Source organism: Malania oleifera, chromosome 1 (assembly GCF_029873635.1).
Source record: "Malania oleifera isolate guangnan ecotype guangnan chromosome 1, ASM2987363v1, whole genome shotgun sequence".
Taxonomy (NCBI): Eukaryota; Viridiplantae; Streptophyta; class Magnoliopsida; order Santalales; family Ximeniaceae; genus Malania; species Malania oleifera.
Window position 1 is genome coordinate 141,456,070 of NC_080417.1, and position 72,089 is coordinate 141,528,158.

At 36.7% G+C, this 72,089-nt stretch overlaps 1 pseudogene; it reads left to right on the plus strand.

Annotated features, from left to right (window-relative positions):
* Positions 1-31,666: 31,666 nt before the first annotated feature.
* On the plus strand, positions 31,667-51,744 carry LOC131149394 (G-type lectin S-receptor-like serine/threonine-protein kinase At4g27290; annotated as a pseudogene).
* The last annotated feature ends 20,345 nt before the right edge of the window (positions 51,745-72,089 follow it).

The window sequence follows — 72,089 nt, forward strand, 5'->3', positions numbered from 1 at the left end:
AAGTAGAAGTTGGAGGCCGTGAAGACATTATTTATGTTGTATTTAAATTCATTATTCATTATGGGTCTGTAATGGTAAAGAGGTTCTGGGTCGTAATAATTATATGCAACACCTACATGATATGATAGGGAAGCTTAAAACGAAAAAGGTCTAGAATGACCCTAGGACACTCATACATGCAAATATATATATATATATATATATGGCTATATGGAAAGGGTGATCACATAAGTAAATAGAACCGAAATGCACTTGAAATGCATGTTTGGTTGACCGTACTTCACAAGTACATATTTGTTCGTCGACCGAATTGGTCATTAGGTCAACTATTTGACCACTACCCGGTCGACCGAACATGGCTCAGTTCATTTTACCCATTCAACCGAACTCTCACCGAAGTAAACCTTTGACTCTTCAGTCAACCGACCAAATTTAAATGGGCAACACCCTAGTCGACTAAACCCACACGTGGGAGAATCCATCGCTCTGGTCGACTGAACTACTTAGTTCAAATTCACCTGTTCGACTGAACCACGCGGAAAAGAAAAAATTGCCTTGGAACCCTGTTGACCGGTTGATCGAACTTTCAGTTCAAATTTCACTCAGTCGACCAAACTTTGACACTTGGTCAACCGAACCTCACCTTCGATTGATCGATGCTCTCGGGTTGCCATATTATTTTTACCACAATTAAAGTTTTTAAACGGGGGTTAATTGTGTTAAAATGTTTTAAAACAATGATAATAATACCCTATATGTCCCCTACGACGATAATTCTTCCCATTTCTATATATAGCCTTTCATTTGAAAAATTATTGGGTGATTAGGGTTTTAGATTAGAAAAAAATTCTATGAAAATCTTATTGGCCAAAATCTTCCCTACTTCCATATTCTTCACACTAAAAATCATTTACTCTTCCATTGATCATTCTATTGCAAAACCCTTTTGAGAGAGAGTATTTGAGTTGTTCCATATAGTTCCTACATGCTTATACTCTCACATAAGTGCATTGATTTTTTATTTTAGTGAGAGTAAGCCTAGAGGTGTTCCCAGTGATTTAATTCATAAATTCATTTGTTGGAAACCTTCTTAAGCTTGTGAGTCTTTGCATTCTCATTGCAAGACTCAAAAGCTTGTCTTGTGTTGTGAAGAAAAATATTTTTGACAAAACTTTTTTTTCAAAAATATCTCTTGTGCTTGAGCTTTTGAAAATCTTGTTTGAGATATTTGATTTTCATATTAAAGGTTAAGCAAGGATTTTTCCAACGATTTAATTTGATAAATCTTGTGTGGGAAAAATCCTATAGCTAAGTGGGTGTTTGCATTGTTATTGCAAGACTCATTTGAGCTTGTATTTTGTGTGCGCAATTATTTTTAAATATCTCCTTGTGCTTGAATATTGAGAAAGTATTGTTTAAAGATATTTAGAATACCCTTGGTAGTGATCTTGAAAACCCTAAGCTTGTGATTGAGATATAGTGATACATAGTTTCAAAGATTGTTCTAAAATACACTCTTGTGATTGATTAGATAAAGTCATTATTCTGAGTGTTGATTGCACATGTAGAGCACCGAACTTATAGTTCATACATTCTTGAGGTGCGTTGATTGATTGATTATACTGTGTTTGGTGGTACATAATCTGCGTAGTGTAAGAAGCATATTTTCGTGTACGCAAAAATTTGTATATCAAATTTGTTATATTCTAGGCGTGGGCCTGAAGAGGGAGACTAACCTTGTTAAATAGTTTCAGACTGGAATAGACCCGGTTAGGAAAACTAGGTGCGCCATCTTGGTAACACATGTTGGTTGAGGTCAGCCCCTTGAATTGACCTGGTTATAATTGGTGCCACTCCACCCGTAAAGTGAGCCTTTAGTGGAATCGTCGGGCTTGCGAGCTAGAGGCAGGAACGTAGGCAGTATTGGTCGAACCCCGATAACATATTGTGTGTACTTCTAATTTTTTCGTAATTTATTTATCGCATGTGTATGTTGTATTGTGAATGCCACACATGGTTTAATTTTCGCACGTTATATTTATATGCGCATTTGGAACTGTATAGACATACCCTAAGTTGCGACTATACTGCTATTAGATTAGCTAAACCTAAAAGAGAAGTTTTAAATTTCCAGTTCATCCCCCCTCTTGGGAATACACCGCTAACAATGGAGGAATTCATGAGCCTGATGTAGTAGTCATTGACAGTTCAACAGTACGCTGCCAGATTCTAGGAACTATCCTAATTTGCTCCATTCATGATACCAGATGAGGCAATGAAAGCTTTAAAGTTTCATAGGGGTCTAAAGAAGGAGATCCAAAGGCATATAGTGATCTTACAGTTGTAGGACTTTGCTACTCTGGTAGAAAAAGTCACTGTAGCGTAGAAGAGCCTGCAGAAGGACGCAGAGGTTCAGGTTCCAAAGAAGAGGCCAACGCCTCCCAGTTCTTACTTTGGTGAGAGGGAGGGCGCCTAGAAGAAGGGCAGCGGTGGTACATCTCAGAGTACCTTACCCACTCCTAATTGTCCTACGTGTGGTAAGAGGCACTCTATGCATTGTTGGAGGACTACAGGGGCTTGCTTTCGATGTGGTAAGATGGGATAGCGGATAAGAGATTGTCGCATGCAGGAGAACAGCGGAGCCTTAAAACAGCCATATAGAGGACGTATGCAGGCACAGCGTGGTGGTCAACATGGGGGGTACAGTCCAGGCAAGGGTGTATTCCCTGACTCCAGGCAATGCAAAGAATGCTGGTGATGTAGTCGCAGGTATCAATTACATGCTTTCTCATAAAGTTGTTATATTATTTGATTTAGGGGCAACACATTTCTTTATCTCCCGGGGATTCGTTAAACTGTGTGGATTAGAGGTTCAACAGTTAGATTATGAACTGGTAGTGGCTACGCCATCAAGGTCGGTAGTCATATGTAGTAAAGTGATCCGTGACTTTCTAGTAGAAATTCAGGAGAGGATACTACCAATCGGTCTTATCGTATTTGACATGCATGGCTTCGATATCATCCTTGGGACGGACTGGTTATCTCCTAGTTATGTCAGTATCAATTGTCACAAGAGAGAGGTGGTGTTTAAATTGCCAGGGAAGCAAGAATTCAAGTTCTTAAGGTTATGTGTGCGTTTGCCACCACAAATCCTTTCAGCTATGTAGGTTAGGAGGTTACTTTTTGAGGGATGCCAAGGGTATCTGGCATTGGTGAAAGACACATCGGAAGAAGAACATAAACTAGAGGGGATTCCTATAGTGTGCAAGTTCCCAGACGTGTTTCTAGAGGACTTGCCATGATTACCTCCAAATCGAGAGGTGAAGTTTGTTATTAAGTTGGTTCCAGGTACAATGCCAATATCGAAAGCTCCATATCGTATGGCTCCAGCAGAATTGAGAGAGTTAAAGTAACAACTTCAGGAGTTACTAGATAAAGGGTACATTCGACCGAGAGTTTCGCCCTAGGGAGCACCGATGCTATTTGCAATGAAGAAGGATGGGTCGATGAGGATGCACATCGACTATGGAGAGCTTAACAAGGTGATGATAATAAACAAATACCCGCTACCCAGGATTGATGATCTGTTTGACCAACTATAGGGCATATAGATTTTCTCTAAGATTGACCTACGATCTGGGTATCACTAGCTGAACGTCAAAGCGGAGGACTTTTTGAAGACAGCTTTTTGAACTCGATATGGCCATTACTAATTTATGGTTATGCCTTTCGATTTGACGAATGCACCTGTGGCATTTATGGATCTGATGAACAGGGTTTTTCACGAATACTTAGACCAGTTCGTCATCGTAATTATTGATGACATCCTAGTTTATTCCAGGAGTGCTGCAAAACATGAAGTTCATATGAGACTGGTATTGCAAATACTCAGGGAAAATAGGTTATATGCTAAACTAAAGAAATGCGAGTTCTGGCTAGAACAGATTACGTTTCTAGGGCATTTAATGTCCAAATAAGGGGTATTAGTGGATCCGAGTAACATAGAAGTGGTAGTGGACTGGGCGAGACCGCAGAATGTTCAGGAGGTCAGAAGTTTTTTGGGTCTTGCAGGATACTACTGATGATTCGTAGAATGGTTTTCCAGTTTATCAAGTCCATTGACGTGACTCACGAGGAAGAACGTGAAATATGATTGGATAGATGAGTGCGAGCCGAGTTTCTAGGAGCTGAAACTGCGGTTGGTTTCTACTCCAGTTCTAACCATTCCATCTGGGGATGGTGGATTTATTATCTTCAGTGACGCCTCTAAGAAAGGTCTTGGGTGTGTTCTAATGCAGCAGGGAAGGGTGATTGCTTATGCTTCTCGTCAACTCAAGGCATACGAGAAGAACTACCTGACACATGATATGGAATTGGTAGTGGTAGTGTATGCATTGAAAATCCGGAGGCACTACCTGTATGGTGAAAGGTGTGAGATTTTTACTAATCATAAAGGTCTTAAGTACATTTTCACCCAGAAAGAGTTGAATATAAGGCAACGTAGATGGCTTGAATTGATAAAGAACTACGACTGTACCATTAGCTATCATCCAGGAAAAGCAAATGTGGTAGCTAATGCTCTGAGTCAGAAGTCTTTTGATGCGTCAATCTTAGTAGTGGGAGTTCAGCATCAGATCTATATAGACCTAGAAAGGTTGGGTTTAGAGGTTGTGGAAGGAAATCACCATGCTTTTCTTGCTAGCTTGGTGGTACAGTCGACCTTACAGAAGAGGATCCAAACAGCTCACATGACAGATGAAGAGCTGGTAAAAGTTATGGAAGGGGTACGTAGTGGTTCAAAGCCAAATTTCAATATCTCTGATGATAGGATATTGAGACTCCACAGTAGGGTTTGTATACTGAATGACGCCGAGATTAAACGGGTCATTGTAAAAGAGGCACATTATTCGCTCTATACCGTACATCCATGAAGTACGAAGATGTATAAGAACCTGAGGGAATCTTTCTGGAGGTTAAACATGAAAAAAGAGATTGCCTATTTCATAGAGCAATGCTTGTCAACAGGTTAAGGCAGAGCACAAGAGGCCAACAGGACCCCTTCAGCCACTTGACATTCCCAAGTAGAAATGGGAGCATATCTCGATGGATTTCGTATCGGGGTTACCTACGGTGATGCATGGGTAGAATGCTATATGGGTTGTGGTAGATCGGTTGACAAAGACTGCACATTTCATTCTAATCAGAGTCAGTTATTCTCTGAATAGGCTGGCAGAGCTATATGTGTAGGAAATTGTACAACTCCATGGTATCCCAGTTTTTATCGTTTCATATCAAGACCCACATTTTATTTCTCGATTTTGGAAGAGTCTATAGGATGCCTTGAGATCACAACTTACATTCTGTATGTCATTCCACCCGCCAAATAGATGGACAGTCTGAGAGGACTATTGAGACGTTAGAGGATATGTTGTGGGCATATGTACTGGATTTTGGGGACAGTTGAATACGATATCTACCATTTATGGAATTTGCGTATAACAATAGCTACCAGGCCAGTATTGAGATGGCACCATGTGAGGCTTTGTATGGTCATCGGTTTCGATTTTCGTTGTACTAGGATCAAGTAGGCGAGTGGCAGATACTAGGACTGGAACTGATTCAGTAGGCCTCTACAAAGGTTTAGCTAATTAGAGAGAGAATCAAGGCAGCTCAGAGTCGGCAGAAGAGTTATGCAGATACTCACCAACAAGAGCTAGAGTTCGAGGTAGGAGATATGGTATTCTTGAAGATCGCTCTGATGAAAGGAGTAATGAGGTTTGGGAAGAAAGGGAAACTAAGCCCTCAGTACATTGGACCATTCGAGATCCTGGAAAGGGTAGGTCTGGTTGCTTATCGAGTGGCATTACCCCCAACACTATCCATAGTTCACGACGTGTTTGACATATCAATGCTAAGGAAGTACATGCCAGACCCTTCACATGTGCTGAGTTACGAACCTCTAGAGATCAGTGATGCATTAGCATACGAAGAGGTTCTAGTACAGATATTATATCAGAAGGTGCAGCAGCTATGGACTAAAGAGATGGAGTTAGTGAAGGTATTATAGGTAATCACGCAATAGAGGAAGCTTCATGGGAATTAGAGTCATAGATACTCCAGAAGTACCCTCATTTATTTAGAGATAGTTAGAGTTAGACATGTAAGTAAGAATGTATGTATGTATGGTAGAATAGGTCATTCAAATTATTTTAGATATGGTCTTCAGGAAAGTTTTGTATGTGTATTGTAATCTCCTGAAGCATCATGTTGTAACCACGGTATTCCTCCGTCATATGTGAGGGTATGTAAAAAACTTGAGACGGAGCCACTATGTGGGTGGCTGCCAAATCTTCTATAGAGCTGAATTATAAGGTAAGGTTATGCTTAGAAAAGGTTAACAAATTTCGAGGATGAAATTCTTATAAGGAGGGGAGGTTGTAAGGACCCGACCTGAGAAATGTGGATTAAACAAATAAGAAAAAGGGGAAGGAATTTAAAAGGGTGAAAATAGCAGGGTTCGTCGATGAGGCTCTTATTCTCATCGACAAAGCCTCTTTTGTGGCTCATTGGCGAGGTTTAAAGGATCGTCGATGAGTGGATACCGAGAGATTTCTAGAATTTTGGAATCTTAGGCTCGTCAACGAGGCCAACTCCGTCGTCGACGAACTTCTTTCTTCTGCTCGTCAACAAGTGCTCCACTTTGTCGACGAGTCTAGGCGGGTCAACTAAATTATAAATATCTATTTCATTGTTTCATGCTTAAGAAACTCAAAACTCTCTCTCTCTCTCTCTCTCTCTCTCTCTCTCTCTCTCTCTCTAGAACTGGCGAACTCTTTTTCTCTCTCTTCAATCCTTCACTATTCGTCACCTGAATCCACGATCTAACGTTACTACGTGGATTAGGGGGAAAACCTCTACGGTTATAGCAGATTGGATCTACATTTGAGGATTTTCGGATTTCATCCCAAATCGAGGTAAGGGTCTAAGTTTGTTTTTGGTTCGGTAGATCTGTAGTAAATAGGATTGTGTTGAAGTACTATTTTGTGGTTTATAGGTTCTAAGAACTCAGTTCGCTGTTTTGGAGCCATATAGCTTGTGTTTCAGGTTCGGGGAATTAGGTAAGGGGATTTGTTTACATCGATCTTTTTAGAAAACTAAACCGCTAAAAAGTTAACTTATGTTTATATGCACATATTGATTGCTTATTTGCAAAATTTCACTGGCTAAAAATGTAGGTTTTACTATTTTACAGTTTTGGTAAAAATGAGGGTTTTGGTGTATAATCTCCATACTTTTCAAAACTTCGTTATTTACATTAAACTTAACGTAGGAGATGCTTGAACCCCTTTTTTCCCATTTAAATGTTATTTTTCGAGTTGTATACTATAGATAGTGGATTTTGATCAAATGAGTGTGGCATATGATATGAAATGGAATATACTGAACTGTTATACGTATATGAACTATGGGAACTAAGTTCCATTTTTCTATCTGAAAATGTGGAAAACGGGTGCCAATTATAAACCAAGACTTATATGTAAAGGGTTAAATCGAGAGTGTATGTGCCGGTTTATACCACTGTATGAATGAATGAGTTTGTGAAAATACTGGAACTGTACAGGTGATTTGTGAATTTGAAACAAGTTAATTTATTTTACTATAAATTGTAGATATGATATTGGGACCGCAACTTGTTATAATAAGATCCTTAAAAAGCTCAATGTTATATAAAGCCTTAAAAAGCTTAAGCGCGGTTCCGTTGCTATATTTTGGATACAGTGCAACGACACATTTGATTTTCAGTGTGAGTATCGAGATAGTCAGCTAGGTAAGAGTGACCACTGGTGGATTAATGGACCAGGTGGATTCATTCGGACTATAATAAATCGCACAACCCGCTCCACGGGGTAGTGATGGCATTAGTTATGAAGTTTCTAAGCTGGACGGTGTTCTAAATATGCATATACATAATTCAAAAACTAAAATGGGCAAAGTCACAGGTTTGAGTACCGGGCGGAGGGATTATGTAGTGTATAGGCCTGTACCCTACCCTAACCTCAGGAACTCTCACTCGTTATGATGCTAAACTATCTATTGCAGGAATTATATCTATATATATCTCCTATATTATAGTATTGATAAAATGCTATATATGTAACTTTTTTCAACTGAAATAAACACATGTTGTCACACACTAATGTAATATCTTCCACCTTACTGAGAAGTGTCTCACCCCAACATGCAACCTTTATTTCAGGTCCTGCAGAACGTCGGTCCTAGTTGCTAGAGGGACTTGGAGTGTCGTATTGTGTATATATTACGTAAGTGTTTTGTATATGTAATAGACTTATTTTAGAATGTCTTTTTGGGGATTGTAAGAACAGGTTATGTTTTAAGTACGATTGTATGTATGTGAAGATACCATTAGAAACTCTGGTTTGTCTTATAGATTCCATATGGATGTTTATGTTTTCTGTTGTGCATGAGATTACAGATCAGTATGAAACACTCGTATGTCCCTATTTAGGACTGGTTGTATATGTATGTTTATCAAAGACAGGTGTATTATACAGGTGTAGTAGCACTCCGGGGTTGTATAAAGGGCTAGGTCATTACAGTAAAAGTAAAGAAAGTATGGAAAATTAAAGAAAACACAAATGAATCAAAGAAGTCTTAGAAAATTTGGATTCCTAAGAATAACACATTGAATCCTTCTTGTAGGTTTGCCTTAGGACAACCACATCAAAAAACAAATGGTACTTGGACAGTGGGTGTTCTAGGCACATGACCGGACATATATCCAAATTCACCACTTTCATACTAAAAGATGGTGGATACGTCACTTTTGGAGACAATGCTAAAGAAAAAATCATTGGGATTGGTAAGATAGGTAAAGAACCTTCCCTTACTATTGATGGTGTGTTATTAGTAGAAGGGTTAAAACAGAATCTCTTAAGCATAAGCCAATTAAGTGACAAAGGGTTCAATTTAACATTTAAACAAGATAAATGTGTTGTTGAAAATAGAGAAAAACATAATATTCTCTTCACCGCTCAAAGAATTGATAATGTATATTGCATAAACTTTGAAAAGATGAAATCTCAAAATATTACATGCTTAGTAACTATGAATTAGGCTAGTTAGTTATGGCATAGAAGACTAGGACATGCTAGTATGGATCTATTATCAAGGTTAGCTAAAAAGAACTTAATTAGAGGACTTCTTAGTACAAATTTTATTAAAGATAAAATATATGATGCTTGTCAATTAGGAAAACAAACCAAGTCCATCTTTAAGAAAAAGAAACATATCTCCACTAGTAGACCCTTAGAGCTTATTCACCTAGATTTGTTTGGACCAACTAGGACACAAAGTTTAGGAGGAAAGTAATATGCTTTCTTCATCGCTGATGACTACTTTAGGTTTACCTGGGTACTCTTCTTAGCCTCAGAGGATGAAGCATGTAATATGTTGGTAACCTTATGTAAAAGACTTCAAAATGAAAAGGATATGACATTTTGAACAAAAGAAGTAATCAAGGAAGAGAATTCAAAAATAAAGACATTGAAAAATTCTACAATGAACATGGAATTAGACATACCTTTTCAGCACCAAGAACTCCACAACAAAATATAGTTGTAGAAAAAAAAGAATAGAACCCTTCAAGAAATGGCTAGGATAACGTTAAATGAAAACAAATTACCTAAATATTTTTGGGCTGAAGCGGTTAACACTGCATGTTATATGATAAATAGAGTGTCTATAAGATCAAGTTTAAATAAAATTCCCTACAAATTATGGAAAGGAAGAAGACCCAATATAGCTTACTTTCATGTATTTTGGATGTAAGTGTTTTGTGCTTAATGACAAAGATGACTTAGGGAAATTTGATGCTAAAATGGATGAGGATATTTTCCTAGGATATACAGCAAATAGCAAAGCATATGGAATCTACAATAAGAGAACATTCACAATTATTGAATCAATCCATGTAACGTTTGATGAAGCTAATCCTTATACTAAAACAATTAAAATTGAAGAGAAAGATGATTCGTTACAAAAACTAGAAAATTTAGATATTGAAGAAGTCAAAGAAAAGAAGAGAATAATGAAGAAAATCCAAAAGAAAATCCTATTGAAAATTCTAAATTGCCAAAGGAATGGAAATATGTAAGAAATCACCCCAAAGATCAAATAATAGGGAGAACCTACTAAAGGAGTAACTACTAGATCATCTTTGAAAAACCTATGCAATCACTATGCATTTTTATCTCAAGATGAACCCAAAAATATTGAAGAAGCTCTAAATAATGATTCATGGATAATAGCCATGCAAGAAGAACCACATCAATTCGAAAGAAATAAAGTATGGAAACTAGTTCCAAGACCCGATGACCACTCAATAATAGGAACAAAATGGGTATTTAGGAACGAAAAGGATGAAAGTGGAATAGTTGTAAGAAATAAGGCAAGACTTGTTGCACAAGGATACAATCAAGAAGAATGAATAGACTACGATGAGACATTTGCTCCCGTAGCTAGAATGGAAGCCATAAGAATGTTGTTAGCATATGCATCACACAAAAAATTCAAATTATATCAAATAGATGTAAAAAGTGTCTTCCTAAATGGATTCATAAATGAAGAAGTATATGTAAAATAACCACCGGGTTTTGAAGACATTCAATATCCCGATCATGTATTTAAATTGACTAAAGCCTTGTACGGTTTGAAGCAAGCCCTTAGGGCTAGCTATGAAAGATTAAGTGGATTTTTATTAGAAAATAGATTTTCTAAAGGAAAAGTGGATAGTACATTGTTCATCAAAACTAAGAAGAAAAACATGCTTATTATTCAAATCTATGTGGATGTCATTACGCGTCAAAACTGCGTAATTGGACATCTTAACCCGGGCTTTACGGTTTATATTTTTAATTAAATGTCCAAAATTATCCAATATTTTAATAAAGTGCAAAAATCATCATTCTTGAACTTTATTGCATTATTTATAAAGCTTTGGTAATTTTTTGTCGCAGGAAAAATCTCAAAAATCAAAACCAACACCTGTTCGTATTTTGTACATAACTTTTCCGTCCAAGCTCCGATCGAGACGATTCAAATTTCTAGAGAAAGAGGAAATGATTATCTACAACTTTCATGTTTTGAGTTTTGCAAGAAACGGGCTTTAGAAGAGCCAGATGTGTGATGAACAGAGAATGAAAAAAATGAAAAAAAAAATATAACAATTCAGGTTGGGTCAAGTTGCCGGGTCAAACCCAATTGGGTCAAGTTGGTCTCATGGGTCTTAGGGCTGTGTTTCCCCTCTTCCCTTTTTATTCTCTCTTTTTCCCTTTCTCTTCCCTATTGGGTGCTGCCCCAGCCGCACCATTCTCTTTCTCCTTCTCTTCCTCTTCTCCTTCTTCTTCTTCTTCTTCTTCTTTAATTTTTTTTTTTCTTTCTTTTGATCTTGTCTCTCTTCTCAGCTCTCTCTCTCCCTGTTCTTCCTCCTTCTCTCCTTGATTTTATTTTCTTTCTCTAATTCCCAGCTCTCTCTTCTTCTTTCTCATCCTCTGTTTCTCTCCCTTCTCTCTTCCTTCAAATTTCTCTTTCCAACTCTCTTTTCTCTCGGTCTCTCTTTTTCTCTAATTTTCTCTCTCAGTTATCCTGCTCTCTCCTTTCTTCCCTCTATTTCAATTTCAATCCAACTCTCTTCCTAATCTCCTACAGCCTTCACAGCATTTGTTCCCTTCTCTGCCCCACGACCACGCACAGCCTACTGCTCCTCCTCCCTGCTCTATCCACTGCAGCAGCAAACAACTCGCCACCCAGCCGAGCATCAATAGCAGCCGTGGCAACCCCTGTTCCAGCCAACAGCTCCAACTCCACTCCAGCTAGCAGCTGCTCTCCTCTACAGAAGCCTCCAAACAGCAGCCCCCCTGCTGCTATACCAGCTACCACCTGAAGCCAACACCAGCAGAAAACCAGTCCAGCCCCTACTGCATGGATTATCCCTGTTCCGGCCAGCTGTGCCTGCCATCTCTCTCTCTCTCTCTTTATCTTTTTCTTTAATTTATTTCTTTCTCTTGTCCTTTCTTTTAGTTTTTTATTTTCTTTAGTCCTATTACTATTTGCTTGAACAATAGTTTAAATTGCTAAAGTTTCTTTTGTACTTGACTACCTTTGGGATTTTTATTAAAGTGAGAGTTTTTATGGTAATGTAGTTAGGTTCTTTATTTTTACTATAGTGTTCATTTATTTATCTATTTGTCTTTTTCTTAGAAATTAAAGTAGTTACCTTTTAATTCTTAATTGAAGTTCGATTAGTCTAGGGTTAATCTTACCAAAGTTTTCATTTTTATTGTGTTCCGTTACCGTTTGCGTATCTTAAATTGTGATGTTGGTTCGTAATTTTTGGTTCATGTTAAAGATTTGGTTTTTATTGCGTGCGTGTGTGTTTGGTTGAGTTTCCATTCCTGTGTGTTTTAATTCCATGTTCTAGGTTACCATCCTTAATTAATGCATGCTTTGATGTTTCCTTGAGTAGGTTAGGGTTTCCCGTTTTTATTCTTTAGTTCAATACATGTTAGTTTTAGGACTTTAATTTGCATGCTATTTAATTTGTTAAAAGTAAAATCAAACAATTTTGAAAATCTGAATCTGAACCGAGTTCAGTGCATTTTTAATTTCGATTGGAAAAACGTAAAATCTGAGATTAAACGCATTCCCTGAGGAGACGATCTAGCCCTTGGGCTTAATATTACACGACAGAACTCCTATACTTGGGATAGCTTTCGAGCTGCTCATTTTTCGAGTGAGTCAAGATGACATCATATTTGGCGCAACAAATGAAAACTTATGTAAGGAATTCGCAAATGTATACAAGATGAGTTTGAAATGAGCATGATAGGAGAATTAAGCTACTTCCTTGGACTACAAATTAAGCAAGCCAAAAATGGAACTTTTATAAATCAATCTAAATATAGAAAAGACATGCTGAAGAAATTTGATATGGAAGGAAGTAATCCCATAAGAACTCCTATGAGTACCTCAATAAACCTTGATAAGGATGAAAAGGGAAAACTTGTTGATATGAAATATTATCAAGGCATGATAGGAAGCTTGTTATATTTGACTGCAAGTAGACCGGACATAATGTTTAGTGTTTGTATGTGCGCTCGATTTCAATCTGCTCCCAAAGAATCTCGTTAAACAGCTGTTAAAAGAATACTAAGTGTTGACCTTATAGGTTATACCCGGTTTTGATAATGACAAATACTCAGGTATTTGATGACTTTCAAGTATACGTGCAGGTTCATTTTAGAAGATCAAGTAATGGAACTTGAAAGCATGAAGATCCTGAAGATCAGTTTCATGTTATAAATTCATTTTATATAATATGGGTCTATAATAGTAAGTAGGATATAAGGTCTATAATAATTACCTATATGTCATGCATATAGGATATACTATAAGCTCAGTAAGACCCTAGTAAGACCTTAGAACCCAACACTCATGCACAAATAACATTCATAATCAGATGTGTAAAAAGGAATTGAATTGAACATGATAAGCATAAAATGAGTGAGGTCGAGCGACCGAACCACTGGAGTTCAAAACTCCTTAGGCACCCGAACTGTTGAAAAGTCAGCAGTTTGACTTGAGATTCAGGCTACCGAACCAAGAATGAACACATCATCCTCGGGCGACTGAACCCTTAAAAAGGGACTTCTCACCAACTCAGCCTGTCGATCCTCATAGTTCAAATCAGGCCTCGGGCAACCAAACTTAGCACCAGGAACCCGAACTGCACGCCATTGTTTCTAAATTTGGTTCAGTTAACCGAATCCAAACTCGGGCACCCCGAACTATTTAAAATAATTTTTTTAGCTGAGTCTATTCAGTCGACCGAACTTAAGTTCAACCACCCGAATCTTCTCGAGTTACTTAAGTTTTACCGAGGTTAAAAAGCCTAAAGTCAGGTTAATTTTTTTAAAACATTTTTAACCTTTCCTAATAATACCCTATAGGTCCTAAACGGTTATATTTTTACCTTGGTCGATAAATATAAGTTCATTTGTGTGAACTAAGTGTGATTAGCAAAAATCATAAAGTAAAAAATCCTCTCTACTTCCAAAAGCTCATATTGCCCAAATACTTTAAAAATTCATTCCTTTGATACATCCTAATATTGTGAGAGCTTATTGAGTGTGCTTGTGATTACTATATATTACTAATACTCCCACCATTCTTGTTTGATTGTTTGAGTTATTCTTGGGAAGTTTTACTTAAGTTTATCCCACAGATTTCACTATTATAAATCAAGTTGGGATAAACTAACAAGCTTTAGGATATTTGCATTGTTATTGCAAGTGTCATATAGCTTTGTTTTTGTTGTGCAAAAATATTTGCTATAGGCTAAAATATTTTCAAACTACTCTTGTGCATATTTCATTAAAGTAAATCCTTTGAGTTAGTTTGAGTATTTTATTTGCATCTTTGAAACCTTGATTTGTTATTGAGATTTAATATAACTTGTTTCAAAGATATAGCTTGTTTAGAACACTCTTGAACATTCTGGTGATAATATCTTATTGAGTGTTGCTTGCACAAATATTCACATCACTGAGCTTACATATTCTCTATTGTTGATGTGCTTGTGATTGATTACGTTTGGTTCACATCTGTTTTACTAAGAAGCACAATCACTATACCTTGTCATATTGGGAAAATATTGTTGCATTCCAGGCATGGCCTGAGGGGGCGATAATCCAGCCCGGTAAGGATTGTCTGTAAAGGTTGAGGTCAATCCTGTACTAATTGACCTGATTGTTTAGGTTCTACTTCACCCGTTAAGTGAGCCTTATAGTGGTAATCCTTGTGCTTGTTAGACAAGGCGAAGGCGTAGGCAGTTTGCCGAGCCTCGATAACATTTCTGGGTGTCATCTCTTATTTACCAATTTCTAGTGCATGCTTGGTTAAATTTATTGTACAATTTAATTTCCCTTGCATATTTAAATTGATTTAATTTATTTGCATTAGATTGACCATAAGGTTGTGTAATACTGTTGTTGGGGGATCAACTTAGGGCATTAATTTTTGAAAATACCAATTCACCCCCCCCCTCCCTCTTGGGTTCACGGTAAAGCTAACACTAAGATACTTTATAGGAACTCTAGACCTAGGATTATGGTGTCCTAAGGATACTAGTTTTGAAACAATTAGTTACTCAGATGCGGACTATACAAGTTGTAAAATCGATAGAAAAAGTACAAGTGGCACTTGTCACTTCCTAGGACGGGCTCTTGTCTCTTGGTTCTCTAAGAAACAAAATTTCGTAGCATTATCCATAGCTGAAGCTGAATATGTAGCTATTGGAAGTTGTTGTGCACAAACCCGATACATGAAACAACAACTAAATGACTATAATTTAGAATATACAACAATTCCAATCAAGTGTGATAATACAAGTGCTATAAATATATCCAAAAATCCTATATCACATTCTAGAACAAAACATATTGATATAAAACACCATTTTTTAAGGGATCGTGTTCAAAAAGGGGATATATCACTTGAATTTATTTATACAAATGATCAATGGGTGAACATCTTTACAAAACCTCTCAACGAAGAAAGATTTATAACTATTAGAAGAGAACTTGTATTACTACATAGTAGGGAAGTGGTTTAGGAAGAATTCAGAATTAGAAAATAAGGAATTTTGAAAATCTTTAAGAGTTTAGACGACTGAGCTTGAAAGCTCAGACGACTGAACACTGTAGCACTGAAAGTTCAGACGATTGAACCTGGACTTCAGTCTTCTGAGGTGCTACTACCTGTTCAGTTTCCTATTCTAAAAATCTTCAGACGACTAAAGTAAATCATCAGTCTTCTGAAGTCATGGGGTTTATATATTTAAACTCTTTAAAACCCTAACTTTGGCCTGTTGAACCCTTCTCTCTCTCTCTCTCTCTCTCTCTCTCTCTCTCTCTCTCTCTCTCTCTCTCTCTCTCTCTCTCTCTCTCCCCAAAAAACTCTTAAATCCAAGGCTCCAATCACATTTCTAAATCACCACTTACGAATTCTAGGGTTTCCTAAACTGAGTTTTGTTTGCTCTCTAATATTCACAATGCCTCTCACAAAGACAACGGCTAATCGAGGTACGTCTACTGAAAGAGATGAGAACAACATAGAGAGATGGTTAGTTGCACCTCAAGGTAAGCTCTGTTACCATGCTTCTCTCCATTCCACCGATCCCATTTTCGGTAAAGTTATCGATACCTCTTTCTTCAATGAAGCATTCCCTTAAATACTTCCATTGTTTAGGGACATAGGTTGGTTCAACTTCGTAATTCATCAAGCCAAAGATTGTTTCCAAACCTAATCAAATTTTTTTATGCCAACATGATTTATGATGAAGGTGTTTTATCAATTGAGGTTCGGGGTAAGAAAATTGTGTTAACCCCTCAAATCTTAGCTCCTATTTTAAATATCACTCCAGGTGAATTTGAGTATCCTACTTTTTCTCAAAACTAGATTTTGGAACAAGACTTCACCCCTAAAGCCTTTTTGCCCCTAGTTATGGAAAATCAACCTATGTATTTTGGGCATCCTCCGTTGTATAAACAACTAAATCTTAAAGCCCACATCCTTCATAAAATTGTTTCATACTACATTTTCCCCAAAATTGGCTCCTTTGAACATCTATCATTATGTCGAATGCTTTGTGTTATGGTGTCTCCTTAAAGGCAAGAAACTCGATTTGGCTAGTCTAATCTTAAAATGGATGTGAGCCAAACTAGAATCAGCTAGGGTGACTTTTCCTTATGGAGGTGCCTTAAACCTCATTTTTTCCCAACTCAATATCTCTACTCCATTTGAATTGTTCATCAAACGCACACGTTATAATCTCTTCGATTCCACCACCTTGAAACAAATGGGATATGATAAAGGTGATCAAGGGTGATACTTAAAAGGAGGAAGATCCCAACGGGTACCAGCAACAACTACTCCTCCTCCTCCAGCACATGACCAGGGTCCTCCTGTCAACACACCTTCCTGGTTTATATCCTTTCAGAGTGGCTTCTCCTATTTTAGCTGGGATATGAGGTCCAACCTCCAGAACCTTAAGGAAAAAGTATCCTCACTTGATCAGTGCTTAACCCGAATCGAGGAACATCAAGCTAGTTCCTCCCAAGGTGGTGATCCCATGGACACCAGCTCTGCCCCTCGCAATGATAATGAAGATTCTGAAGGGGAAATAAGGATGATGATGATGATGATGATGATGATGAGGAAAGAAATGAAGAAGAGGAAAATGCTGAGGATGAAGAAGAGGATGAGGAAGAAGAAGAACATAATGATGTTGATAGTTGAACAATTAGAACTTAAGAATCTTTTATGATGTATTAAGTGGATGAACATTAGTCTTTTTGAATGTATTAAGTATTTTAATGTAAAACACTTAGCTTGTTCCTTTGCTTGAAATTTCCTTGCTTATCTATGCTTGTAATGATTTTTTTTTACTTGTCTTATGACTTCTTGCTCCTACCCCTCGATTTTTTTTACATGATGTCAAAGGGGGAGAGAATACCATAAGGCAAAGATGAATTATTGTAAGCAAAAGATGAATTACATGGCAATATGAATTTCGAAGATATTAAAGTATATGTTAAAATATAAAACATGAATGAATGTTAAAACTGAAATATGAAAGAACTAAAATATGAAAGAAGTTAAAGCACACTACATATGCTATAATATAATATGTTGATTATGTATGCTTGATTGTGTTCATTTTCTAAAATTGTGGTTTACGTTGAACTTTATCATATTTGATATTATCACTTTTTAAAATTTCTTAAAAGGAATGCTTATTGTAAGGGGGAGCTTTTTCAAAGGAACCCTCATCTTTGCTCCTTGTTTGTCATCATTAAAAAGGGAGAGATTATTGGCCTAACATGATTTTTCAATCTTATTTTGATGATAACAAATAAAAGATTTAATATGTGTGTTTAAGTGATGATTTTTCAGGTTTACTTATAAACCAAGTTCAAACTAAAGAAACGCAAATATATTCAAAGACATCCAAAGAAGCTCAAGCAATACCAAAAAGATCAGAGAATGTGGAAACCTAAAAGCTGAATCAAAGCTCAAGTCAAATAGGACACAAAGCAAATATATCATGGAAGACTTAAAGACTAGAGTTTTAGGCTTTAAGAACATTGATTTAAGTACTTCATGTTTAAATATCTAATGAAATATGTTGAAGCTCTTTAGGGGTAATTATGGACTTCGAGACCTTATTTAAAACTTTGGAAAATGTTTTATAAGAAATCAAAACAAGAGAGCGAAAAGAATTTTTTGAAAACTAAAATGAAAAACCAAAAAATGGTCAGCCTAGACGACTGAGGTACATTTCCAGAAGACTGAAGAGTTGCCTCAGAAGACTGAAGTTTCACTTCAGTCTACTGAAGAATTAGTTCAGTTTGCTGAAGATTTTTCTGTTGGAATACAGAATAGGTAGTATACCCTCAGAAGACTGAACCCTGAGTTCAGTCGTCTGACCTCGTATATAGACTAAATTTTTTAGTATTTTAAGGTACTTTAGAAAACTGAACCCAAAACTTCAGTCTACTGAACACTATTAACGGCTAATTTTTTTAAATGTTTTAAAATTCAAAGAATGGTTTCTTGTGCCCCAAAATTTATGAAAACTTGGGAGATAATCCAAGTAATCTTGGGCAACACTAAATTACTTTTAGAATCCTATAAATACATGGTTTTAACAAACTAAATTCACCAAGCAATTGAAAAATCTGTGTCAAAGCTGAAAGCATACTTGCCCTCTTAAAGTTCTCTCTTGCTCAACCTCTTGCAATACTCTTTTGCTCAAAAACTAAAGTGTTGATCATCATACAACTGAGTTCCAATTGCTGATTCTCATCTAGAGAAGGAACTTGGTGAAATCTTACTTCTTAAGCTTCATTCTATTTCAGTTTGATATTTGAATATTGAAGTATATTAGTGCTTTTTAATTGTACTAATCAGCTCTGTTGTAAGAGTGTCTTTGTACACCGTATTGTTTCTTGCTTCTTGTAGTTCTTTGATGATTCCAAGTTGTTGGATCGTTAGACCAAGTGTGGCGTATCGCTTGGAGAGGGATCTCTACCTTTAAATAAGGAATTGTAACGGTTTAATCCACCCAGAAAGGAGTGCTCTAGTGGAATCCTTGGGTGGTATTGGCCCAAGGCGAGGACGTAAAAAATCTCAGTGTATCTCTTTCCCTACTCTTTATTTTTAGAATCTATATACATTGTGTTGTGTGTATGCTAAGTGCAAGTACCTGAGATCAAAATTGAGATTAAAAGAAGACTCTTAATAAAAGAAAGTACGTTTTGATTAAACTTTTGCGGAAACCTAAAAAAGGAGTACGTTGTTTAATCATTTGTGGAAATCTTTATTAAGAGAAGTGCAAACAAATTCATTTAATATAGGGTTTGAAACAAACTCATACATTCACAGGGTTGCAAAAGCTAAAAGTGCTAAAGAGTTGCATACTTTATCTTGGTTTGGTATCTTTGCCGTTTTACTTTAAATTTGTTGATTGGTTTTTGGTCGATTGAGTTTTGATTACTTGTGTTGTGTTTTGGTTTGCGGATTGAATAAGTAAATAAGCCTATGTTGTGTGATTGTTAAATTAACAAAAGGGTTAAGAATTTATAAAAGGTATTAAAAGAAAATTTTAATAACCCAATTCAACCCCCCCCCCCCCCTCTTGGTACTACACCTCAACTTTCAATCTCAAGTGCACAAGCAAATATCTCAAAGATAATTTATCAAATAAGTATGAGAGATATTTGAATATCAAGTTTGTTTTAAAAGTATTTCACAATAGCACAAAAAACAATCCTTTAAATACTTGCAACAATAATGCAAGACTCACAAGCTCTAGAGAGTATTCCCATTGAAGACTTAAGAATTAAATCACAAGGGAACTCTGAAGCTTACTCTTAATAAAATCAATATCAAACAAATACCATGAGAGTGTAAGCTAATATGAACAATCTCAATAATACTCTTACCAAAGGATTTTAGCAAGTAGGAGGAGTACGGGAGGGATTTTTAGCTTATATGAGTATTTAGAAATTCTGAGGATTTTGGCTAATGATGTTTGCTAATCTCTTCTTAATCTTTTCAAATCAACTAGTATATATAGACATTCACAAAATTATAACCATTGAAGGACATAGGAGTCTTTTTAGAAAAGATTAATGAAGGTTAATTAAAATTAACCTTGTTTTACTGCTATTAAAAATGTTCAACCCGAGAGTTTTCAGTCGACTATTTTTAAGTTCGGTCGACTACTTCTAGGAGTTTGGTCGACTGTGGCTATTTTAAACTTAAGGTTCGGTCAACTGACTCGGTGATTTACGAACCCTTCGAGGTTTGGTCAACCAAAGCAATTTTGAACAAATGGTTCGGTCGACTAAGTTGTTGGGGATCAGACACGTGCCAGTTTGGTCGACTGTGGAAGATACGTGCAAAAAGATATAGTCAACCGAGCGAAGTCAAAATGTTGACTTCCACCCAGTTCAGTTGACTAAGGCATTTTACACTGCCAAGGTTCGGTTGACTGAATCTGTCCACAAACCATATTTGGCCGAAATAAAGACCTAAGTTAAATCCCTATTAATGTGAGTTATTAACCTAATTGCTTGAAGATTCCTATAATCATTCTATGGTCTTTTTGAGCTTATGCAATCTATCATGCATGTCATGCAATTATATTACCGACCAAATTAAAAACTAAAAGCAATACAATAAAAATCTTTTTCTTCTTTCTTTTGCTCTTTATATTCCCATGGATTATGCCAGGAGTATGTGCTCTTTAAGGTCTTTCTGGCAACCACATCACTTTCATGTGCATGTTCTGAATGATTAACCTGTTCAAGTACTTAGGCGCACACATTAGTAACTTGCGGTTTGTCATTATCAAAACCAAGGATCGGACTCAAAAAGTCAACAAATGCTTTGATTGTCTCAAAGGTTAAGTATCTAAGCAATCATATCCCAAGAAAAACCTCTGGTTGTCTCGAACGTTAAGTATTCAAGTAGTCATCTTCAAATTTGTTTTAACTATCTCAGTTTTTTAGGGGTCCCCTTCCAAGTGATCTTGGCCACCTCAGAGGCATGAGTAACCAATAACACTCAAAATTTGCACTAACCACTAACACTCCAAAATTTTACTAACCACTAACACTCCAAGATTGTACTAACCACTAACACTCCAAAATTTTACTAACCGCTAACATTCCAATATTGCACTAGTTATCCTTTCTCATCCTTGATTATCATGCAGCAGAAGCAAGCGATACCTAGTCAATCTCAAATCCTAAACAACTTTTGTGGGCCGACGTAAAATAGGTATCTTTTATCTTTATAAACTTATTGCTAAAGATAAAAAAGGATGATTCCTACTATTACATTAAAATAACAAAACCTATAAAGAGGGGCAGTTGTAGACACCCCAATTTTAACTGGGACTCTCTTTTCTTCTTAGTGTTTAGGCCCTCCATTGTTTATTCTCTTGTATTGTGGAGAGCCTGTGGGAACCCTTCGTAACAACGTGCTAATTTACATAAAGAGGGGTCAATTTTATATTCCAAAAATTTAAAGGTCCTTTTTGAAAAAATCTTATTAGGTCCTTTCACATTCATGATTCCTTTTGTGTTAGCTTTACTGTGATCCCAAGAGGGGGGATGAATTGGTACTTTTAAAATTTAAGCCCTAGGTAAATTTCCTAACAACAGTATATTCACAACCCTATGGTCAATCTAGTGCAAGTAATGTAATTCAATTATAATATGTACCAGCAATTAAATAAAGCATTCTAATTAACAACACAAGCACCAGAAAGCAGTAAAGGAAGAGTGACACGCAGAAATGTTATCGAGAATCAGCCAATTGCCTACATTCCTGCCTTGGTTAACAAGCAGAAGGATTACCACTATAATTGCTCACTTAAATGGGTGGAACGGCACCAAAACAAACCAAGTCAATTATCACAAGGCTAACCTCAACCTTTACAACCAATCCTTACTAGGATGGATTACCACCTCCTCAGGCCACGCCTGGAACACTCAGATTTTACAACAATGAATACTGGTACAGTGATTATGCTTTCGTGTAAAGCAGACATGTACCCAGTTACGCGCAATCACATATACCACCAATATGATATAATATGTAAGCTCAATGTGGTTTAATATATGCTCTCAAATAAATATTTGCTATCGATGTATTCGGTGCGTGAGAGTACAATCAATATACTCTTTGTATCACAAGATGTATTCAATCAAAATGCTCAAACAAAGATATCAATCAAATATCATATATTTCAACCAGCAGGTTTTCTCAAATGTGTAAAGCTCAAGTAATATATATGTTTGGTTTGCAAAAGGAGTTTAATCTTTGTATTCAGAAAATGATATAAATTAATGAATATTGCAACAAAGATTTTTATCACATAAACAAATATATTTTTAAAGGTATGTCAAGATAAGTCACATAAGATATTGAAAAGATTTTGCAATCCAAAAACAAATAAGAACTTCACAAGATATTGCAATGAATATGCAATACTCAGAAGTTCAATGGAAGTCTTTTTAGGAGATACCTATTACCAAAGTCCCCTAAGAATACTTAGGTTTGGCTCTCAAGAAAAATCGTATCAATCAATCACAAACCAAAGGAGAGCAAACCTTTAGAGTAAGCAACACTCAAATCAAACTTATGAAGGATTTTGGCAATAAGAGAATATAAGTGTGAGTGTATAGAGCTTAGAAATGAGTAGTATGGATTTTGAAATTAAAAGAGAATTTTTAATCAGGTTTGTTAATCATCTTACTAATCATTCCAAATGAAGAGGTATTTATAGACTTCCCCTGAATTATAACCGTTAAGGACACAAGTGGAACTATTAGAAAAGTTTTAATATTATTTAATTAATCTAACCCCACTTAACAAAGTTAACCACGGTAAAAAATTCGGACCAACCTGAGAGCATCGGTCGGCTAGGACAAGTCCAATTGATCGTAGTTCTTAGGGTTCGGTCGACCAGGCTTGAAATAAACTATGAGTTCGGTCGACCGGACTCATATGTCCAAAGGCGATTTTCCAGTTTTGCGAGGTTCAGTCGACTGAGACCATTTTGAACTGATCCAGTCGATCAACTAGACCATTGGGTTCCCACACGTGAGAACTCGATCGACCAGGTTGGTGATATTCAAAATATTCTTAGTCAACCAGGAAGTCAATAAAGTTGACTCCTAGGGTGTTCGGTCGACGAAGGTCAAATGAACTGCATTAGTTCGGTCGACCGGGCTGTGGTCAACCAATTGACCCAGTCCTTGGTTGGTCAACCGAGGGCAAAATGTACATGAAGTGCCGATCGACCAAGTGTGCACTTTTAGTGCATTTCGGTCCTATTTCAACCAACAAACACCTTATTCAACTGACTAACACGTACAAGTGAGTGAGTGAGTGTCCTAAGGTCATTTCTAGATCCTGCTTCAGTTATTTTTTGTTTGGACTTATTAGATCATGCATGTGATGTGTGTGTGATTATTATAAACCATAGAACCTAATTACTATTACATACCCTTTGAATAAAAATGAAATACAATAAAAATTGAGTCTTCAACTTTACTTTTTCTTTGTGCATTAAGAACTGCCAATTTGAGTTCCTGCACATAACCTCAAATACTCATTAAATATAACAGGTATTTGTCATTATCAAAATTGGACGTGACCTATAAGGTCAACATTTTGTGTTAAAATTAAGGCCATAAAATTGAGTCATTTTGTGTTAAAATTAAGTCCTCTTTATTGAGTCCTTGTGATTTGAAACTGAGTCCTTTAAGTCCCTATGTTTTAAAATTGAATCCATTTTTTACTTTGAAATTAAGCCCTTTTTGTTTAAAAATTAAGTCATTTTTAAAATTGAGCCTTTTGTGTTCAAATTAATTGAGTCATTTTTTGTTACAAAATTGAGTCCTTTTTGTTTTAAAATTAAGTCCTTGTTATTAAGTCCTTTTGTTTCCTATAATTAAGATCATCCCCTTTTTGCACATAGGTCCCACAAGGCAATTAATGAAAAAAATCAAATCTCTCGTGTTTGTGCATCAACACACTAGAGTACATATACAAGGAACACATACACAAGGAATACACCGTACAAGGGAATACAAATACAATATACATAGTGGAAAATCCAAATACATAGAGTTACATTCTGGGAAAACCCTACATTGAACAAAAATTCAGAGAGGCTGAGTGAAGCCCCTGCGCACTGGAATATCCTTCAGCATCTTCGCGGATACCTGCACCCAAAGATAGAAGGTAGATCAAACATATAAAAGGCATATCAAATTTGAAGTAAATCATGCAATTAATAGGAGAGATTTTGAAGATAGGGATGTATCCCCCCATATATTCAGCAAGAGACTCCATTAGAAGGAGAATCTGCCCAAATCACAAGAATTGAGGGATTTATTGCTATAGGATAGGCACACGTGCATGGGTGATATATGCAAGGAAAATGTTGGAATGGAAGTTAAGATCATTGCCTAAATTGGCTTAAGACCCCAACCCAATAAACAAAGAGCCTTGCCAAGAAAGAAAGGACACGAACACTCAGAGAAAGAAAAATCAATAGAAATGAGAGAAATTTGAAAGTTAGCAAGAGTGGCAGGTGAATTCTCACACAAATTGTGTGTGAATTTTGAAAAAAGCTCAGACATAGGCAGACTCCCACATACCAACGAAGGGGAGTTGTTTAGAAAGCAAAGCTAACACACAATAAAACAAGAAAAAACATTCAAAATCCCTAGTATCCACCCAGAAGGACAAACCCAGACCGAAGAGAAAAGGACTCAAAGATTGGTGGAGTTGAAGACCGTAGCTAATTTTTCAAAAATCTACTAAGTTACCTCTATTTTGAAATCATGCAAAAGTATATCATGTGTAGGACTTAATCCCCTGGAATACCCAATGACCCGATCCTAGTCACTATAATGAACCAACTTGCCTACCCTAAACTCGCAGGTTGGTTCGAATCATTGGCTCCCCAAGACCCATGTCCATTTGGACTTAGGTCCATTGAGCCATATAAACCCACAGCCTAACAGTGGGCCAACTCCCAAAAATGACAACCCAAATAGTGAACCAGGACCCAAGCCTAATAGTGAACTAGGCCCCAAGCCCAAACACAAAATGAAATCAAGCCCAAACTGAAACTAGCTTTGAAACCCAGACATCCCCCCAAACAATGAACCAGCCCCCAAGCCCGAACATAAACTGAAACCAAGGCCAACTAACATCACGCCTAAAGCATATAACCAGTCTTGAAACCCATATTTTAAAATAACCAAGGCCCACTATTTAATAAAAGCCCACGCCCCCACCCCCCCCCCCCCCCCTTCCTTTTAAAAGCAAACCCAAAGCCCACTCTTTGTTTTTAAAACCATACCCTTAAGCCTAGTTTCAAAAAAAGCCCAAACCCAATTTAAATATCCCCCAGGCCCACTATTTTTAAAAAAAAAACTTCAGCCCAACCTTTTTAAAAGGAAAAATAAATAGCCCAAGCCCAAACTAAAGACTAGACCGCGGCCCACCTTTCTTTTAAAAAATAAAACCCAACCTATTTCTTTTTTTAAAAACACCAAGCCTACATTTTAAAATAAAACAAAAGGCCCAAATTTCCTAAAGCTCATGCCCTGGAAACAAACCCCAAGAACAAACATACAAACCAAAACAAACCCGCAGCCCGAACTGAAAACAAGCCCCCGGCCCAAACTTAAACCAAGCCCCCAGCCCAAACTTAAACCAAGTCTTAGGCCCATTTGTTAGTAGAAGTGTAATCCCTAGAGGGGGGTGAATTGATGTTTAAAAAATGTATGCAAATACTTAATAATTATAAGCAAAATTTAAGCACATAATCTAATTACGTAAATGCAATCAATATTTACAACAAATATGAACAAATATAAATGTGCTTAATTTAAAGAGATTAGGGAAGAGAGAATAAAACCCATGTTTTTACAAGATTCGACAATCCTTGCCTACGTCCTACCTCAAGCAACCCACTTGAGGATTCCACTATGTACTCCTTCAATAGGTGGAGAAAACCTCTCTTTCAGTAGGTGGAGAAGCCTTTACAATCCCCCCTTCAATAGGCGTAGTTGTCTCTCTTCTTCACTAAGCGAAGATGTCTTTCTCCTTTATTTAGGCGGAGTTGTCTCTCTCCTTCAATAGGTAGAGATGTCTCTCTCCTTCACTGGGCAGAGTCGCATATCTCCTTCAATAGACGAAGATGTCTCTATCCTTCTACAGGCAGAGAAGCCTCTCAAGAGAAAATACCCTTTCACTTGTCAATAACTCAATCCCAGAGTCGTCAACATACAAGAAGTAATCAAGAACTGATTTGTACAAGATTAACTCTCTAAAAAGAGTAGATACGTACACAAGTAAACTCTAATACACTCTCAGAATAAGATTACAACGAAGCTTAAAGAGTTTTTCTAAGGTTTCTTAGTTTTTGAAAAGCAATAAACTTGAAAATATGAACACAGAAAAGCTTTCAGCAAGAATGGCTCTAATCTCAATTGATATTACATAATAGGTGTAATTAGTTATCTAAGACATGTTTAGGGTTAGCTATTTATATCATTTTTAAATTATAGTCGTTGTGCGCATTTAATGACTTAATAATTTGGAAATCTCAAAGATTTTTATGCCATTGCAAAACTTATCGCTAGCACTTTAGTCAACTAAACTGAATGTTCGGTCACCTGAACCAATTAAATCAGGAATTATCAAAGTGGCAGTAGCCATTCAGTCGACTAAACTTTGATGTTCGGTCGCCCGAACTGAGCCATTTGTTCAACTGAATCCTAAGGTTTGATCGCCCGAACTCCTCAGAACCAAACCAGTGTTCAGACAGTATTCTCTGATCAACTGAGCACTTGCCTCAGGCGCTTGAACTTCCTAAAATATAAGTTCTTTTATATTTTTCATTTCAAAAATGATTTTAACCTTTTGAAATAACTTTTTGACCTTGTAAAAATATTTTCCAAATATTTTAATTACCTAAGGTCCAACTAAGTCACCTAAGAGTTTCGTAACAAAAATTCAAATGAGGTGTACTTACATGAATTCCAAATTGCAGTTACATAATCAAAAATTCAAGTCTTTATATCTTTAAGTTTGATCTTCATACAAGTTTTACTTCATCAGCCATATATAATTGTCGTGTATGCTTCATGGCTTTCCATTTTACATCTTTCATTGTGCTTTAAGATCTTAATACCTGTAACACAATCGCACAATTAGATGTCTTGATTTGACATTATCATAATGAGATTAAGTATTATTAGGCCAACAACATTGCCCAGATCCAAACCAACTCAACCCACTAGGTTGACTCACGTAAGTCAACCCAAACCCCACTCACTGGGTTTAGGCAAGTTAACTCGTTTTGAACCCCCACTCAACTCAGAACACAGACCCGAACTCCTAGTTGTATACGACTCATAATACGAACCCAAACTCAAAACCCAGAATATCAATCCAACACAAAATCATAACACCAATCCAAAAGTAAACAAAAGATAGGAGAACAAAAAACAAGAAAACTCATCTCAAAGTTCCAAGAATCATATTCAATGGATTATGAAACCCCCATCCCTTCGCACATCGCCAACCTACAAAGCACCGAGGGAAAATGGGTGAGATTTGAAAATATATATAGCTGAGTTGAGGGAAAAGAGAGATGGGGAACGGGTAGGAGTCTCAAAAGGAGACTAGAGGGAGAGAAAGGGAGAGAAAGATAACATAGAGGGAGCCATAAGAGGTCACAGATCTAGATCCGTGAGCTCAATAGAAGTGTAGGAGCCTCTATGGGTGTAGGTTGGAGGTTAAGGAGAGAGAAGGAAGAGGCTGAAGCTTCTTGCATGCAAAGAAACCATAGAGAAAGAGAGGGAAAGCGGAGAGAGAGAGAGAGAGAGAGAGAGAGAGAGAGAGAGGATAATAAGAAAAGAGTGTTCGGAGAGAAGAGAGAAGCGAAAAATGGAAAAAAAGAAAAAAAAAAAAAAAAAAGGAATTTTATATGTAGGGTTTAGTGGCCATGTGTCACCACCAATTGATGACACGTGGCACAATCTGATTTGAGTGTTCAAGAAGCGACATGGCTCAACCAGGACTATCTGATCTGTGTTTTCTTCGGATAGTCCTGACCCTGCTACGTCAATGATACATTTCCATCAGTACAATCCACCCGGCGAGTGACATGTGCTGACATCACCCCCACTTTCTAAAAATAATAAAAAAGGATGTCATACAGTGTGTGACACGTGTCTCGAGTGACGTCATCCAAAAAATTTTATACACACACACTGACACGTGCCCCCCCTGGTTGCCTCACACTTTCCCCCAAACCGGTTGACTCGATCCAGACCGATTTGCTATATTTCTCATTTATTTTATTTATTTAATTAATTTTAAAATTAAGAAAAATGGTAGAAAATTACCCCAAAAAAATAGAAAAAATAGAGAAAATTCCAAAAATATATTTTGAGTCGATTCAACTCAAAAAAAAATAAATAAATAAATGAAGCAACCTCTTTGAAAAACCTATAAATTTTGAAAAAATGTCAAAAGTACTCTAGAAAGTTTATACAAAATTTTGAAAAATCTGGAAAAAATTTTTAAAAAGATATTTTCTTGATTTTTTTAGGGGGGTGTGTCCAAATGATTTTAAAAAGGGTAATGGGGTATATTTAGACCACACATGTATCGACTATGAGAGGGGGTTTTCTAACAAGATTCCCTATTTTGGAGATCGTATTAGACATTTCTAAGTCACACCTAGTTTTTCCTATATCCTATTAATTTTGTACATTTAATCATTTATTTTTTTATTTATTTTAAAAGGACTAAATTAAAAGGTCATTAAATTCAATTTGAGGATAATTCTTAATTAATTAGGTATCGTTCATAGAACAGGAGTGTAGGGGGTGCAAATACCTTCCCCTCGCATAACCGAACTCCCGATCTTAATCCTAGAATACGCAGACCGAGACTACTAGTTCCTTGACCTAGGTATAGTATAGTGACCAATTAGACGAGTAGTAATAAAGTGTTCTAACTATACCAAGGAAAATAGGTTAGTGGCGACTCCAAATTTAAAATTTTCAAAAATAACACATTTTATTCCCTTGCCTCCTAGAACTCCACCCAAGACATCGCGATAGAACTACCACACCTTTACTAAGCAAAGTCATCGAAATGCTCATGATGATCTGATTCTTTTGAAACCATTTGTTGTGAAAAGTGAGAGACTCTTACATCATGTTTGGTTTGCAGATGGAATGGGAATAAGAAATGAATGGAATGAAAATTTGAATGAAAAACATGACAGTTATTAATTTGATTCCATTCCATTCCTTTGTGTCGAGCATATAGTTAAAGTTTTGTTAGGCAAAAAGTTTAAAAAAAAAAAAAAATCACTCTTAACTAACACTAGCTTAGGGTTTTTTCCTTTTTTTTATCAATGCCAAGCTAGCCTATTGGTTTTCAACAGTAGCTCTATCACAAAATGTAGGTTATGAAATTTGAGTTAAACAATCCCATGTCTAAATCATATTTTTAAGCACACTATAGTCTATCGAGTCTAATTTAACCTTATCAAATGAGCCTAAAAAAAAGTCTAATCCAAGCCTAGTAAATAAGCACAACCAATTTGTAACCAAATTGCTCATGAGCTAAAATAAGTAAAGTCCATTCATATTTACATTAAGCTCATTTATTAAACAAGCCAAAAAATTAGGTTTTAGAATTGATCATTTATACAGTGAACGAATATAAACAAACTTTTATCAAGCCAAAATCCAAAACTACTCATGAGTAAATTCCTTTGCTTGCACAACAAAAAAACCAATAACAAACCTTAAGTCCCATTATGTAGGATTGGTTATATGACTCATTCTTTCTGTCGATTCATGCAATTGAAGGCAATTTTTTATTTTTTTATTTTTTTTTTTGCCCAAATGAAAAGCTATTAAATGCTTACTCAATAACTCATTCTAAGTTATTTTAATTCTATCATTTCCCCTTTTAGTATCATTTACAATGACTAACTCACTCTTCTTCACTGGTGCACTAATTAGCCTATATTTCAAATGTCTAAACCAAGTTGTCATTCCCTTATCTTATCTTCTACCATGTTATACCTAGCTTTTTGCAAATTTGATCATTCCTCAATTTATTTTTTAATTTTATATCACTCATCCACCTTATTATACGTATTTTGGGCACTTTTATTTTTTAAATGTGTTGTTTCTTAGTTATCCAACATTTTGATCTATAAAACATTGTTCTTCTTATAAACGTCCTATAAAGCTTTCATTCTAATCCATCCTTGGTTCATTTGCATCTCTTTTTTTTTTTTTTTTCTTTTTTTTTTTTCTTTTTTTTTGAAAAAGATGACAGCACCTCCTATCTTTATTAGAAAACTCCTCACTTATGGTAAAGGAAAACCGTGGTTCCAACATTAAGACTTAGGGAAAACAAAATCAAACCCCAAGAATCTAAAACTGACTTAACCAGCTAATTCAAAACCAATAAACCAATTACGAACAACGAAACAAATAAATAAGAATTAAACAACTATAAGTGGAAAACAAACAAAACTTCGGACGATCTTAAGGAATAAACCAACCACTCCAACCTTCACAAACACCAGCACAAAGCAGCACGGGCGCAAAGAAGGAAATCCCAACAAATCCAATCGAATCATTCCACTGACTTACTGTAGAAGCTCATCTTGGCAACTATATGATCAAGATATATTAGATTCACCCTACTTGGTAAAGAAATTCGCACTTTGATTCACCTTCCTGTAAACATGTTCTACTTTGTAATGTATGTCTCTCAATGCTAAGACAAGCTCTCTTCACAATTCTCATAAGTTTCAAGTCGAACACTTCCCAGAATTAATCACTGAACCAACAAAGCAGAGTCAAAGGCAATCTACACTTGATCAAATTCAAGATCTTTGCACAGATTAATCCCTATAATAATCGCTTTCAATTCAGCCATATTATTGGTTCCATAACCCAGTAATGAGAAAAAAGCTGCTTTAAATAATCCTCTTTCATCTCTTATCATGTCTCCACCACCACAATTACCTGAGTTCATTTGCATCTATATTTTAAAATATTGCACTAGAACATTTTGCATACACTGCAAAAATGCAAATCAAAATTGCAACATAGATTCATTTAACCCAAGTGTTAGGGAGTGACAATGTAATGGGGAAAAGGGGGAGAGAGATATTGCTATAATTGTATTCTCCAGAAATTTAGAATGAACATATGATTATTTGTGTTAACGTTTGTATGGTTATTCTCTTGGATTTGAATAATACAAGTAGTCCTTTTCATTATGGTGTTTTGTTGCCTTGGATTGTGATATACTTTATTGTTGTAGCCTTATTCTGTGTATGTGAATATATTGCTCGTGGGATATCATATTGTTTCTTATTTCTCTTGAGTATTGAGACTCACCTGGTGCTCGTATTTGCAGGCTTGAACGTGTGAGATTTGACTGAGTCGTCGGGAGAAATCTCTCAACAAGTGCCGCACGACCCTTACTTGAGTCCCATTTTGGGGGTCCGTGACACCAAGCCTTAAAAAGTAAACAAGCCAACCAACGGCTTGACCAATTTGTTTAGATGAGCGACAAGGATAAGATTTGCCTACAAGTACGGACAGAAAAAAAAAAAAAATTCAAAAGAGCCCCACTTTCAATTCATCGTATTTCCTCCTTCAACTTCTCCATGTTCAATTTTTCAAAAGTAGACCCAAAAGAAGGCACCAAAATCGATTCAATTTTTCAAAAGTAGACCAAAATAAGGCACCAAAATCCATTCACTGCATGTAGTAGTCCTAGGCTCCTAGCTACCAGTTTTTAATAATTTGAGAACCAGACTTTGATGAACCAAAGCAGGAAATCTTTGCACTTGGCCACTGTAACTAGCTGAGACTGTGGACACTGCTTTGTGATGGGTCCCAACTTGTCTTCAGTGGAAGACGTGCAAAGAAGGAAACATTCTTCCTGGTCACTGTTGCGCCAAAATGTGCCATCTCTGTCTTTAAAAAGAGTACCTGGCGAGGAAATTAAGAGCCACAGCCCACAGCGAAGTACAGCTACAAAAAATCGATGGGCATCCTTTATTTTCTGTTTGTCTGGATTGAGTTACTAAATGTCCTCTTCAAAGCCACCAATGCTGGTGATACCATCTATCTGTCCCAACCTTTGAGTGATGGCAAGACCTTAGTCTCCAATGAAGGAAGTTTTGAACTGGGTTTCTTTAGTCCGGGAAATTCCAGGAATCGATACGTGGGAGTCTGGTACAAAAACATCCCGACTAGAACAGTTGTTTGGGTTGCAAACAGAGACAATCCAATTGCTGACTTGTCAGGTGTGTTGATGATCAACAGCACAGGCAGCCTAGCCCTCCTCTGTCAGACGAACGAGACTGTCGTTTGGTCATCAAGCTCATCCAAAGCAGCTGAGTATCAGAATCCAGTTGTAGCACAGCTCTTGGATTCAGGAAATCTAGTCCTCAGATATGAGAAAAACAGTGGTCCAGAAAGTTATTTATGGCAAAGTTTTGATCATCCATCAGATACATTGTTACCAGGGATGAAAGTTGGGCGGGACTTGAGGACTGGTTTCAGCAGGCGTTTAACATCTTGGAGGAACTCAGATGATCCCTCAATCGGGGAGCTAACATACAACATAGAACTTCATAATTATCCCGAGCCCTCTATGTGGAGAGGCCAAACCAAGTACTATCGGACTGGGCCATGGAATGGCCTTCGTTTCAGCGGTGCTCCTGAATTACGGCCAAATCCAATTTATCAGTTTGCATTCATCATCCATGATCAAGATGAGATATACTACACTTACCAGCTTAAAAACAAATCTGTAATCTCCAGGTTAGTTTTGAACCAAACCAGCTATTCACTTGAGCGTTACACATGGATTGAGGTAGATCAGACTTGGCGAGTTTACCTAACAGCTCCTAGAGACCACTGTGATGATTATGGCCTATGTGGTCCCCATGGAATTTGTGTGATTAGTGAATCACCAGTTTGCCAATGTCTGAATGGTTTCACACCCAAGTCACTGGAAAGATGGAGTGTAATGGACTGGTCTCTTGGGTGTGTCAGAAATAAGCCATTGAGCTGCCATAGTGACGGGTTTGCCAAATTTGAAAGGTTGAAATTGCCGGAGACTACACATACTTGGGTGAACACGAGCATGAACCTCAAGGAATGCAGGGACAGATGCTTGGCCAACTGTTCTTGTATGGCTTATAAAAACTCAGACCTTAGAGGAACAGGTAGTGGTTGTGTCATGTGGTTTGGCGATCTTATTGATATTCGATATTTTCCATCCAGTGGACAGGACCTCTACATTCGAATGCTTGCTTCAGAATTAGGTACGGCACTGGGCTTTTGTTTTCTTAGCTGACGTACGCTGCATTTAAAGTAAACTCATTTGCTCCAGTCTTTTCCAATAAATATATATTCCTGTCTTGAAAGGTTGAAACCTTGAAATAACTTCTTTTTTTTTTTTTTGGACAATTAAGGGGGAAACAGCTGGTCTAAGATAAAGGTAGCAGTGATAAGTGTGGCTGCCATCCCCGTGGTTTCTATGTTGCTTATACTCACCCATTACATCTGCAAAAGCAAGAGACGCTTAAAAGGTAAAATTTCAGTTCAGCTTTCCCGATGGGACAATTATGATCATTGCCACCATTAAATTACAATGTAATTCATTGCAAGATAAAAAAGTCTATAATTATTGGAAAATATAAAGTTTCAAATGGCAAGAAGTCATATGGAGCCCATTTTCAAATTTCTGGTGACCTACTTAGGTTTGGAGACCCATAAAAGCATAAATTAGTACCCAGAACATCAATATTCAGCGACTTCTTTTGACTACAACGAACAAACATGTTAAGTTCTAGGCTACAGGGAATACTTTAAGGACCTTAATTTGAACTCAAGTATTTTCACATGGAGAAACCAGTGAGGCACTGTTTTGCAAGGTTGATTTATTTAGATTAGGGCCATTCTAGGTACCATAGCACAGTATGATGGCTTTGACTCAATTGACAAGTCCTTGGGCTGTTTGGCTAGCTTAGTTTGAAATCTTCTTTTTATAATTTCTTTCTAAAAATTGTAAATTTTATTTACTTACATTGTCACATTACTTTTATATTTACATTTAAATGCATTAGGAATTGCTAATGCTTTTGATTTTCGCATTAACTAGGAAATATATTGGCCAAATTGGATGAATTTAATTATTTGAACTGTTGGGGACAAAAAGAATGCATAAATTTATAATAGAATGGTAGGTGTCTCGTGGGATGGCTATGTTAGAGGTCACGGGTTTCAACTTTGGGAGGGGGGGTGGGGAAGGTGAGAGATACGAGACAATGGACAGAAAAAAGGATAGTACGTACATTCTATGTTTATTAGAAATATCAAAACAAAGCCGACATTTTACCCTTAAATTAGCTGAACTAGTGTTCAGTAACTGATGTCATATTTGTTTAATAAATTCAAAAACATGCAGGCAACAACAGTGCTAAAGATCACACTGGTGAAGTACAAGGAGAAGACCTTGAGCTACCATTGTTCGAACAGACTATAATAGTCAATGCCACCAACAATTTTTCATTTAGCAGTAAGCTTGGAGAAGGAGGTTTTGGACCGGTGTACAAGGTACTAATGACCCTGAAGAATCTAAATAGGCTCATTTGATATGGAATATCATTTGTAATGAATGGTAATATTCAGGGTACGCTATTAAATGGACAAGAAATTGCAGTGAAGAGGCTTTCAGTCAGCTCTGGGCAGGGGTTGGGTGAGTTCAAAAATGAAGTTATGTTAATTGCAAAACTTCAACACCGAAATCTTGTACGGCTTTTTGGTTGTAGCATTCAAGGAGAGGAAAGGATGTTGGTTTACGAATACATGCCCAACAACAGCTTGGACTCCTTTATTTTTGGTATGACACTCCTAACCTACTAATGTAACCAGATCATATGTTATTATTGTTTCCCAGGCTTTCAATCATAGATATTTTGCTTGACCACACCAATTGGGTCATTGGTTTAACTTTAATAAGAAGCTTGCAGATCAGACAAGAAGTAAACTATTAGATTGGTCCAGACGCTTTAATATCATATGTGGAATTGCCCGGGGGCTTCTCTATCTTCATCAAGATTCTAGGTTGAGGATAATCCATAGAGATCTCAAGGCGAGTAATGTGTTACTTGATAATGAGATGAACCCAAAAATTTCAGACTTTGGCTTGGCTAAATTTTTTGAAAGTGATCAAAATGAAGCAAGGACAAGGAGAGTTGTTGGAACATGGTAAGTATTATTAACTATATATCTATATTTTGCTTCCATCTATTGTAACTGCTTGTTCTCCAATGATGTGGAACAGTGGTTACATGTCTCCAGAATATGCTGTTGATGGGCTATACTCTATAAAGTCTGATGTGTTTAGCTTTGGTGTTCTGGTATTGGAGATTGTGAGTGGGAAGAGAAATAGAGGTTTCAATCATCCAAGCCACAGCCTTAACCTAGTTGGACATGTGAGTATGAAGATCTAAATTTTCTTTTTTTAATTTTTTGTACGACTTAATGACAAGGGTGGTTTTTATGTCCTATAGGCATGGAAATTATGGAATGAAGGCAAGCCATTTGAATTAATGGATGCAATATATTTGGAACCATGCTCTCAATCAGAGGTGTTGCGATGCATCCATATTGGTCTACTATGCGTTCAACAGTATTCAGAGGATAGGCCAAACATGTCATCAGTGATTCTAATGTTGACTAGTGAGAGCACAATGTCTCAACCCAAGCAGCCAGGTTTTTCATAGGCAGAAATCCAATTGAAGAAGCAGATACTTCACAAAGAAAATCTTCAAGCAATGAAATTACTATCACTCAACTAGAGGGGCGATAAGGGATCATTTCACAACCTGAGTATTATGCCCTAGCTACATAAAAAAGGTTTCACAACATCATTGCATGTCAATGTATTATCATTCATATGCTGATCAATTTCAAGATTTGCTTAATTAATTATAATTATCATCCATTCCTAACAAGGAAATTTTCAAACATCATTGTGGTTTTGCCATATAATATATAGATGCTACCAACCTGACATTAAAGCTAATGACTATTGTTGCACAACCTTTGATTCCAACCTTGCCCTCACTGGGTGTGAGCCGTTTCATCGAAACGCGCAGCAGTGGGCTTCAATTGTTGATTGATTGCAACAAGAAAGTCATATTTTAACAACCTTAGGAACTCTGCCCTTCTTGGTTCACAAAGTTTACAATGACGAGGATCCAGTGAGTGTCCTTACAGACATTGATGCATTCTGCCTGGGTTGAAGATGAACAATGGCTTTAGTGGTAGAAAAAAAATTTGACTAGTATTTATGAATGCAACAAATGAAATTATCACCAAGGAATCAATTATGGGTATTTCGGAAAATGTTTAACCAAAGAATTGGAATTATTGCTGAGAAGGTCAATTTAACTGTTACGAAAATTTCTTGATGAAAATGGAGCTAGCATAAGAGTAAATTTAGAAAAATTTTACATTTTAAAAATGGAAAATGGATGGAGAAAACAAAATGTTTTTACAAAATTTAATTCTTAGATATAAAGGGAATAAATACAATCAAAATGCTATCCTAAAGGAAATTTAAATTTTGGCTTTTTTATTTCTGGAAAAATGGAAGCTAAAACCCTAAATAATTGGATGCAAACAAAAGAAAAAATAAATAGAAAAAAAAAATGAGGATTGACATGAGGAGATGAGGAGACCAAAGGGAAAAGGATAACAGAGCCCAAGTTTGATGCTTTACTCAGAATGAATCACGGCTTAAAATAGGCAAGCAAAAGAATTCCTCCAAAATTTTGCCTAACAGTGTTGAAAGGAGTAAAACTCTTAGGGTGCATTTGTTTTGATAGCTAAAGTTTTTATAGGACTTAACCAGATATAAATATTATCCTGATGTTTGAATTGCAACACCGGGTTAAAATATCAAAAAGACCAAAATACCCTTGAATTAGGTAACTCCACTTTAATTCACTTCCAATCCACTCTCTCTCTCCATGCCCTAGGTGTACATGACCTTAGAAATCAAAAAGATATCTGCAAAAGATCTACAAGATGTGAACCCCTTCCCTAAGATAGATGTGTACGCCGTCATTATTTCAATCTCCAATGAGACCATCTCAAGGGGCAGAAGACCCTCGCCAACAAGGCTGCCGGCAAGAATTTGCCATTGGCAAGTTAGTTGCCTTGCTCATCATCTTCCACCTCTGCTTCGACCGTGCCCTTGGTCACATGGACTTCGCAAAAGTCAACGTGCCCATCAAAGAGCTCCTTGTCACCACCATAGACGGTGGCAACCGGAAAAGCCCCCAAATTCATTAGTTACCAAGTTAAAAAGTAGTTAGGAATGCTCAAGGGGGTGTTGTCTTTTTCTTAGAGAATTGGCGAGGAGTCTCCAGCACCAAGGCTATCTTCATTCTTTTCTGCGTTAGCCCCAGCCTTAACTGGGGCTACCGCGTGGGGAAGAAATGGCCAACCCTATCCATGGTTTTAAATAAAGGCCGCGACCGTTACATAACGTCGTTACGTAGCCGTTTTTTGGGTCACCGATACAGTTACACACTGCAAAATTGGTGGGAAGAAAAAATCACGGCCTTAGCGGCCGTTACGGACCACGACCATTATGTAAAGACCGCTACGGCCATTACGTAACCGCTACAGCACTGTTACACCAAAAAAAATATTTTATTTTTTAACTTTTCTTCTCACTTTTTCTCTCTCTTTCATATATCATTCTCAATATACCAAGTGGCAAGAGGAGGAAAAGACTATGATGAGGATGACAATGATACAAAATTTACTATTTCTTTAAATACTCACAATAGATGCATTAATTAACAATTTCAAAATACTAACTTGTTAGGAAAATATATTTTTTTTATTATATTAGTAATGTGATATTTATGTTCTTTACTTTTCAACTTCAACCTTCTTTCTTTTTTGACAATTTTATATATATATTATTCATATGTCTTATGTGTCTAATAGATTAGCACACATAAGAATTTATCACAGATAAGAACAATGAGAAGTATAAATACGCGCGCGCGCGCGCACGCACATACACACACACACACACATAATTTTCTATCAATGGTGGTTTAAAACAAATGTAAACTTGTTGCCCTTACCAAATAACTTAATTACTCGAACTAAAGGATCCACAATACACTAAAACTCTTTCTAAGAATGGCTAAAAGCTTAAAACATGCAAGTACACTAATATGCACAAGGTTGTGCGTGCTTCAAAAAAATTCACGGCCGTTACACCCACTTCCCGTTATGTAACATCCGCTACTCCCGCTTCCCATTACACCCGTTACCGTTAGGTTATGCTACCCACCACCACAATTTAAAACCATGACCCTATCCCAAACAAATGGGCCAAGGCACCCCCTTCCCGGTTAGTTCTATTCTTCTTGTATATTACACCAAACATGGGCTAAGGACCCTTAGCTTAGCCGAACCTGCGAACTGAATACACCCTGAAACATGTTCTGCTCACTGAATTTCATAAACACTAATGTTTCTGCACAAACTATAAGATTCCTAATATGTGATTACTGTCCTTTTGAAACATATATGTGATTGAAGCTTTCATCATAGCTGATAGCTTATTAAAAATGGGAATAAAGTTCTTAACAGAATCCGTCCAGGTATTGCTTTAGAAATGTAAGTTATAAAGACCTTACACAAGCCTAACTTCTCTTAGCCTGTAGAAACACACACACATTCCAAGAGAGAGGAATGTTGACCGTCAGTATCCGTTGGTGCTTCTGCTTCTTCTGCTTTCTGCCAATGAGCTTCTTTTATCCTAATCAATGGAGCCGCTCATGAGTTTTATTTTTTTTAAATTCCCTAACAGCTAGTATTTAGTCAAGAATTTTGATCGGTGGGGCATTGAATACTGACAAATAATAATTTTAGAGATAAACATTATCATACCATATTTTAATATAAACTACATGTACCTAATATTGTAAAGGATCTTATAAAATTTAACAATGTGACAGAAAGCCAAATTTTTATTTAAAAATTAAATATTCTATCACATTATTACTATTACTTGTTCATAATTTTGGATAAAGACATAATCACATTATTTTTATACTTTTGATTTATTAAGCTGTACATCTTTGAATTGGAAAGCGCTACAAGTCCACTAGCTGCTTCTATTGTCCCCATGTGCAGGCTGCAGCTTTGGTTTTGTTTTGGTGTTGCTTCTTTTTCCCCCTTTGGCTTTGTTGCCTTGACTACTCACATTGAATTTGGTTAATTAGATTATTATGTGCCAAAAATTTTTATTTATGATGATTGAAATTTTTAAGACATAATTTTAATTTGGAACACATTCTTATTTCTTAATAATTTCTCAGGCTGAAAGTATATTTAATCTTTCTATGATGTTTGTTATGGATACAAACATACTTTCTGGATCGCCTGTCAAAATTCTGGAATTTTATAGCAGGGATCAAAAAAATATATGTTTATGAGACCAACATCTCATTCTTAGAAATGAGAATACAGGAAAATTATTCCATGAAAATATTTTTTTAGTACAAACCAAACACCACAGTAATGGCTATGACCAATTCCAGGACACCACCACTGTGCTAACACTTCAGTTTATTGTGGTTCATTCGTGCCAATGGCAGGTAATAGCATGGAGCCAAGGGTCAAAAACAAAGGAAAAACAGAAAATGAAATAAAAAAAATAGTACTCATTTCCCCTTTTCAAATTATGATTTAGACATTTCTTGGTTTATGGGGACTGATTCCTATATCAGATATTCTAAGTTGACCATTTGTCAGGCACAACATTAAAATATATATATATATACTGCAAAATGCAAATGAAAATCACAGTAAAGATTCACTGCTTGAACCAAGTTTCCAAAAGTAAATGGACCAATCAACAGCTTGGCCAATTAGTTTAAATCAATTACAAGGAATAAGATTTGTCTGCAGTTAAAGACAGTCTAGATAAAATTTTCTTCATAGGCTCACCCCTTTTCTTCCTTCAACTTCCCCACATCAACTTTTTCAAAGGTAGACCAAAATGAAGGTATCAAAATCCATTTTTTGTACGTAATTAGAATCTTAATCACATGTTATAAATCAGGCTCTGATGAACCGGTGCAGGAAATCTTTGCTCCTGACCACTGACACTAAATGAGACCGTTGCCATTGCCTGGCGGAAGTCAGACTTGTCCTCGTGGGGGAGGACAACCTGTAGAGGAGGAAACATGCTACCTAATATTTGTCACCTCTAAATGTGCCATACTGCCATCTGCCTTCAAAGAAGGAATTTGACAAGAGAATTATGAGCCACAGCCCACAAGAGAGTACAGCTATAATAAATCAATGGGCATCCTTTATTTTCTGTTTGTATGGATTGAGTTACTCGATGTCCTCTCCAAAGCCACCAATGTGGCTGACATCATTAATCCATCCCAATATTTGAGGGAGGTAAAGACCTTAGTCTCCAAAGAAGGAAGTTTTGAACTGGGTTTCTTTAGTCCAGGAAATTCCAGGAAACGATACTTGGGAAGCTGGTACAAGAACATCCCAACTAGAACAGTTGTTTGGGTTGCAAACAGAAACAACCCAATTACTGACTTGTCAGGCGTGTTGATGATTAACAGCACAGGCAGCCTCGTCCTTCTCAGTCAGACAAGTCAGACTGTTGTTTGGTCACCAAGCTTGTCCAAAAGAGCTGATCATCAGAATCCAGTAGCAGCACAGCTTTTGGATTCAGGAAATCTTATTCCTACAATATGAGAAATACAGTAACCCAGAAAGTTATTTGTGGCAAAGCTTCGATTACCCATCAGACACTGTGTTACCAGGGATGAAAGTTGGGTGGGACTTGAGGACAGGCCTCAACAGGCGTTTGTCATCATTGAAGAACTTGGATGATCCATCTCTCAGGACCTTACTTAAAATATAGAACTTCATAATTTTCCCAAGCCCTGTACGTGGAATGGTGACACCAAGTACTACCAGAGTGGGCCATGGAATGGCCTTCGATACAGTGGAGCCCTGAATTGCGGCCAAACCCACTTTATCAGTTTAGTTCAAGTACAGTCAGAAGGCGGTGTTCTACGACTTCCAGCTTAAAAATAAATCTGTAATGTCAAGGGTGGTTTGAACCTAACCAGTTGCTTCAGCGGTACACATGGATTGAAGTGGATCAAACTTAAAAAGAGTACCTATCAGATCCTAGAAACCACTGTGATAACTATGGACTATGTGGTGCCCATGCAATTTGTGTGATTAGTGAGTCAACAGTTTGTGAATGTTTGAAGAGTTTCAGCCCTAAGTCACCCAAAAAATGGAACTCAATGGACTGGTCACAAGGGTGTGTGCGAACTGTGAAGTAAACCATTGAACTGCCATAAAGATGGGTTCACTAAATTTGAAGGTTTGAAATTGCCGGATACTACATATACTTAGTTAAACACAAGTATGAATCTCAAGGAATGCAGGGTCAAATGCTTCGCCAACTGTTCTTGTATGGCATATTCAAACTCTGACACTAGAGGAGGTAGTGGCTTTGTCACATGGTTCAGAAATTTTATTGATATTTGACAGCTTCCAGCCAGTGGACAGGACCTCTATATTCGAATGCCTGCTTCAGAATTAGGTATGGGCTGCTTTCATTTTCTTTTCAGTCTCCACTGTATTTTGCAATAAACCTATCTTCTAATTTTAGAATAATGATGTCATTATTTATTCAGTTATAAGTGTATCTCGATCATACTTTGCTTTCTAAATTTGAATTTTATAAATAAAGGAACAAAACTCTGGTCTAAGATAAAGGCAGCTGCAGTAACTGTGGCAGCCACTATCATAGTTTCTGGGATGCTTATAATCAGCTATTACATCTGCAAAAGCAGGAGAAGCTTAAAAGGAAAACGTTTTCAAACTGCTTCCATTCTCAAGCTCTTATAGTTTCAGTATTTCATATTTCCCAATAGAATGATTATAGTTGTTGCAACCAGATATTAAATTTTAATGAAATTCTTTGCAAAATGAAAATTTCAACGATATATTGACAAAAACAAAAGTTTTTTGTCAAAGAAATTTTGTATCTTGAACTAATAACTAAATAGATTAAAAAATATACTCTTATCCAGTCTTTAAGCTAACACAGGCCACTCTTGTGTGTGCTGACAAAGAGTGGACATGAATTTAGTAAGGGGCATTATTAAGTCCTTTTTTCAAATCTCTAGAACCTCACTTCAAACTTAGGTTTGACAGCATATAAATTGGATGGTTAAGGCTGTGTTTGGACTGACTCATAGGTTTAACTTATCTCGTGCTCAGTCTGCCGTCTATAAATGACAAGAATCAAGATAAGGACATGAGTCAAACTTCTTTTTGTATTCTTTTTTTTTTTTTTGAATTTTATGCCTTTATTTGCATCAGTCTAATCTGGCTATGTTGATTTTTATTTTAGTTTTGGTGAGGTGGGAAATTGACCTACTCCTGCCCATGTGCATAGGCCAAGGAGCCGCCTTAGCCAGCCAAGTTCTTTACTATGATCCCACCAAGCTTGGGCTAAGAGTGGCCTTCTTGAAACAAATGCACCCTTAATACCCAACTCTTAGTCTCTCAGCAACTTTCAGTTACAAAATGCAAAATAATAGGTTGAAAGGTACCAAGAATAATTAAGACTTCGAACGCAAATATTTTTACTGGGATAAACCAGTAAGGCAGTATTTACAAGGTTTATTTACTTAAATTAGTTGCATTTTCACTACCAATGTACAATATGACAGGGGGCTGACTCAGCCAGGAAGCCATTGAATATTTAACTAGCTTACTTTCAATTTTTTCCATTTCATCACAAAGATTTTTTTTTTGTTTTTTTGATTCTATCTATTTACTTACATCCATCACATTATTTTTATATTTAATTTTATACATTAGGAATTGCTAATGTTTTTTTTTTTTATTTTTGCATTGGTTATGGAATTAAATTGTCTAAAAAATGTCATGAATTTAATCTGAATTTTCTCAGGGAAAAATGGAATGCATGAATTACATTGTGTTGTACAAACATTCTATGTCAACTCAAATTACTGAAAAGAAAACAAAGAACCAACCCTTAAGCTCACCTAAACTATTGTTTATCTCAATATAACTATGCAGATTCCATTTTTTTTCTATTTCCCCTTGCACTGTTTTAGTAACTAATGTCAATCCTATTTACTACCATCCAAAAATGTGTGCAGACAAGAATAAAGATCACCATGTTGAAGTACAAAAGGAAGATCTAGAGCTACCATTGTTCAAACTAGCTACAATAGTCAATGCCACTAACAGCTTTTCATCTAACAAGAAGCTCCGAGAAGGTGGTTTCGGATCAGTGTACAAGGTACTTATGAAAATGAATAATTTAAATAAGCTCATCTATTATAAAATATCACATTTTGTAATGAATGCCACTATTCAGGGTATATTACTAAATGGACAAGAAATTGCTGTGCAGATGCTTTCAATGAGCTCTGGGCAAGGGTTGAGTGAGTTCAAAAATGAGGTTATATTGATTGCAAAACTCCAGCACCAAAATCATGTAAATCTTTTGGGTTGTTGCAATCAAGGATAGGAAAATGATGTTAATTTATGAATACATGCCCAACTGAAGCTTGGAATCTTTATTTTCAGTTTGACTCCTTTATTTTGACTCTTTCATTAGTCCATGAGTTTGCACACACTTAAATCGTCCCATATAGGATTGGTATAACTTGAATATGGAAATTGCAGATCAAACAAGAAGTAAACTCTTAGATCAGTCTAGGCGTTTTAACATTATCTACGGAATTGCTTGCGGGCTTCTCTATCTTCATCAAGATTTTAGATTGAGGATTATCCATAAAGGTCTCAAGGCCAGTAATGTGTTGCTTGATGATGAAATGAACCCAAGAATTTCAGACTTCGGCTTGGCTAAAATATTTGAAAGTGATCAAAAGGAAGCGAAGACAAAGAAAGTGATCGGAATATAGTAAGTATTATTATCTATAATCTATATTTCGCTTTAATATCTTGCAAGTGTGCTCATTCTGAAATGATGCATTGCAGTAGTTATATGGCTCCAGAATTTGCTGATGATGGGCTATACTCAATAAAGTCTAATGTCTTTAGCTTTGGTGTTCTGCTAGTGGATATTGTTAAGCAGGAAAAGAAATTGAGGTTTTAATCACCCTGACCACAGCCTTAACCTAATTGGACACGTGCGTACCATGATCTAAATTTTGGGTAAACTGCACCAATAGTTCCAAACTACAACCACTATTTCATACTAGTTCCCAAACTTCAATTTTCCTCACATTGATCCCAAACTTTCAAAATGATTGCAATTTTAAATCACCTCACCATTAGTTGCAGCCATTTGGTCCAAGTACCCAACCATCCAACTACATTGCATTAGTAATCCCCAAATTATTGACTAAGTTTTATACTTGTCGTCAAACTATTGACCAAGCTTCATACTTATCCCCAAAATTTTGGCTAAGCTTCATATAATACCAAAATTTGGGAAGATAGTGGAACTCAATCAATAGTTGTAGAGACCCAGAAAATAAAATAATAAAAGAAAATGGGATAAAGAGGTTTTGGCTGGGAGAGGAGAAAACAGGCAATGGTTTTCGGGAGTGGATAGAAAACCGTCAACGGTTATGGAATTTTACCGCGGACCGGTAATAGGTAAATGGTAAAAATTGAGCCGGCTAATAGAAAACAAGCAACGGTTTTCTGAGAGTCAAAGAGCAGTGAACAAGATAAGAAGATCTTGCAAGCCTCATTTTTCATTAAACAGAAATTACTCTCTCTCTCTCTCTCTCTCTCTCTCTCTCTCTCTCTCTCTCTCTCTCTCTCCCAAACCCATGGCTCTCCCTCCCTTCTCTCTACGATTTCGCTCCACTCGTAGTTCAAATCAACGATCAGGAACCAGCACGAGGTTCCTAGGAAGTTTCTTTGCAACTTAGGCAAAGCAAATTCTAAGTTTGGCATTCCGAGCCTCCATCCCAAAACCAAGGTAAGTGGGGTATTTTAAGAGTTTTAAAATTAATTTGGAATATGTAGAGTTTAGGGAATATTAAATGTTAATGTTGTGGAGGTTGCGTTGAATAATTTGGGAAAAAATGAATTTCAGGCTTTTGAGCTACGAACGTCGTGGAGCGTATAATTTAGGGTGTTAGTGGATCTCTCAGTAAGCCAGGTAAGGGGAAAAAATTATAGCAGTCTTTTACGAAAATTATTGGTTGAGAAATATGAGGAAAAGGAAATATGATATTTTACTTGAAATTTATTATGATATGAATATCAGATGAAAATTTGTGTGGCATATGATTTATACTGAAATATGTTTGAAATTGGGTTAAATGAGTATTGAAGTATGGGAAATGTGGAAAATAATGAAAGTGATATGTACTGAAAAATATATCTTCTGAGAAATGATGAATATGAGATATGGAAATATTTTATTGAGAAATGTGAATAATGTGAAATGAGATACGTATATGTTATTATGATATGAAATTAGTTGTGAATACTGATATGTGAATATGAAAATGAAAAATGGAATATTACAATGTGAATACTGCATTATAGATATTGAAATGTGAATATGAGAAATGGGAAATGTTGCAATGTAAAATTCTGCAATATGAATATTGAATTGTGAGAATTGAAATGTGACATTCTGAAATGTATATATTGAAATATGAATATTGAAATGTGATAGATGAAATGTCAATACTGCATAATGATTGCGGGTATGTGGTAATGATAACCCTAATGGATGGATATGGAAACCCTAATAATGGGTTGTGATATTGAGTACGATACTGTTGCTAGTGGTGTTAGTACAACCATACAGACTCTTGGAGCGTGTGACATGGCAGTCGACTGAGCTGTTTAGTAGAGTTGTTGTGCCCCCTAGTTTGGATTAAGGCTATAGGCCGGCCAGTCGTACTACAGACGAAGATATATGATATGATATTTTGATCTAACCGGGTAGGTCAGCCGCGGTTAGGTCCAGCCTTCGGGCCGCACAACTTCGACCATGGGAGGAAGCATACCGTAGTGTATGGAGAGTTACCTCGACCATGGGGTGAAGCATGGCATTGAAAATATCCTCAGGGCAGTCATGAGTTACAGACGCAGATGTAACTAAGGAAACTCATGAGCTAGATATGAAAATGGAAATGAAATGGAAATAAAAATGGAAATGAAATGGAAGGGAAATGGAAATGGAAATGGAAATGAGAAAATGGAATAGTGTGAGTTAATAACATAAATAATTAAAGCGAAGTAAAACACTCTGCCTGAGGGCTTGCTGAATAAGGTGAGTGCCCTGATGAGTATCAGTTGTAACCGAACCCGAGTTATTTGGGCAAGGATACAAACGATATCAGAGCAGAGAAGAGTTACATGTATATACGTGTATTCTCCCCCTATTTTCGGGAACTCCGCTGGTAAACATGGGTTGCGTGTGAATGAATTTGCGAATGAAATTAAAAGCTTATGAAAGTTTGTGTTTTATATCTATATGATTATGATTGTGGAAATGATATATTTTCTCAAAAATATATTATCACTGACATGAATACATGTCATATTATGATGAAACTCATACTGCCACGCCCTATAGATAATTTATTCCGTCTTATTGAGATGTGTCTCACCCAATCATTTAAATATTTCAAGAAACCGAAATAGACTAGGTGATAAAGCTCTTAGGTAGAGGGAAGCTGATACCTTGCGTAGACAGGGTGAGTGTTCTGAGCTAGGGATGGAGGACTCCCCTAGAGCATTTTGTGTTTCTTTTTGGCGATGTGTTAATCATGTATTTATGGATGAGTTAGTACTCTGGTATGTGTATTCGCTGTGATATGTATATATATAATGACGTCCGCTGTTAGGTCTGTGAATATGATAATGACTATATACCCAGTACCTTTTTCGGGTCGGGTTATGTTTGTGTGATATCAGAGGTGATGACGCAACCGATAGGTGATTATATGTTTTATATATTGAAAGGAAAAAAAAAATGGTATGAAAAATCAGGGCGTCGCAGTTTGGTATCAGAATCTAAGTTGCTAGGTTTTGTAGACTTTAGTAAACAGCGGAATACAATACCAAAGTATAGGAATGGATATTGACGAGATATAAGTTAGTTGTCGTTAGAGGATGAGATCAGAATTTAGGGTTCCATCTTGTGACCTGGAGGCAGGAATTCCATGGTTGTTTCTGTGATTTTCCTAGGGTGACGACTTCTGGAAAACCATGGATACTATCGCCGATTCTTGTTTCTAAGTGGTAGGATTGAATCTTAAATAAGGATTGAGTATGTTAAGAGAAATGGTATAGCAGAATATCTTAGTATGTTGGGTGTGTTAGTGAGTTATGATGAAAGAGTTCTAAAACCATTTTATATCATTTGCAGGATGGATATAGGGAGTAGTAGTGCACATGTTGAGGGTGATGATGCAAGGCTTTCCAATATGGAAGCCGGAGATCCTGATGTTGTACTATGTAGTGTCACTCAGCAAGTGATGGCAAAGATGGCTAGAGGTTCAGGGGAGCGAAGCTACACGATTGAGCAGTTCACGCGTATGAGACCCCCGTCGTTCTCTGGAGAAGCTAACCCATTTGTGATTGAGAATTAGGTCCAGGATATGGAGGACATGTTGGCAGTTTTTCCGTGTACAGATGAGCAAAAAGTACTGTTTGCGACGTTTAAGCTGACAAGGGAGGCAAAGCGCTGATGGAGATCAACGAGACTATTGGAGGAGCAAAGACCTGACCCTGTAGCGGTGACGTGGAGCCGCTTCAGGGAGATCTTTTTCGAGAGATACTTCCCCGCTACCATTAGGAGTGCGAAGGCAGCGGAGTTTCTGCACTTGACGTAGGGACCGATGACAGTACAGCAGTATGCAGCTAGATTCATTGAACTGTCTCGGTTTGCTCTGTATTTGGTATCGGATGAGGAAAGGAAAGCGAGGAAGTTCGAGTAGAGCTTAAGACAGAGTCTGTTCGAGCAGGTTATAGGCTTTTGAGCCCAGACATTTGCAGAGGTAGTGGATAGAGCTGCAATGATTGAGAGTGACCTTCAGAGGGACGCTGCAGCACAGAGTCAGGGGAAGAGGTCAATGCCTTCAGATTTTCAGGAGGGTCCAGTTGAGGGCCTTAGAGGAGGCAAGATAGCAGAGAAGGACGGAGACAGGTAGTGGGAGATTGGGTAGTACAAAGTAGACAGAAGCCCCCTTCTCGTCCCATATGTTACAAGAGACACTCGGGAGAGTGCCAAGTCAAGGAGGTGATATATTATTAGTGTCATCAGCCTAGGCATATGGCAAGAGACTGCCGAGCACCGCTAGTTATTGCACCTGTTCCTAGACCATTCAAAGAGGTCGTCAGGCACCTCGAGATGGACAACAGAGGAATATCGCCCCGGCACGGGTTTACACGCTGACACCGAGGGATGCTGAGGCGGCAGGAGATGTTGCGACAGATACAATTTTAACTCTGTCATTTACAACTACTATTTTGTTTGATTTAGGGATGACTCATTCTTTTATCGCCTAAGAGTTTGTTAAATTTTGTGGGTTAGAAACACAGCAGTTGGGTGTCAGTTGTCAGTGGCTACGCCGATAGGGGCTGTGAGGATATGTGAGAAAGTACTCAAGAACTGTCCAGTGTGCATTCATGTGAGGTCTTTATTAGCTAATCTGGTGGTCTTGGATATGCATGGGTTTGAGGTGATACTGGGGATGGACTGGCTAGCTGCTCACTATGCCAGTATAGACTGTAATCAAAGAGAGGTAGTGTTCAGACCTCCAGAAGGACAGGAGTACAGATTCGTGGAGTCTTGTGTGCGCACCACACCACAGTTGTTATCCGCCATTCAGGCGAGGCGATTGTTGCTGGAGGATTGTCAGGGATATGTGGCTAATGTGAATGAGATATCAGGAAGGGATTTGAGGTTAGAGGATATCCCGATAGTGAGGGATTTTCCCGATATTTTTCCTGAGGAGTTGCCGGGACTACCTCCTGATCGTGAAGTAGAGTTTGTTATTGATCTGGTTCTGAGGATAGTGCCGATTTCGAAAGCACCGTACAGAATGGCACCGGCGAAATTAAAAGAATTGAAAAAATAGTTGCAAGAACTGTTAAATGATTTACCTTGAGAATTATGAGATCGTGAAATGAGTATTGAAATATGGGATTTGAAATGTGAAAAATGATGAAAGTGATATGTACTAAAAAATATATCTTCTGAGAAATGATGAATATGAGATATGGAAATGTTTTATTGAGAAATGTGAATAATGTGAAATGAGATACATATATGTTTTATGAGATGAAATGAGTTATGAATACTGATATGTGAATATGAAAATGAAAAATGGAATATTACAATGTGAATACTGCATTATAGATATTGAAATGTGAATATGAGAAATAGAAAATATTGCAATGAAAAATTATGCAATATGAATATTGAATTGTGAGAATTAAAATGAGACATTTTGAAATGTGTATATTGAAATATGAATATTGAAATGTGATAGATGAAATGTCAATACCTTATAATGATTGCGGGTATGTGGTAATGATAACCCTGATGGATGGATATGGAAACCCTAATGATGGGTTGTGATATTGAGCACGGTACCGTTGCTAGTGGTGTTAGTACAACCACACGGACTCTTGGAGCGTGTGGCATGGCAGTCGACTTAGTTGTTTAGTAAAGTTGTTGTGCCCTCTGAGTCCAGATCAAGGCTACAGGCCGGTCACTCGTACTACAGACGCGGATATATGATATGATATTTTGATCTAACCAGGTAGGCTAACCGCGGTTAGGTCCAGCCTTCAGGCCGTACAACCTCGACCATGGGGGGAAGCATGGCGTAGTGTATAGAGAGTTACCTCGACCATGGAGTGAAGCATGGCGTTGAAAATATCCTTAGAGCAACCATGAGTTACAGACGCAGATGTAACTAAGGAGACTTATGAGCTAGATATGAAAATGGAAATGAAATGGAAATTAAAATAGGAATGAAATGGAATGGAAATGGAAATGGAAATGAGAAAATGGAATAGCGAGAGTTAATAACATATATAATTAAAGCGAAATAAAACACTCCGCTTGAGGGTTTACTGAGTAAGTTGAGTGCCCTGATGAGTAATAGTTGTAGCTGAACCCGAATTATTTGGGCAAGGATACAAACGATATTAGAGCAGAGGGGAGTTACATGTATGGGCATGCATTCTCCCCTATTCTCGAGAACTCCATTGGTAAACATGGGTTGTGTGTGAATGAATTTGGGAATGAAATTAAAAGCTTATGAAAGCTTGTGTTTTATATCTATATGATTATGATTGTGAAAATGATATATTTTCTCAAAATATATTATCACTGACATGAATATATGTCATATTATGATGAAACTCATACTACAACACACAGTAGATAATTTATTTCATCTTACTGAGATGTGTCTCACCCAATCATTTAAGTATTTCAGGAAACCGAGATAGACCACGTGATAGAACTCCGAGGTAGAGGGGAGCTGATACCTTGCGTAGACAAGGAGAGTGTACTGAGCTAGGGATGGAGGATTCCCCTAGAGCATTTTGTGTTTCTTTTTGGTGATGTGTTAGTCATGTATTTATGGATGAGTTAGTACTCTAGTATGTGTATTCGCTGTGGTATATATATATATATAATGACTTCCGCTGTTAGGTCTGTGAATATGATAATGACTGTATACCCGGTACCCCTTTTGGGTCAGGTTATGTTTGTGTGGTATTAGAGGTGATGACGTGGCTGATAGGTGATTATATGTTTTATATATTGAAAGAAAAAAAAATGGTATGAAAAATTGGGACGTCACAATAGTTTGGAAATTACCACTGCAAATAATTTGAAATTCCATCCAAAATTTTTGATTGCGACTAAAAGGATGGAATTGAAGCCACTTTTGAAGTTTGGGATTGATGGTGAGACAAATTGAGGTTGGGGAAGAAGCTTGAAACAGGGCCTATAGTTTTAGGACTATCATTGCAATTTATCCATTAAATTTTCTTTATTTTAGTTGTTGTCTTACTTAAGGACAAAAAAGTTTTATGTGCTTTAGGCATGAAAATTATGGAATGAAGGCAAACCATATGAATTAATTGATGCATCATCTTTGGACTTATGCTCTCTATCTCAAGTGTTGAGATGCATTCATATTGGTTTGTTATGTGCTCAGCAGCATCCAGAGGATATAGACCAAATATGTCATATGTTGTTCTAATGTTGGGTAATGAGAGTGCAATGCCACAACCCAAGAAGCCAGGTTTCTTTGTGGGTAGAAATCCACTTGAAGAGGCGGAAACGTCACCGAAAAAATTATATTCAAACAATGGAATTGCTATTACACTGTTGGAGACACGATAATGGATATTTTAGCAGCATGAATAGTTGACACGGCATTTATATGTCAATCCATTTATTGATTCACTTCAACTGATTGTTATTATCACCCTATGAAAATTTTCAAATGTCAACACGGTTCAGGAAGATGCTAATGGCTTGCTGTTGAACCAAATGAACATTGTTGCACAACCTTGGTTCAAACCTTGCTTTGACAGCTTTAATAATTGGGTTTGATCAGAAAGCACGATGGGCTTTATAAGTTACGGATTGATGGTAACAAGAGTTTGTGTTTAACAACCTTAAGAACCCTGCCTTAATTTTTTGGATTGCAAGGCATACACAGCATAGCAGACAAACAACGCATGCTTACAAGCAGACAAGCAGCGTTTATAGCGCATAAAAATAGGAATACGTAATAGTCAATAACCTCCTTAATTTTCTCCAATTCAACAAGCAGCAGAAGTGAGAAGATACCCACGCACCCAAGCATGCGACAGTACATCTACATCTCGCCATAGCCATACATAGTAGAAATTCAAAACGAAATTCAAAAGGAAGAGAGGATGAGAGGGATCATAAAAGAAATTTGGAAGAGTGAATTACCTAAAAGCACCAGTACCACACGAATCGACGCCCTGTTCTCCTTGAATCGACCCTCAAAAATTCCCAATACTCATGACGACGCAACCTCGCATCTCTCCCTCAAATCTCCCAAGCACCGCAGATCCCAATGGTCCACTGGTGGCCGCAGTGAAGGCAGCAATAGCATTAAGAAATACCATGCACCGTGGAAAGAAATTGCAGACAGAGGATTTAATGTGCTTGGAATTTTCTGCCGTAAACTGTAGTGAGAAAATAACCGAGAAAACGATACCGCCTGACATATGCCACCATTTTGTGAGTTTTAAGTACAAAATTTTACGAAGGCCGGAGTTTTTCAAAGGTCTAATACAGTAAGATGCCAATGTGATCATGCGAACAACTCACTTATTTCTAATTTTTTTAAAATATTATGATTTTTTAACTTTAAAAGGTTAAACTTTTATTACTTTTACTTAATTATTCTAATATTATTTTCTAGTTATGAAAAATATATATGTCACTCCACCTTACCCAGCCTCATCTCCCACCAATTAGGTTTTTCCATCCCAATAAATGTATTGGTATCCTTATTGTCCTATAAAAGGGCGCTACCTCTCACATTTGATAGACACATCTTTACATACTTGTATACACATTGTATGCTTGATACTCACTTGCATGCTTGAAGTAAGTAAGGTATATAGAAAGAAGTATTGAGGTTTGTCCCACATCGGTTGTGGAAGGGGCTTGGTGGTTAATTATTAAGTGTGAGGGAAAGACACACCCTATGAGCTAGCTTTTGGAGTTCAGAAAACCCAAGACCACCCAACACAGACACACAGCTGCTACTACGCATGACTCCTTTATTTGGAGTTCCAGAATAGGCTACTGCACATGGCTTCTGGTATTTGATTTCCAATATAGCATGCTCCAACAAAACATTAAAGAAAGGAGCCTTTTCAAGGCATTGGGCCCCACAAGGAGGGAAACCCAACAGTCTCTTCATTTTCATTCTCTTTTTTTTCTACAATAGCTCCTCCATTTGGTTTTTTCACTTACAGCAACCAGTAGCTCCTTAGTATTTTTCTCCATTCTGTTTCACTCACATATGTAGCTTCCCCGCGCCTGCAGTTAGCACCAGCACCATTCGTCTTCTTCACTGCAACAAGCTGCTGCTGCTTCTTTTTCGTGTGACTCCGGCTGCATATTATTAACAGCATATTGAGATATTCTGATTGTGCTCATTTTGGTTGGTTCTTTGAAGTTTTGTTTAGAATATTTGGTGAGACATTTCCATCTTACTACATTTGTTTATACACTCTTATGTATTTGTAAGGCTTATACTTTTTGTATCCACTTTGTACTAATTTGGTGATAGTGGATTTGGACTGCCGTGTCCCGTGGACGTACCTCAACATTTGAGGGAACCACGTTAAATTTTCTTGTGTCTCTTTTTTTTTATTATTTGCATTACTCCATTGATTTACTCATGGAATTGTTCGTATATAATATTTCCCCAATAAATGGTATCGGAGTCGTGTTATTTGTACGCATTAAATTTGTGTAAATCATGGATGGTAATATTGGCTATATGATTAGTTTCAATGGAAGCAATTGGGTAACTTGAAAAACAAAAATGCAAGATCTTTTATTTTGCAAAGATTTGGATGGGCCTATTAAGAGTGATAGCCGAAAGCCTAAAGACATGAATGATGATGGGTGGAATAGGCTTAATAGGAAAACCGTTGGTGTTATCTGGTAATGGATTGATGATAGTGTTTTTCATCATGTTTCTACCGAAACTTTGGCACATGAATTGTGGAAAGAATTAGAAAGTCTTTATGATAGAAAGTCGGCTACAAATAAAGCTTTTCTTTTCCGAAAATTGGTGAACTTGAAATATAAAGATGACAGTCTTATTACCGAGCATTTGAATGAGATGAAAAATATTATCAATCAATTTACTACTATGAAAATAGTTTTTGATGATGCATGCCTTAATGCTTCTTAACTCTTTGCCAAAAAGTTGGGAGACTTTGGTTGTGACAGTTAGTAATTCGGCTCCCAATGGAATTGTTACTGTAAACCAAGTAACTACCAGCTTGTTGAATGAAGAAATTAGAAGAAAATCAGTTGGCTCTTCTCATTCAGAGGCACTTGTGACACAAAATCAGGGGAGAGGTAGAAGTAAAAGCAGATATTCTCACCGCAATGATAAATCACGAGGCTGGTCCAGCTCAGTTTCGAAAAAAGATATTGAGTGTCACTATTGTCATAAAAAGGGGCATATGAAGCGGGATGCAGAAAAGTGAAATTCAAGGAGCAAAACAAAGAGAAAAATTTTGAGAAAAAGCATGAAGACACAACTTTAGTTGCATCAGATGGTGATCTCATGGTTATTTGTGATGAAAGTTGCATTAATTTGACAAGTCAAGAGACTGATTGGGTTATTGATTCCGGTGCGTCATTCCATGTCACTTCTCAGGGAGATTTCTTCACTTCTTATTCCAAAGAAAATTATGGAGTTGTTTGGATGGGAAATTAAGGTTTGTCAAAAATTGTTTGCATGGGAAATGTTTGTTTGGAAACAAATTTGGGATGCAAGTTGGTGCTCAAAGATGTGAGACATGTACCCGATATTCAACTAAATTTGATATCTATAGGAAAACTTTATGATGAAGGGTTTGACAACCATTTTGGAGATGGAAAATGGAAGCTCACAAAGGGTAATTTTTTGGTGGCTAAAGGCAAGAAGACTGGTACACTTTATATGATGTAAGGTAAAATTGGTAATGGTGGTGTGAATGCAATTGAGAGTCACTCTTCCACCGATTTGTGGCATAAGCGGCTTGGCTACATGAGTGAAAAAGGAATGCAATTTTTTTTCAAAAAGAAGCTCCTACCCGGGTTGAAAGGTACCCCTCTTAAAGCTTGTGTTCATTGTTTGGCCGGTAAGCAACATAGAGCTCCTTTTTGTACAAAGTTTGTTACTAAAAAATATAATATTTTAGATTTGATACATTCAGATGTATGTGGTCCTTTGAAAGTTAAATCTCATGGTGGTGCACTTTATTTTGTTACCTTTATTGATGATTATTCAAGAAAAGTTTGGGCTTACACTTTGAAGACTAAAGATCAAGTTTTAGATGTGTTTAAGCATTTTCAAGTTAAATTTGAAAGGGAGACTGGAAAGAAGGTGAAATGTGTGCACTCAAATAATGGTGGAGAGTACATTGGCCCATTTGATGTATATTGTTACAGCCAAGGAATTAGACATCAAATGACCGTCAAGAAAACTCCTCAACAAAATGGTATTGCCGAAAGGATGAACCCCACTGTACTGGAGAGAATGAGATGTATGCTCTCTCATGCGAAGTTGCCAAAATCATTTTGGGGTGAAGCAATGTGAGGACAACGGTGGACTTGATTAATTTGTCTCCTTCAAGTCCTTTACTTGGTGAAGTTCCTAAAAAAATTTGGAAAGGTAAGGATGTCACTTATGATCACTTGAAAGTGTTTGGTTGTTGTACATTTGTTCACATTCCAAAAGATGAAAGATCCAAACTTAATGACAAGACAATTCAATGTATTTTTCTTGGCTATGGGCATGATGAATTTGGATACAGATTGTGGGATTCGATTGACAAGAAAATTGTTAGAAGCCGAGATGTTGTATTTTTTGATGATCAAACAATTGAAGATTTTGGCACGGTTGAGCAACCACAATATATCCCAGAACAAAATATCACTATTTCTACGTCTACAACATTTCCTATAACTGCTGGAAAGTCAAATTTCGAATAAAAGACCTTACCCTAAATCTAGGATAAAATCCAACTTCGTCCCACCGACGATCTGCTCCGGCAGACTTAGGGACTTCCCCAAGAGTGTTGTGGTGGTCTCAGATCGTCGATTTGGCGAACGACGGGACCAAAATCGAAGAGAGATGGAGGTGAAGCCATAGGAGAGAGAGAGAGAGAGAGAGAGAGAGAGAGAGAGAGAGAGAGAGAGAGAGAATTTTGCTAAAAATTTATGCATTTAACCCGATTTTAGGCCATTTATACTGTGGAATTCGTCAACAAGTCAGGTCAACTCATCGATGAGTCCTATAGAAAGTTCATCGACGAATCTGCACCCTCATCGACAAATTTCAGACTTCCCAAAAATCCTCTATTAGTATCTTCTCATCGACGAGATCCTGAAGAACCTTCGTCTACATACCCCTGTGTTCGTCGACGAGACTTGGAAAATTTCTTGGAATTATCACATCTAAAGTGCAACGTTGTCAACGAAGTCGGTTGCCTCCTTTTGTACTGTTTCCATTTCTATCCCTTTTTATTATTTAAATACCCTTATTTTCGGGTCGTTACAACAATTACCAAACAAAACCCTCCCAAAACCATCAAAAGAGAAAACTATTACATACAACTGATTAACCTGCACTACTTATTTACATAATTTCTTACCTGAACCCTTACCTTTTTATGGTTGATGCTGGATCCTCCTAAATAAATATAGGTACTTTTGGCGCATCTCCTCCTTTAAATCTCATGAAGTTTCCTTAACTACATGATTCCTCCAGAGTACTTTCACTAGTGGGATTTTCTTGGTACGTAATTCTTACTCTTTATATTCTAAGACTTGAACTGATATTTCTTTATAAGATAAGGTCTCACCAATCTCCAGTGTTTCATAACTTATTATGTGAAATGGATCTGGGATGTATTTCTTCAACATGTACACATGAAATATGTTGACCTTATAGGTCACACCCTGGTTTTGATAATGACAAATACAATTGTATTTAATAAATATCTAGTTCATGTGCAGGTTCATATTAGCATATCTTCAGTGGCACGTGAAAAGCTTAAAGACTTGAAGACAATTTCATACTCTTAATTGTAATAGTTTTTAAATGAAATTTGTCTGTAATAGTAATTAGGGTTTTCGGTTTGTAATAAGCTCACACACATCACATGCATGATTTAATTTGTAAGCTCAAACCGAACCATAGAAAGACCTTAGGGTGAACCATCGGTCGACCGACACCGGACTTTTTCGGTGTTTCCAAATTGGACCCCAAGTGACCTTAGGACACGCACATATGCACATATGTTTATTAAGCACTTGAAATAGACTTATTTGGGTCAATTTGGGACCGAAATGCACACTTGGTGCACTTTCGGTCGACCGGCCAACTCAGTTCAATCTGGTCTGGTCGACCGAAACCGGTCCGGGTCAACTGTTTGACCCAGGCCCGGTCGACCGAGCCCTTATAGGTCATTTGACCTCGGTCGACCGAACCTCCTGGGAGTCAACTTTTTGACCTCCCGGTCGACCGACCAGATTTGTACCCCAGCGACCTGGTCGACCGAGGGGTCTTGGGAGAATTCCCAACTGCCTGGTCGACCGAGCCCTGTAGTTCAAAAAGGCCCCGGTCGACCGAACCTCAAAAATTTGGCAAATCGCCCTCTCCGGTCGACCGAGCCACTCAGTTCAAAATTGCCCTGGTCGACCGAGCTACTTGAGTCCTGGTCGACCGAACCATTTCTGGTCGACCGGACCTCTCGGGTTGCTCCCATTTTTTACCGCAGTTAATAATTTTTTAATGGGGTTAAATTATCTTAAGTGTCATTAATCTTTTCCAAAAATCCCTAATAAGTCCCCAACGGTCAAAATTTTTAGTATGTCTATATATACTCCTTCATTTGGTGATTTAAGCACGGATTAGCAAAAAGATTAACAAAATTTCTCTCAAGCCAAAATACTCATTTTTGCCTCTCATTACTCACACTCCTTTTGAAACCTACTCAAGCTTACACTCTTCATCCATCTAAATCATTTGTAAGTGTACTGAGTACTTTTACTTAGAGGTTAGCTCTCCATATTGTTGCATATTTGAATCGATTTTTGAGAGCATAACCTAAGTTTTCTTAGGAGGCTTTGCCAATAAGCCTGCCCTAAGAAAGACTTGTTGTGACATCCCAAGTATTGCATTCTTGTTGCAATATCTTAGGAAGTTCGTTTTTATTTGGAGATTGCAAAAATACTTTCAAACATATCCGAATATCTTGTGGTGTTCATATTGATATATTTGTGAAAAGATATTCATGTGTGTGATATATCAATCTTTGTGGTATTATTTATACAAGTATATATATCATTTGCCGAAAACAAAGATTATCTATTTTGCAATCCAAGCATATACGCATTCTATTGATTGATAATATTGAGGCTTGTTTGATATTCTGTGTGAACACTCTTGACTGAATATTTTGAAGTACACAGATTATTATTGACACTCTCACGTACTTGCTACACAGATAGTTGTTGAGAGTTGACATATTTAGACCACACAGAGCTTACATTATTAAATCATCTGTGGTGTTTGTGTTTATGCGCACTTGTGGTACAAATCTGCTTTACGTGAAAGCACTCTTGTATTGTACCTTTGATTGTATATCTGAGAGATTCCAGGCGTGGCCTGAGGGGGCGGTAATCCAGCCCGGTAAGGATTGGTGTAAAGGTTGAGGTCAGCCCTGTGTTAATTTGACCTGGTTTGTATAGGTGCCGCTCCACCTGTTTAAGTGAGCAAGGTATTGTGATAATCCTTGTGCTGGTTAGCCAAGGCGGGGACGTAGGCAGTTGGCGAAACCTCGATAACATATCTGCGTGTCATCCTCTCTTTACTGCTTTCTGGTGCTTGTATGGTTGTTTAAACTGCTTTATTTTATTTCTGGTATATTTACATTATTTGCACTAGATTGACCCTAGGCTTGTGAACATACTGCTGCTAGGTGGAATACCTAGGAGATAAAATTTAAAAAATACCAATTCACCCCCCTCTTGGGATCACGGTAAAGCTAACAAAAAACATCGTGGATTCTAGATAGCGTTGGGGGTAACGCTAACCTATAGGCAACTGGACCAACTTTTTCCAATATCTCAAATGACCCAATATACCTAGGGCTAAGCTTACCCTTCTTCCAGAATCTCATTACTCCTTTCATCGGTGCAACTTTTAAAAACACAATATCACCCACATCAAATTTCGGCACTCGTCGATGGGTATCTTCATAGCTTTTCTGTCGGCTCTGAGCTGTTTTAATCCTTTCCTAACTAAGCTTGATTTTATCAGAAGCCCACTGTACCATCTCTGACCCCAATATCTATTTCTCTTCAATTTCATACCAATATAACAGAGATTGACACTTTCGTCCATACAATGCCTCATACGGGGCCATCCTGATACTGGCCTAGTAGCTGTCGTTGTAAGAAAACTCCACTAATGGTAGGTACTAGATCCAGCTACCTCCAAAATCTAGCACACAGGCACGCAGCATATTTTCCAATATCTGAATAGTTCTCTCAGTCTGTCCATCTGTCTGAGGATGAAAGGTCGTGTTAAAAGCCAACTAGGATCTCAAAGCTCTTTGTAAGCCTTTCCAAAATTGATATGTGAAACGTGGATCCCAGTCATAAATAATGGACACAGACACACCATGCAGTTTGACTATTTCCTGTACATACAACTCTGCCAATCTACCCATGGTGCAATTAACTTTGATGGGAAGAAAATGGGCGGTCTTTGTTAGTCTATCAACGGCCACCCAGATGGCATTCTGTCTATGCTGTGCTGGCAGTAACCTCGATACGAAATCCATAGAAATATGCTCCCACTTCTATTCTGGAATGTGAAGTGGTTGCAATGGCCCCGCTGGTCTCTGATGCTCAGTCTTCACCTACTGACATGTCAAAAACTGCTCTACATATTCAATAATTTCTTTCTTTATATTGCTCCACCAAAAGGATAACCTCAAATCCCTATACATTTTCGTACTCCCTAGATGTACTGTATACAGGGAATAGTGCACCTCTTCGAAAATGGTTCTTTTAATCTCAACATCTACAAGCACATAGAGTCTGGTACGGAATCTTAAAGCTCCGTCATCTAAAATACTGAGCTCTACTCCCTGCCCACTCTGCACCTTATCCATAATCTTTATTAACTCCAATAAAATATTATTTTAATATTTCCTAATTTACAATAACTAAATAACAATTAATTTCTAAATAACTAATTTATCCTAGTTTTAGGGCTATGCCTACAACGACCTCACGAGAAATCTGTTCCGTTAGACTTGTAGAAAATTATCCCTAGATTCTCGTGGTGGTGTTTGATCGTCAATTTGGCTTAAAATTTAGGAAAAATTGAGGTAGGAGTGAGAATTTTCCTTATCCTAGGAGATATGTCTACGTTGCTCCTATGAAAAATCCACTTTAGTAGAAATGTCGGTGACGGAGAATGGAGTCTAGTGGTATTTTCATATTTTCAATTGGGCGAGAATTCGTCGCAAAATCATAGAGAGAGGAGTGGAGAGCATGCGAGTTTTTTTTCCCTTTCCTTCCTATTCTGCGCATGAAGTTTGTTTTTTTTTTTTTTTCTTCTTTTCCTCTTCCTGTTTGTTCCAGGAAGCTTAGGCACTAAGTCTTTTTTTTTTTTTTTGTTTTTGCGTTACTTTATACCTTATTACATAATAACTTTACATATATATATATATATATATATAACTTAATATATATCCTTATTTCAATTTTTTCCCACACTATTCATTTTATTTGTTTATTCCTTTAATTAATTTCCTTAATAATATTTAATTAATTAATTAATAATTAATATTTATTTATTCTATTATTTTTTTTCTGGGTTACTACAGGTTTTCTCTGTAGTGAGGGTTAAATGAAAGATCCTGCGAGCATTGTGGTTAAACAACATAAACTCTCTCTCTCTCTCTCTCTCTCTCTCTCTCTCTCTCTCTCTCTCTCTCTCTCTCTCTCTCTCTCTCTCTCTCTCTCTAATGCTATCCTTTGAAGCTCCCTCCTTCTCTCTTCAATTCCATGTAACGACTTGCTATACTTTATAAATATTTTAAAACTTTCCAATAATAAATACCATGAAATTTCATGTCTCTGATACCTTCTGATATATATATATATATACATATAACTATCAACCTATGCAGCAGGAAGTTGTATCCATATAACCATAAACACATATTTACACAATACGAGAGTGCTAAAATGTTCCCAAAATATGCATATACAACTATTCCTAAAAATAAGCCCTTAACTAAAATTGGGGCTATACAAAATAATCTCTCAAGAATACTCACCCTACTGATAGGGCAGAACAATAGCCCCTTTACCTACAAGTCTGTTCTGCTCGCCTACCTGGATCACCTGAAAAATGTTAAAGTAATGGGATGAGCCAACGCTCAGTAAGATGAAATATGATATTGCTAGTGTGTGGCAAATGAGTTACATTTCTATAAAAATCTGAGTCTATAAAATCATGAATACTGAATCTGAAAATACAGGTACAGATAATATATATACCACCTTGTACACGTTGCTTAACATAACTGTCTTTATAACTTTTCTATTCATAATACTTCTAATATTCATAAGTACATCCTCTATTTCCGTAAACTGTATATATATATAAATACTGAAAAACTTCCCTGTGGATAACTGTATGTTATGATTTAACCCCTCACGACAGGGTTGTGTGGCCCGTAGACGGGATTTACCACTGGTTGGCCTATCAGGATAAACCACTATACTTAGTCAGTCAGATCGGCCCTCCTCAACCCATATCTGATGGGGAGCTTATCCACAACATAGGCACGATCAACTTATCTACCACGTATTATCTGAATAGGTGGTTGCACTCTATACTATATATAGCTATGGTACCGTGCTCTGTAATTTGTAATGGTCCATTAGGGTCTGATACTATATAATTATAACGCACCGAACCCTTAAACCCGGGTCCAACGCATTATACCTAATAAAATCCCGATAATCCATAATCAGCATATACACAACGAAAAACATAAATATAATCTCCAATTATATAATACCAGAGTTTTCTACATCCATCTACACACCATAATAAATCATGCATCCATCTGTATTCCCATATATACACATATCTCCCAAAAACATTTAGTATTCACAATACTAGTATGTTTCACAACCATTCATAATATCTAGAAGACTTAAAACATAAAACATAAATTTTATACATCCCAAAATTAACATAGAAATATACCCTTTTATTTTTCTATTTCCCAATAATGCTATAAAAATCTCGAGCTCTCAAAGCTCGATTTCGAGGAAATCCTGAAAAAGATAAATTCATATTCGGGTGAGACACATCACAGTAAGGGAAGAAACCGTATATTAAAACAATGTGTGGCTTACATGAGGTTCAAAATATCATTTTAATAACATTTGCAAAAGGTTATCATAAACACTGAAATCATTCTCTGAGCCTAATCAAACACATGCAAAAGTTTTAATCCACGAGATTACCCAAGGATAGGGGTGATTACCCGCCCATATAAGTAGCACCCCTCTGCTTTGATACCTAGGCAACCCAGAGGTCATAACTAAATCATACCAGGGCACTCACCTTACTCAGTAAGCCCTCAAGTGTTAGATTGATTTCGTACTCACACCGTTTAACAATAGCTTACCGGAAAAGGCCCTAAGGATAGGGAAATCTACTCGCCCATACAAGTAGGTTCTCTCTGCCCTAGTACGTTATACAGCTACTGCCACATCTGAAGCTACTAGTGCACTTGCCTTACTCAGCAAGCCCTTAAGCGAAGAGTGCGCCCCGCCCAAACGTAACATGTTCTACATATATAAATACTTCTAATATCATAATACATTATTCATTTTGTCATTGTTCAACCATTCACCTACTTTTATATTCATAACTTTAACATTACACTTCATTTCACTTTAAGTGACTCTTTCCTATTTTATATTGTTCACATTTTACATTTCATTTTCATTTCATTCATTTTCCTTTTCATTTCATTGCATTTCATACCCAGCATCTTTCAGCTGTTTTACCCAGCATCTTTCAACTGTTTTACCCAACATTTTTCAGTTGTCATACATTTACCCAGCATCTTTTGATTGTTTTACCTAACATTTTTCACTTGTTACACATTTACCCAGCATCTTTCAGCTGTTTTACCCAACATCTTTCAGCTATTTTACCCAGCATTTTTCAGTTGTTTACATGGTTGCATTAACACACACAAGCAACATAGTCCATGTCATGTTTTATCCACAATGCATTACTTACTTAACCTGCATCTCATACATTTAACATATATTTGAACAGAAATTACATTTACTCATGCCACACAATTTAACAATAAAATTCATACACTGCCTGTAAAATAAGCCAACCAACATTTAATGTTTATATACTGAAAATACCTTTTATTTCTTATATAATTATGTTGAAAATATTTTCCCACTTTCATCAATTCATTTTCGCATATACGTACTTAATAAACAGCCCTAAATTCGAAAAAATATAATTTAAAAGTTTGGCATTTTAAACCCATACCGAAGCATATACACGTATATATAACACAATTTATTTTTTCATTAAATTCATAAAAATTATGATTTAATATATATTTTTCCCCTTATCTGGTTTCTTGAATTACACCGATAGGGACTCCGAAAAAATACCTGTGGCACTCACCCGGACCCTGAATCTAAAATTCTAGTTCCATTAAATTAATCGTAAATAAAATATTATTTTAATATTTCATATGCCCTTAAATTCTAAATAAATAAATAAATATACCCTTAAATATAACCAAATTACCAAATTTTCCAAATTAATTAATTCATTTCTCTAAAATACTACCCATCTAGCCTTCCTTAGGCTTCACACACCTCAAATTAACATTTGAACTAATATTTAACACTTTCACTTAATTTTCTAAATTATGTCTGCGGGATTCAAAATTACACCCGCAACGCTCACCCGGGCCCTAAGTTCTGAACATTCTACTTCAACTCCAGATGCTCAACATTTTAACATTTCTAAATTAATCCTAATTAATTAAAAATAAACCTCTTACTAACCCCCATACCCCAAATTTGGGGTTTTGCCCATGACGACCCTACGAGAATTCCGTCCCACTAGACTTGTAGAGAATCATCCCTAAATTCTCGTCGTGGTTTCTATTCGTCAATCAGGCTTATAAGTTGCAAGAAATTAAAGAAAAAGGGAAAATTGGCTTACCCCAGGAGATACGCCTACGCCGCTCCTACCACCGATCCGCTCTGGTATAAATGACAGTAGCAGAGAATGGAGTCCAGCAGTATCTTCTGATTCTCGATCAGGCGAGAAGCCGCCACGTAGCTGGGGAGAGAGGGAGAGAGAACGAGAGGAGAGGGAGAGAGAGAGAGAGAGAGAGAGAGTTCAGAGAACTTGGGGGGGGTGGTCTAGCGCAGGAATCTTCCAGCAGAAAGAAAAAGAATTTTCTTTCCTTCTCTAATCCTTCCTTTAGGAAGGATCCTGAAGGATTTATAATAATAATAATAATTATTATTATATTATATACATATATATATATAATTTATTCAACAATTTAAATTTAACAATACTTAATTAATTAATTGGTTAATAATAAATAAATTTAATTTAATTTAATTTTTTTATTTTTTTATTTAATTAATTAATTTAATAATATTTAATTAATTAACTAATCAATAATTACTCTTAATTTTAATTTTTTTTAATAAATTTTTTTTCCGAGTTATTACATTCTTCCTTCCTTTAAAGAAATTCGTCCTCGAAATTTTTTTACTAATCCACCATCCATAGTTAAATTAAATCATTATTATCTTAATCATAAACCTATACATGCACCACTGACATTATCTGGCTTAGTCGGGATCAACGATTACTCATGCTGATCCACCTCTATCGAGAGGTACTTGCTGGTTTCTCCCAATACCATAACCTCTGAAATCAACTAACCAAACTTTCAAGTTCAAATTCCAAGTTCTTATTTTTCTGTTCGGACACATCACCGTCGATGGATTTATCATGATATTTTGAAGCTAACCACTCCTTCAAAAAAACACAGAAGACTATCAAGGGATTTCTACCCCAAAACTTACGAAACACAACTCAGAATTCCTAACGGTATCTTAATCTACCCATTCCTACTCTTATCACAATTTAATCCTATACTCTGGTATAAATCATTCCTAACCTAATACTCTAACATCTCCATATCCAGGCGATGTGAAATTAATCACACTTTCAGCTGGACATTACTCTGATACCATAATGTAACGCCCCGAACCCTTAAACCCGAGTCCGACGCATTATACCTAATAAAATCCCGATAATCCATAATCAGCATATACGCAGCGAAAAACATAAATATAATCTCCAATTATATAATACCAGAGTTTTCTACATCCATCTACACACCATAATAAATCATGCATCCACCTGTATTCCCATATATACACATATCTCCCAAAAATATTTAATATTTACAATACCAGTATGTTTCACAATCATTCATAATATCTAGAAGACTTAAAACATAAAACATAAATTTTATACATTCCAAAATTAACATAGAAATATACCCTTTTATTTTTCTATTTCCCAATAATGCTATAAAAATCTCGAGCTCTCAAAGCTCGATATCGAGGAAATCCCGAAAAAGATAAATTTATACTCGGATGAGACACATCTCAGTAAGGGACGAAACCATATATTAAAATAGTGTGTGGCTTACATGAGGTTCAAAAATATCATTTTAATAACATTTGCAAAACGTTATCATAAACACTGAAATCATTCTCTGAGCCTAATCAAACATATGAAAAAGTTTTAACCTACGAGATTACCCAAGGATAGGGGTGATTACCCGCCCATACAAGTTGCACCCCTTTGCTTTGATACCTAGGCAATCCAAATGTCACAACTAAAGCATACCAGGGCACTTACCTTACTCAGTAAGCCCTCAAGTGTTAGATTGATCTCGTACTCACACCGTTCAACAATAGCTTACCGGCAAAGGCCCTAAGGATAGGAAAATCTACCTGCCCATACAAGTAGGTTCCATCTACCCTAGTACGTTATGCAGCTACTGCCACATCTAAAACTGCTAGTGCACTCGCCTTACTCAGCAAGCCCTCAGGCAAAGAGTGTGTTCCGCCCAAACGTAACATTTTCTACATATATAAATACTTCTAATATCATAATACATTATTCTTTTTGTCATTGTTCAACCATTCACCTATGTTTATGTTTATAACTTTAACATTACACTTCATTTCATTTTGAGTGACTCTTTCCCATTTTACATTGTTCACATTTCACATTTCATTTCCATTTCATTCATTTCTATTTTCATTTCATTTCATCATTTCATACCCAGTATCTTTCAATTGTTTTACCCAACATCTTTCAGTTGTTTTACCCAACATTTTTCAGCTATTACACATTTATCCAGTATCTTTCAGCTGTTTTACCCAACATCTTTCAGTTGTTTTACCCAACATTTTTCATCTGTTTACATGGTTGCATTAACACACACAAGCAACATAGTTCATATCATGTTTTATCCACAATACATTACTTACTTAACTTGCATCTCATACATTTAATATATATTTGCACAAAACTTACATTTACTCATGCCACACAAATTAACAATAAAATTCATACATTGCCTGTAAAATAAGCCAACCAACATTTAATGTTTATATATTGAAAATATCTTTTATTTCTTATATAATTATGTTGAAAATATTTTCCCACTTTCATCAATTCATTTTCGCATATACGTACTTAATAAATAGCCCTAAATTCGAAAAAATATAATTTAAAAGTTTGGCATTTTAAACCCATACCGAAGCATATACACGTATATATAACACAATTTATTTTTTCATTAAATTCATAAAAATTATGATTTAATATATATTTTTCCCCTTACCTGGTTTCTTGAATTACACCGACAGGGACTCCGGAAAAATACCTGTGGCACTCACCCGGACCCTGAATCTAAAATTCTAGTTCCATTAAATTAATCCTAAATAAAATATTATTTTAATATTTCATATGCCCTTAAATTCTAAATAAATAAATAAATATACCCTTAAATATAACCAAATTACCAAATTTTCCAAATTAATTAATTCATTTCTCTAAAATACTACCCATCTAGCCTTCCTTAGGCTTCACACACCTCAAATTAACATTTGAACTAATATTTAACACTTCCACTTAATTTTCTAAATTATGTCTGCGGGATTCAAAATTACACCCGCGACGCTCACCCGAGCCCTAAGTTCCAAATATTCTACTTCAACTCTAGATGCTCAACATTTCAACATTTCTAAATTAATCCTAATTAATTAAAAATAAACCTCTTAATAACCCCCATACCCCAAATTTGGGGTTTTGCCCACAATGACCCCACGAGAATTCCGTCCCGCTAGACTTGTAGAGAATCATCCCTAAATTCTCGTCGTGGTTTCTATTCGTCAATCAGGCTTATAAGTTGCAAGAAATTAAAGAAAAAGGGAAAATTGGCTTACCCTAGGAGATACGCCTACGCCGCTCCTACCACCGATCCGCTCTGGTATAAATGACAGTAGCAGAGAATGGAGTCCAGCAGTATCTTCCGATTCTCGATCAGGCGAGAAGCCGCCACGTAGCTGGGGAGAGAGGGAGAGAGAACGAGAGGAGAGGGAGAGAGAGAGAGAGAGAGAGAGAGAGAGTTCAGAGAACTTGGGGGGGTGGTTTGGCACAGGAATCTTTCTGTAGAAAGAAAATTTGTTTTCTTTCTGCAAGAAGATTCCTATGCCTATTATTATTATTATTATTATTATTATTATTATTATTATTATTATTATTATTATTATTATATATAGAACTTTTAACCATTACATATATATATATATATAATTTATTCAACAATTTAAATTTAACAATACTGAATTAATTAATTGGTTAGTAATAAATAATTTTAATCTGTATCAACTGTATTTCTGAAATGAATTGTAAAACTGTATGTCATGGTACTGAAAACTGTATAATCATGGTATTCTAAAAATACTATAAAATATATTCCCTGTCTGTATATTTGATTACGCGTCAAAACTACGTAATTGGGCAACTTAACCCGAACTTTACGGTTTATATTTTTAATTAAATTTCTAAAATTGTCCAATATTTTAATAAAGTGCCAAAATTATCATTCTTGAACTTTATTGCACTATTTATGAAGTTTTGGTAATTTTTTGTCGCAGGAAAATTCCCAGAAACCAAAACCGATACCTGTTCGTATTTCATGCATAACTTTTCCATCTGAACTCCGATTGAGACGATTCAAATTTCTAGAGAAATAGGAAAGGATTATCTACAACTTTCATGTTTTGAGTTTTATGAGATACGGGCTCCAGAAGAGTCAGATTTGCGATGAACAGAGAATGAAAAAAATGAAAAAATATAACAATACGGGTCAACTCTTTCCGAACGGGTCGGGTCGTGGCTTCACGGATCCTAGGGCACCCAATTTCCCCTTTTTATTCCTCTGTTTCTTCCCCACACACAGCAGCCCACGAGGACTCCCCCTCTCCCTTCTCTTCTTCCTTTCCCTTCTTTCTTTTATTTCTTTCATGTTTTTGTTCTTCTTCTTTTTCAATCTTTCCTTCTCTCTACATCTCAGTTATTTCTTTCCTTCACCTTATCTTCCTCTACTTTTATTCTTTCTCTAACCTCTTTGTTTTTCAGCCTCTCTCTCACTCAGCTTCCTCTTCCCTTTGCAACTCCCCGCAACAAACACCATTACAGCCGCAACAGCTTCACGGCACAACAGCAATACCAGTCGAGCACTCTGCTGCTGCCATAGCAGTAGCCCCATACCAGCACCCACAGCAGCAGCCTGTGCACCAGCTTCCCCTACCCCAGCTCTCCTCCAGTAGAGTAGCAACACAGCAGCTCCAAACTCACACACAGCAGCTGCATCTGCTGCCATGGCCACCCCTCTCTCTCTCTCTCTTTCTTCTTTATTCTTTTCTTTTCTTTCTTTTGTTTTCAATTGCAACAATATGTTTCTTCTCTCCTTTAGTTGTTAGAATTTTGAAAGATTGTTTGAATGGGTGTTAAGTTATTTTAATTTGTTTAGTGGAGTTTAATATTTATTTATTTATGTTTCTTTTAATTAATGTTATTATTAGATTGGATGGATTTAATTTAACTCCTTTTATTTATTTATCATTCCTTTAGTTCCTTTTATTTATGTTTTTATTGTGTTTTATTTTCATTTAAGTCAATTGATAGTTAAACTTTGTTTCGAGTTCTTGGTTCGTAATAAAAGTTCAGTTTTTAGTCTGCATTTAAATTGTGATTTTGGTTCGTAATTTTTAGTTCATGTTAAAGATTTGATTTTTATTCCGCGCGTGTGTGTGTTTGATTGAGTTTCCATTCCCGTGTGTTATAATTCCTTATTCAAAGTTGTCATCTTTAATTAAGCGTGTTTCAGTGTTTCCTTAAGTAGACTAGGATTTCCGTTATTGTTATTTAATTTAGTGCGTGCTAGTTTTAGGACTTTAATTTGCGTGTGTATTTAATTTGTTAAATTAGGTTTCCACAATTTTGAAAATCCCGAATCTGAACTGAGTTCAGTACCTTTTTAATTTCGATTGGAAGAACGTAAATTTTGAGATTAAAATGCATTCCCTGAGGAGACGATCTAGCCCTTGGGCTTAATATTACACGACGTAACTCTTATACTTGGGATAGCTTCCGAGCTGCTCATTTTTCGAATGAGTCAATATTCTGTAAAACATAATCATGAAAACACTATAAAACATGTTTCTATACTATATCCATATTCTCATGACACAGTAATTTAAAACATAATAACGTATTTGATAAACTGTATAAATTTCTGTTGTGAATGATAATCTGGTAAAAACGTATAATTTATACTGATAACATATTAGAATTGCCTAGCATAGCATATTTCCTTATCTGATTTCAGCTAAAAATCCTCTGCTGAGACGGGTCCTACACCCGCAGGGTTCTCCACTCAATACCCTAAAAACCATATAATCAAGAACAAAATATCACTATTTCCTTGTGTACTACATTTCTTACAACTGCTGAAAAGCCAAACTTTGACAAAAAGACTTTACCTTGAATTTGGGATGAAATCCAACTTCGTCCCACCGACGATTTGCTCCGGTAGACTTAGAGAGAACATTCCTAGGAGCGTCGTGGTGGCCTCAAATCGTCGATCCGGCGATCGACGGGGCTGAAATCTAGGAGAGAGAAGGGAGAGGCCATAAAAAGAGAAGAGAGGGAAATCTCTTCTCTGCAGGCACACACAATCTAGTGCAAAATCTCAAAACTCCATTGTTAGAAATGCTGAATTCCTCTGCCTAACCATCCTGTATTCAAACTGTTACTTTTGCTAATTCTGGATCATTCTTCCGAGCTAGTTTAATCCTTTCATATAATGTAAGCTGTACAACCAGATTGGCCATAAACGCCCGAGGATCATCTATTACTAATTCCATGCCGAGCCTTTCCAAGTCCATCTGAATCGGGTGCTGAACTACTGCTGCTAATTGCGTTGTATCCTCTGATTTATAGCTCAGTGCATCAGCTACCACATTTGCTTTACTTGGGTGGTAACTAATAGTACAATTATAATCCTTGATGAGTTCCAGCCATCTCCTCTAGTGCATATTCAACTCTTTTTGTGTGAAGAAATATTTTAAACTCTTATGATCAAAAAATATTTCACATTTCTCACCATATAAATAATGTCTCCAGATCTTTAGCGCGTGTACTACTGCAGCCAATTCTAGATCGTGAGTAGGGTAGTTCTTTTCATATTCTTTCAACTGTCTGGAAGCATAAGCTATCACCCTACCATGCTGCATCAGTACACAACCGAGCCCTTTCAAAGACGCGTCATTATAAATCACATATCCATCACCTCCTAATGGAATCGTCAGTACTGGTGTAGTGACGAGCCGCTGCTTTAATTCTTGAAAACTTTGCTCGTATTCTTCATCCCAGACAAACTCGGAATTTTTCCTGGTCAAACGTGTGAGAGACCTTGATAAGGCTGCAAACCCCTCAACAAACCAACGACAATAACCTGGCGGTCCCAAGAAACTTCTGAATTCTTGCACATTCTTCGGCTTGGCCCAATTCACCACCGTATCAATTTTACTGGGATCTACTGAAATACCATCTCCTGAGATCACGTGGCCTAAAAATACAACTTGCTCAAGCCAAAACTCACACTTACTAAATTTGGCATAGAGTTCCTCTTCCCTAAGTGTCTGCAGATCCTGTCTCAAATGCACCTCATGATCCTCAAAATTCTTTGAGTACACCAGCATATCATCAATAAAAACCACTACAAACTAATCTAAATACTGGTAGAAGACTCTATTCATCAAGTCCATGAACACAACTGGGGCATTCGTCAGACCAAAAGGCATAACAAGAAATTCATAGTGCCTGTACCTGGTCCTGAAAGCTGTCTTCGTAATGTCCTCTACTTTTACTCTCACTTGATGATACCCTAATCTGAGGTTGATCTTAGAATACACCTGAGTACCCTGAAACTGATCAAACAAATCATTTATAGGGGGTAGAGGATACTTGTTCTTAATAGTAACCTTTACAAATAATACTGGAGCTCCCTATGGCGATACACTAGGTAGCATAAATCCCATATCTAGCAAATCTTGCAACTGATCCTTTAATTCTCCCAATTTAGTTGGAGCTATACGGTAGGGAACCTTAGAGATGGGTGTTGTCCCTGGAGGTAAATCTATGGCAAAATCCACCTCACGTTCGAGAGGCAACCCTGGTAGCTCTTCTGGAAAAATAATTGGAAATT